At 44.9% G+C, this 68257-nt stretch overlaps 6 protein-coding genes across 8 annotated transcripts; 4 read left to right on the forward strand and 2 right to left on the reverse strand.

Moving 5' to 3' along the window:
- The first annotated feature begins 19676 nt into the window (after positions 1 to 19676).
- Positions 19677 to 20624, forward strand: LOC101752712. Its single transcript, XM_004986820.1, has one exon. The coding sequence runs from the start codon at positions 19677 to 19679 to the stop codon at positions 20622 to 20624; it is 948 nt and encodes a 315-aa protein (XP_004986877.1).
- A 1156-nt stretch (positions 20625 to 21780) lies between these two features.
- On the forward strand, positions 21781 to 36848 carry LOC101786713 (paramyosin). Of its 3 annotated transcripts, none has more exons than XM_022823087.1 (20): positions 21781 to 21927; positions 22038 to 22189; positions 23308 to 23370; positions 24120 to 24182; positions 25167 to 25260; positions 25341 to 25449; positions 25535 to 25573; positions 27472 to 27555; positions 27660 to 27721; positions 28131 to 28233; positions 28810 to 28959; positions 29517 to 29585; positions 29660 to 29716; positions 29789 to 30055; positions 31081 to 31155; positions 31313 to 31414; positions 31915 to 31985; positions 32405 to 32602; positions 33892 to 33985; positions 34882 to 36163. In XM_022823087.1, the coding sequence occupies exons 2-20, from the start codon at positions 22132 to 22134 to the stop codon at positions 35059 to 35061; spliced, it is 1938 nt and encodes a 645-aa protein (XP_022678822.1). In that variant the 5' UTR covers positions 21781 to 21927; positions 22038 to 22131; the 3' UTR covers positions 35062 to 36163. The 3 variants fall into 3 exon arrangements, with proteins under 3 accessions (XP_022678822.1, XP_004983920.1, XP_012698395.1); XM_004983863.3 differs by lacking the exon at positions 34882 to 36163 and adding an exon at positions 36199 to 36848 and having other exon boundaries at positions 21782 to 21927; XM_012842941.2 differs by lacking the exon at positions 34882 to 36163 and adding an exon at positions 36199 to 36848 and having other exon boundaries at positions 21782 to 21927; positions 32408 to 32602.
- Positions 36849 to 38186: 1338 nt separating this feature from the next.
- Positions 38187 to 39640, forward strand: LOC101753383. Its single transcript, XM_004983866.4, has one exon. It carries the CDS (start codon positions 38610 to 38612, stop codon positions 39405 to 39407), a length of 798 nt encoding a protein of 265 aa, XP_004983923.1. The 5' UTR covers positions 38187 to 38609; the 3' UTR covers positions 39408 to 39640.
- A 4337-nt stretch (positions 39641 to 43977) lies between these two features.
- LOC101753796 (pentatricopeptide repeat-containing protein At5g67570, chloroplastic) lies at positions 43978 to 51013 on the reverse strand. The gene is made up of 10 exons (XM_012842994.3): positions 50368 to 51013; positions 49574 to 49765; positions 49364 to 49445; positions 49078 to 49269; positions 48866 to 48979; positions 48103 to 48196; positions 47870 to 48027; positions 46097 to 46531; positions 44547 to 45581; positions 43978 to 44437 (listed from the first exon to the last, which is right to left on the reverse strand). Exons 1-9 carry the CDS (start codon positions 50958 to 50960, stop codon positions 44808 to 44810), a joined length of 2634 nt encoding a protein of 877 aa, XP_012698448.1. The 5' UTR covers positions 50961 to 51013; the 3' UTR covers positions 43978 to 44437; positions 44547 to 44807.
- Positions 51014 to 52891: 1878 nt separating this feature from the next.
- Positions 52892 to 54445, forward strand: LOC101753125 (premnaspirodiene oxygenase). The gene has a single exon (XM_004986821.1). It carries the CDS (start codon positions 52892 to 52894, stop codon positions 54443 to 54445), a length of 1554 nt encoding a protein of 517 aa, XP_004986878.1.
- Positions 54446 to 67019: 12574 nt separating this feature from the next.
- Positions 67020 to 67989, reverse strand: LOC101753529 (F-box protein At5g07610). Its single transcript, XM_022823524.1, has one exon. It carries the CDS (start codon positions 67941 to 67943, stop codon positions 67104 to 67106), a length of 840 nt encoding a protein of 279 aa, XP_022679259.1. The 5' UTR covers positions 67944 to 67989; the 3' UTR covers positions 67020 to 67103.
- Between the last annotated feature and the right edge of the window lie 268 nt (positions 67990 to 68257).

Here is a 68257-nt window from a genome sequence, read left to right on the forward strand (position 1 = left end):
GAACTCACATAGTTCCTGCTTCTCTTTCTTGGTTAGATTTATGACAGATTCGGGTAGCTTTGTACTTGTACCATCGGGATGAAGCTTAGGTCTTATGCCCAAGTCTTCCAGGTCAGCTCGTGCATTTTCATGGTCCTTAGTTTTATGTTCGTCGCTCATGAGTGTACCAAGAAAACTACCACAAATATATTTTTCACATGCATGTCATCGATACTGTGGCGGACAACTAAGTCTATCCAATACGGCAACTCCCAAAGAAGTGACTTTTTTTCCAGTACATCAGATCTGGATCGTCTTCTTGATTGCATCTTCGCTTTCCAAGGGTACTTTTCTTCCCATGATCGGTGGGGAGATCCTTGACCTGGTTATAGACATGTGCCCCCGTTGAAATGCCTTGGAGCATCTCCTCTCTCCCTTGTGCCATCAAATTGATGTTTCATGCCTCGGTACGCATGGGACTGAGGAAGGAAATGCCGATACCGGACGTACACCTGCTTCTTTGAGTTGTTGAGCCAAAGGGTCTCGGTGTCATCTAAATAGTGTGTGCAATCCTTTTCCCCTTTACACTGTCCAGACACGGAACAGCCACCAGTAACTGTGTAGAATAGCATGCCATGTAGTGTGAAGGGTTCCTTCTTGTACCCATTGTAGGCTTTAATACCATCTGACCAGAGTATTTTTAGATCATCCACCAATGGTCTTAGGTAGACATCAATGTCATTCCCAGGCTGATGTGGACATGAGATGAGAATTGACATCATCATGTATTTCCTCTTGCTGCAAAGCCAGGGCGGGAGATTGTAGATTGACAATAACACTGGCCAGACGCTATGGGAGCTACTCATGTGGCCAAATGGGTTCATCCCATCTATGCTTAGTGCAAACCGAATGTTCCTTGGATCATCTGAAAACTCTTTATACTTAAAATCAATGACGTGCCATTGGGTCCCATCTGCTAGGTGCCTTATGAAATCATCCTTCTTGCGCCCCTCCTTCTGCCAATGCATTAGTTGTGCGTCCTTTCTTGATGCAAACAAATACCTCAGGCATGGTATTAATGGAAAATGCCACGCCATCTTCTGAGGAGCTCCATGCACCCTCTTCTCATCACCCCCATCATTTCTTTGTTTGTATCGAGGAGCTCCACACTCGAGGTATTCGATTGCCTCTGCATGATCGCCATGGAATAGGACACAATCATTCTTACAAGCATGTATTTTCTCCACCTCCAGTCCCAAAGGTAAACATTCTACTTGGCCTCATAGGTGGTCATGGGTATCTCATTCTTCTCTGGAAGCATGTCCCTTAACATATCTAACAATGCTTTGAAACCGCGATTGGTCATATGATGGGTGGCCTTTAGCTGGAGGAGCTTAAGTGACGTGAATAGCTTTGTCCATTTTTGCTTGCAGCCCGGATAGAGTGGGATCTTCATATTTGCCACCAGCTTTTTTTAGTTTCTCTAATTCTGAACTATTATACCCAGCATACCCTAGGGCATCACGCACCATATCCTCCAATTTGTCTGCTATATTGACATAATTTTCACCGATACCAACTAGGTCATCTTCACTAAGATCATGGCCTGCAATCTGTCTGCCACAGTTTGCTTCACCAGGCTGAGAGGTATGAATGTCAGGGAGTCCTTCCTCACTATCCTCACCAGTGTTCTGCTGATTTTCAAAGATGTCATCTTGACTCATACGACCAGCCTGCAGGTCTCGGTCATTAACTCCGCCCTCGCCATGCATGTTCTAGCATTTGTAGTCATCCATGAACCCCCGGATGATGAGATGAGCATGCACATGCATTGAACTTGAGAACTTTGTGACATTCTCACAATCAACACATGGACAGCACATGGCAGACTTGCTCTTATTTGACTCGTCCGCCTCTGCCACGATTATGAATGACTTTAGACCATTTAAATACTCTCCACAAGTCCGGTTCTAAAGATCCATCCAACTCCGGTCCGCCATCTACACAGTCATGCAAGAAAATGATAAATATGCAAGCAAATACTTATGATATCACTGAAATACAAACTGATGGAACATGACTAAATTACATAAAAGGTAGTGGTAAAAAGGCAAAGCATGATCAACAGAAATAATACTAACTAGTTTAAATACATATTTTGCATGGAGAAGTAAGCCATTCAAAGAACACTAGCTATCGTGATGGAACATGTGGCATTGGTAGGTGCGCGGCCTCACCTTTTAGGCACCTTGGATCCAATTGCCGTGTACAAGAGCTTGTAAGCAAAGCAAGAGGTAGCCTTCAAGCAGTTTTGAATGTAGCCTTCAAGCGCTTGCAGTGGATGGAGAGCTAAGGTAGCCTTCAAGCCCTTGCAGTGGGCGCCGTTCTGGGCCGGCCGGGCGGACAGCCGGGGAAGGCGCAACACGGTCTAGCTTGCCCCTGGCGTGTCGGCCTGCTGAAGAGCATGCGTGTCAGGTAGGCGGCGCACAACATAGTAAAGCGAGGGGCGCGCGGCCGGCGGCGCAGCGCGAGCTAGCAACGAGAGCTGAGGGCGCGCGGCCAGCGAGCTCGTGGCGGTGGCTGTGGCGAAGGGGGGCTAGGGCGCGTGGCGACAACAGGGGGCTGGCCGGCTGGGCACAGAGAGGGCGGCGACACGAGCAGCCGGCCAGCGGACTGCGCGGCGGTGGCTATGGTGACAGGGGACTAGGGCGCGCAGCGATGAGAGGGGGTTGGCTGGCTGGGCACAGAGAGGGCGGCAACCCGAGCAGCCGGTCGGCGGACTATGCGGCGCGACGGCGGCTAGCGGCGCGGCGGCCGACAGCAGGATAGAGTAGCAACAATAGCCACTCGTTGTCGGAGCTAGTTATATGCCTACTGTCGAAGCCACGACATCGGAGACGTGGTTGATTCAACGCGCGTCTCCAATGTGCAATCATAGGAGACGCGGGTTTACAACACACGCATCTCCTATGATCTTGCCATCAATGGAGACGCACTTTAACAACACGCGTCTCCTTTTATGTCCCTCGTATGAGACGCGTGTAAACAAACTGTGTCTCTGATGACTGACGAACTCATTGGAGACACGGGTTCATAATACGCGTCTCGTACATAGGTACATAGGAGACGCGGGTGAATTGTGGGAGTTTTCGGCAGACTCATAGATGATGCGGGTTATTAACGTACGCGTCTCCTATGACTCATTGGAGACGCGTGTTGTTTCCGTGTCTTCTACGATGGTGTGTTCTTTGACAACTTCTTACATAGTGGCAGGCTTACCAACCCACTGATCATGTTCCTCTTCTTGTAGCTCTACATCGACTCCGATGCACCGTGTCTCCAGTGCAAAATTCTCTCTCTCCTCCCCTGCGCTCTTCCCAGTTCCCACCTCAAAGTCACAAGGATGGAGGTAGGAAATTTTTGAAAACTTGTTAAAGTTGCATGTGCATACGGTACTTTGATGGTGAGAAGGAAGGAGTGGTGACGGCGTGTCATTGCGGTTAGACTTTATTATTATACCATGTTTGTTTTACCTTTTGCATTTGGCTTACGTTCAAAAAGTCACAGGCTGAAACAAGCAACCACATTTTATCAATTTAAAAGCCAATAAGCAAGGATAGGTTTTGTGGCTTTTTAAGCTACAGTACCTTTTTCTACCATCAACAGAAGGCAGTTTTGGGGAAAAGCAAAACGCCAAACAAACTGACGTTTACGATTGAGCAAACCAAGGCGACAACTGACAAGTGCTCTCCGGGAAGACGTGTGGGCCGGTGGGCGGATGAGGAAATACCAAAGGACCATCACGTTATCGAGACGATGGATGCGACGAAGGGCGGCGATGCAAGGGGACACTGCTCGTCGAACCTGGACGGGTTCCTGCGACCCCGTACGTTCGCGGGTCAATAGGGTGCTATGGAAAATGCAGAAATTTATTAATGAGCAGTGAGGTTTACAGCTCCGATCCGATAGATATGATCAGATGGGCATGCTGACACGACCGCTGCGAGAGGGAATGGATGGATATGATCGATGCTATCACAAACCTCGCTAGAGAGGACGGACTCCTGGATTGGATGCACGGGGGGCTATCTTCTAGGTTTGCGGAAGCGATCAGGTTGAGGTTTCGCAGCGTCACTGGCCGTGTGCTTTGCACGCCTTGCACGTCATGGGGGCTACCGTCTCTGCGCTGTCCGGCCGGTACGAGTCCTCGCGTCGTGTCCTACTACTGTGGACACGTAGGTAGTACCGCGGCAACGCTTATCGATCGCATTGCAACGAGAGGCATGGTCGAGTTTGTGCCGACCGAAGCAGGAGTGTTCTTCGACAGCATGATTTTGTCTGTTAGCAATTAGCAATATCTTCAAAAAGTAATTATTAGCTGTTGAAAACTAAGAGACTAAAATTTGGACTAAAATGAACTACACATCCAAACACTTGACTAAAAGTAGGACTAAAGTTAATCCATAAAACTGAACTAAAGTGGGTTGGGAACACCCCTACCTCTCATTTACTGCCGGTCGCCTCCGCCCCCCCCACCCCTACTGCTGGTTGCTCCCCTCCCCACCCTCCTGCTCACCGCTATCGCCGCCGGCCTCCCTTCGCCCCTCTACCCCCCCACCCCCGCAGTCGGCCTCCCTCCCGCCACGCGGCTGCCGCTCCACGAGTACTTGGCAGCCGAGGTGTGGTGCCGTGATGAGACGACGACGGTCGTGGAGGGGTCCGCGGGAGGGGAGCTCGGCGGGGCGGCGTCAGCGCCGGCGGCGAGGTAGGGGAGCGGCGGGAGGGGCCACCAGGCGGTGGGGGCGGCGGGGTCAAGCAGGATCGGCGAGGTGAGGGAGGGGTCGGTGGGGAAGAGGCAGAGGAGGTGCCGGCGAGGGAGGCGGAGGCGGCGCTAACCCGCGCTCTGCACTCGTAGAGCCCCGGGATCTTGGTCGGGCGGCGGCACAGAGGGAGGGAGGACGGTGGGAGGCGGCGCAGAGGGGTGGTAGGGAGGAAGGTGCCGGAGGAGATGGGCGGTGCTTGGTGCCAGGAGGAGGTAACGAGGGGTAACAGGTGGGTTGGGAATAAGGGTAAAAGGATCTTTGTTCAATAGTATTTAAATACTTTAGTTAAGGAACCAAACAACCACTTTAATCCATGGACTAGTCTAAACTTTAGTCCATGGACTAAAGGAACCAAACAGGACCTAAATGTTTAGGTCCAACGGATGATAGCTAGCTACAGATTAGCTAACAATTAGCAAGGCAATGCATCAGCTAACTATTATCTCGTTAGTTGCTCCAACTCAATTACCCCCTCCATCAATCCAACACTTCCAGCTAGTAATATAGTTAGCTAGCTAATCTAACCATGAAGCCAGATAACTAGTAGTAGTTGCTAATGGATATGATCCTGTGACTACGAAGATACCGGTTCAATCGCAGTGAAACGTACGTGCATCATGACGGAGGCATAATCATGACGAATTGGAACAAGATCGCGGCTGATCTCCTCCCGAGTTCCTGCGTTCAAACACGTCACTGCTGTAACTTCTCACAGGCACTCAAAATCCCAAACCCCACCAACACCAAACCTTATCATCAAGTCGCGTTTCAAGTTTGAACACGGAAACCTCACAGATTACCCAATTTGATTCGGGACAGGCGTCGATCGATGTGATGGCATCGATTAACCAGCGCACCATAAACCATTCTGATGGAATCCGTTGTCTAAATCGGCCAGACGATAAGATGATGAGATGCTTCCTCAGAAGCTGTCACTCAGTCGTCCAATAGCTTCCCCGCCACAGGATTTACCGAGAGGATCGGAGCCTGATTGCTTGGAGCCAGAGGTGATTGCTTCCGGTGGTTTACGTGTCTTTCACTCCAATCTAGTGTCCATTCTGTGTCATTCCGGAAATCACATTTCTGCCTTTCATCCCCTCAAAGTGGAATCTTCTGCGTGTCGCACACCCTTTGTAAATCACTTGAAAGAATTGAAGAAGCAGCAAGGCAGAAAGTAATTCTCCAATTCATGATACATCTGGCCATCTGCCATAATTTTGTTGTCATAATTAAGACAAAATTTGGCAGAAAGTAGCAGTATAAGAGTTATATAGTGTCCATTGGTTTTCTTAGCAGTATATAACTCTTATTAGGATTGCAAACAGTTTTGTTTGGTTTAATAAAAAGAATCTTGGTCCCTAATAAGAGTTAGATACAAATGCTTCATCTAGCGACTCAGAAGCTCTAACGGTTGATCTAACGATCAGATCAGAAGGTCCAGTTTGGTTCATCTCTGAAAGTGGAATAGTGTATGGCACTTGTTACAATTTTTTTATAGTGCTTGCTCCTCATTTAAGGAATCGAAGTAGCTAGGCCACTGTAATATCCCACACAATTGAGTGATATTATTGTGCTGGTTTATTTTTTTGATTGTGTGAATCATATTAAAACTTGGTCAAACATAAGGTCAACACTCATTTCTTTTCCCTAAATTCAAAAGCTAGTAATTAAATTTGTGCATTTAAATTTAAAACACGCTTGCATGAGTGATTTTGAATTTTATTTGATTTAATTGGATCTCAAATGTGTGTTTGTATTTTGAATTAAATTTAAAATACAAACTAAAGCTAACATAAAATAAAAGAACACAGCTCATAAGTTGTCTAACTTGCACACGAGCTGTTCACTGGCCAAACTGCTCGGCAAGGCCGCTAACAATCTCTTGTACGTCCCTCTGCCATTCTTGTCTTTTCAGCTTGCTAACTAACCAGCTAACGAGCTTAACCTCATGGGTAAAATACCAGCTTATCAGCCTGGTCAAAATACCAGCCCGCAGGCCCACACGTGTGATCTGCTAGTCACGTTTAGCATCCTGAGCCAACCGACGTGTGGCCCTTCGCTCTCTCTTGGAAGCTCAACCTGCATATCTCGGCCTGAACAAAAACCAGCTACCTTGATCCAGCCCAGCTCAACCTTGTGCTAGGAAACAAGCCCAGTCCGGCCATCAAGGCCCAACCAGCAGCCTGGCCCATGTGTAAACGTCCAGCCCAGCAGCCGGCCTGCACTGCTTCAGGAAGCTGGATAGGCCCTTGACCTTCCAATCTTTAAGATCCATGCGGCTGCTCACGACCGCACGATCTTCCTTTTCCTTTCTTCCTCCTTCCGTCGCCTCCCCGCCTTTCTCTCTCATCATCGCATGCTGCCGTCGCCGAGGTCCAAGGTTGGGGGGAGGAAGCTGGGTGGCGGGGTGGGAAGTGGGTGGGAGTGACCGGCGGCAAGGTCGTTGCTGGCGGTAGCCGAGGCCGTTAGGGGTGGGGGTCGGCCAGGCGAAGGTTAGGGTTTCAGGTTTCTGGGGCTTCAATGTCCGGCGGACCTATAGGAGGGAGGAGGTTGGGGGTGGCTGCAGGCCTAGCGGTGGTGATAGTTTGGCCAGCGGCAGCAGCGAGGCGGCGCTGGATAGTCGGTGGGCGGCGGGCGGCGGCGGGATTGCAAGGTGCATCGGGTTAGGAAGGGCGATGGTGGAGGGCGGCGGTGGATGGTGGGCGGGTGGGGCGGCAGCCGTTGCCAGGGTGGTGGAGGAGTCGGCGGGGTAGGGAGCCGACAGGAAAGAAGAAAGGAAGAGGAAGAGTTTGATGGGCCGAGGTGGGCTGGAAGATTGATATGCTATGCTCCCCTGTCTTCCTCGCGCTACACACAGGCAAGACCACCGCCGTTTCTTTCTCTCTCGCGACCTCATCCGCAGACTGCCGCCACAAACCAGAGAGAAAGGAGAAGGAGAAGAAGTGGAGGAGAGAAGAAGAGAGGACCGAAGGAGGAATACGCCACTGCCGCTGCGGCGGAAGCTGCGTCAACGGCGACTGCGGTCACGCCAGCAAGAACGACAGCAAGTGCGAGCCAGAGGGGCTAGGCATGAAGCTGCTGCTGAACCAAGGTGAGCGTGCGCGATGCCAGTTTGCTGCTCTTCACCGACCCAGGCCACCGCGGACTCCTAGGACTACGCCAAGCCACCGCAGATGACCAGAAGCCGACACGACGAGGATGACACCCACAACACGATGAGGACGTACGGCACCCACAACGACGTCTCAACGGACCGACACAACCACAAGTCGACGCCTTTGCCAATGACACCTACACCATGGCCATAGACCTACCGTCCACCTCGCCCACAACCTGTTCGGTGTTATGCGTTAACTGCAAGTCAGCTCCTTTCGGCTTCCTCTTCCCCAAGCGCTACAGCACGACGACATCAACGACACTGCCAGCCAGAAGAGGGGCACACGAAGACGACGACACGGAGCCGCCACCGCCGTCGAGTTGGACCCAAGGATGAGGACGACGATGACCACACCGGCCCTCTGAACCGCGAGCACGAACTCGTACTCAAGCTTGCTCAGCTCACCTCGCCATGGCGTCACCACACCTTGTCTTCCTTGAGCCCTTTGGTGAGCCACACACACATGCTCTCCTCCTTCTTCCTTGCACTAACGACCCGTCGATTGTCAAAGCCGCTACCTTGCTTTCCTGTGTCGCTAGCCTTCAAGCCGAGCTTATTTCATTGTAGTCATTCCCCAAGTGTCCATCATTTTTGAAAACCTCGCACCTCACCATGCGATTGTACATTAGCTCTTTAGTCTTCTCCCGCCCGTCCATGCGCTTAAGTAGGAGGTCCATCTTAGCGGCCAGCATGTCCATCTCCTTTACAACGTGCATGCCTTGCGCACGAGGTTGGAATCGTTCTTCACTCCAGCCTTGGTTGGACCATCTTCTCGACCAAAGCCGTAGCTTTGGCAATGGTGAGGTCGAGGAAGGCTCCTCCAGCAATAGCATCGAGGTGGGCTTGTGCCATCGTGGTTAGCCCATTGTAAAAGTTTTGGAGGACGAGCCATTCGTCCATCCCATGGTGTGGGCAGGCGAAGATGTACTCTTGCAACCTCTCCCAGGCCTTTGGGATTGATTCCAATCCCGAATGCTGAAAGCTGGTGATCTTCTTGTGAAGGGTATTTGTTTTGCCCAACAGGAAGAACTTGGCGAGGAACGTCGCATAACATTTGTCCCATATGTGTAACGGCCTCGGATAAAAATCCTTCGCGTTAATCTTAATCCGAGTCCCTGATCCCCTGTCTCAGTTTCCAAGCCTAAGTGTTCAACCTCCAGATCTTCTGACCCTTCGATCCGACCCCTCGCCGTGTTTTCCCCGTTCCGACCCCGCCGAACCCCAACCCACCGTTGGATCTTTCTAAGCCATCCCACAGCGTCGCCCTTCAGTTCGAGCCATGGACCACCGAGACTGACCGGTGGGCCCACGAGATCTTTTCCCCTCAGATCTCCCGCGACAGGCGCACTCGAGTTGCATGCCCGCTTCAGAGTTCCCCAGCCGCATGGCTCAACTCCTCCGACGCCCGCCGCTCCGCCTCGTCGCCGGCCACGACCGGATGGATTCTCGCGCCCCCTTCCCCAATCGCGGCAGAAGCTCCTCTGCTACCCTTTCTGCAGCACCTCGCAGCCCGCGCCCATCATCACATCGCCAGATCCCGGCTGCAGAGCCCGATGCCGCCCGTTTTTTCCGTCACCTCGCCACAGTCGCGCCGCCTCGGTCCTCGCTACGCGACGATTCCTCCTCCGCCAACCCAGACCGCGGCAGCGACAGCTCCTTTTCCGCCGCGTCAGAAGCTCCGCCCCGACAATCTGTTGCTCCGCGCTCGCCCGCGTGACCGCAGCCGCCTGTCTTCTCACCTGTGCGCCCTCGTTTCTAGCGCCGTTTTCCCGGTCACTTCAATCAGATCCACTGCACGACGACGCCCACCTGCGCCAAATCTCAACCACCGGCAAACCCGCGCCTGCGCCGCCCTGACGTCAGTGCCCAATGACCGCCAGTGTCATCCCCGAAGTCCTGCTCCACCGCCCTCGTCGCTCAATCGCCACCCCGGCAGAGCACTCCATCGTTTCTTCCCCAGCCTTCGCGTCGCTCCCCCTTCCCTCTTCCGCGCAGCTATATAATGGGATGCCGGAGTCCCGCCGGAGTTCCCCTTTGCCCTAGCTGCCCTCCCTCTTACTCCCTGTCCGAGCTCACAGCGCCACCACCTAAGTCTGAGGAACTCTCCTCTCCGCGCAACACCACCTTCCCCCAATCCACCAGCCACTGCTTTCAGTGCTGCCCAAGAGTTGCTTGTGATCCACAAGAAACACCGCCGCCGCTGGAACACCGCTGGACAATCCTCGCCGCTGTCCCAAGCCCCTTAGTCCTTCCGCCCAAGCCTTCTCTGTAAGACGAAGGTAGGCTGCCGACCCTTGTTCGCCTCGTCCGACCCCTCCTATCCGCCCGACCCCGGTTCCGTCTCGCCCGACCCTATCCGTTCCGCCGACCCTTCTCCGCCTCGCCCGAGAGGTCGGCTTAATCTTTTTCCTTTAAACCGAAGGTGTATGTGTAAAACTTGGGAACCTTTCAGCATTAAGTCTGAGGACCCCTAGCACATCTATTCCTCTAGATTAAGGGTCAGATCCTAAGTTCCACCCCACCCGACCCTTATGCCTTGATCTCCATCGACTCCTTTGAACCTCCCCACCCTCCTGTAACTTGCCGCAAGTTTCTGGGCTCAAACTTGCAAGTGTTGCTGTTGAAATAACCGTCTAAATGCTAACCCATGCATTGCATTCGTGTAGAGCTGCGTCTCGCCGACGGCTTCTACGAGTTGCACCCGGCGCCAGAAGACGGAGGTGTAGCTGAGCTCCTGCCTCCAGAAGCCGAAGCTGCCCAAGAAGACGAACGGTTTCCCTCCTCCTTGCTCGAAGGCAAGCCCCGGATGCATGAATCCCCTATGTTTTACCAAACTTGCGCATGCCTTCTTTGACATCCTTGTGCATTTACGTATAGGAACTGTTTGGAACCATAGATGCATAACTTAGCTCCCTTGATCTGAACACTAGCTGTTGGACCGAGTAGATGCTTTGCTTAAATAGGAAACGGTAAAAGCCGAGTGATTGCCTGTCACTCGCGAGTTGTAGGAGTTGGATGTTTACCCTTGTGTTACAACTATAAGGACGATGGACGGGGCAGGGTTTTGGGTAACTCTTTGGTGGTTGGTTGATCGCCCCATCTGTCTATGAAACATGCTAAGGCCCGACAGTGGTGGTGTTCGTGATCAAGTGTTTGAAAGTACTAATCTCATACCTAGTATGGGATGGGGAAGCCTAGTACCTGATCGAACTAGGTCGTGGCTTATACCCCTGCTGTCCCTGGAACGAGGTTCCCATGGTGCATCATGTGGGTGCAAGTGCGGTCACAGTACGGTAGAGGCCGGGACTGTGGAGCATTGCATGCTAAGGGAAGTTTGGACCTGACACGCGCCTGGGAATTGATGGGGACGGCCGACACAGGAAGCGACCCTTGTGGTGCGCGGATGTCGTGAGATTAGGTTCGCCATGCATGGTTAAGAAACTCGAATCGATTCGTCTGCCTCTCACAGTTTGAGACTGCTTGATCGCTATGTCACCCTGAGTAAATAAGGAATCTGATGATGACATGGTTTTGTTGATGATGTATATACCCTTTGGTTGGTTCTATGTTGCTCAGAATAGGTTGCAAACTTAGACCGGATAATGAACTTAGAACCGGAGCTAAAACTTGAGAGTAGGGATACACCTAGCGCTTTTGGCAAAACAAACCCCTCAGCCAAAAAGCCTTGCATGTCTAGAAGAGGTGGAGTAAGCATACTCCCTGTCGGTTAAGTCTTGTTGAGCTTAGTAGCTCAGCCTTGTTGTGGCTCTTCTTTTTCAGGTGAAGTTGCTGCCTCTGAGCCTCCTCCTGCTGGCACTTGGCCGCCCCAACTCCCTCCGGGTTGGACGGTCGAGTGGGATCCCTCCTCGGACGGCGAGGAGAGGGATCATTGATGTCCCGGTTGGCCTCACCAGGGATGTCCGACCTCGACGAGTTAGCTTCCGCTAGTGGTTTTACCTTTTGTGGTTTTTCTTCTAATCTTGTAAACTCTGATGTTATTTTATAACCAAACTAAATGGTTAATTTGTTAACTCGGTGGACTTGTTTATTCTCTGGAACCGCTCACCTTCGTGTGGGTTTGCTATTCGGTCCTGTTCAAGTGGTTTGTTAATATGTTGACAGCATCCTTGTCCTTGTAGAACCACTGCTTCGCTCTTCCGAGGAGGAAGAAGGGAAACAGACGGAGTTGGATTGCATCTTGGGTGACTCCTCTCATGGTGACGGTGTCGCAAAGGCCAAGGAAGTGCTGGGGATGAATGTTGGCATCCTTGTTAGGCTTCCCACAGAATAGGCTAGCCTGCATCATGTTGATGAGGTTCGTCTTCAGCTCAAACATATCCCCCAAGTCGATGGTGGGCCCAATGGCCACGGTGGTGGTGGAGGGAAATCACTCGACTTTTATCGAGTCCTATTACACGTTGTAATTACTCGGACTTATCAGACTAGTGTTCAGATCAAGGGAACTAAGTCGTGCATCTATGGTTTCAAACAACTCCTATAACTTAAATGCACATACACACGAGAGAAGGCATGCACAAGTTTAGAAAGTTGGGGTCATGCTCCGGGACTTGCCTTCGAGCGGGACGGAGGCAAACTGGTCTTGTGCGGGTTCTGCTTCAGTTCTTGCGGTCGGCGGCTCAGCTACTGCTCCGTATTCTGGCACTGGATGCAGCTCGTATGTGCCGTCGGCGAGATTTAGTTCTACACGGAAGTGCAAATGCAGGGGTTAAACATTTAGTTGGTTATTTCAACAACACTTGCAAGATTTCGCTCAGAAACTTGTAGCAAAGCTACAGGAAAAGATGTGGAAGTCCAAGCTTCAGCTGATAGAGAACAAGACGAAAGGGTCGGGTTGGGAGAAACTTATGATCTGACTCTCAGACCTAAGGAATAACTGTACCGGGATCTTCAGACTTAACACAGAGAAGTCCCCGAAATTTCACACAGATACCCTCGGGTCAAAGAAAAAGATACAGCCGAGCCCTCGGGCGAGGCGAACAAGGGTCGGCGAAACAAACAGGGTCGGGTGAGACGGAAAAAGGGGTCAGGCAAACCGGAAAGGGGTCAGCAGCTTACCTTTAGGCCTACTGGTGAAGTCTTGGGGTCAGGAAGGAAGAGACTTAGGCGGAAGGACCTGAGGCGCTAAGGCTTGGGCGGCGGCGGGGTTCGGCAGTGCTCCAGCGGCGGCGGTGCTTCTTGTGGACAACAGGCAAGCTCTAACACCGTGCGGAGGAAACAGGCGACTGGTGGGTTGGGAGAAGCGGGTTTGAGCGAAGAGGGGAAGTTCCTTAAGAGCTTATACGACAACGCTTGAGTACGAACAGAGTAAGGTGCGGCAAGGTAGCGATGGCGAAGGAAACCTCGGTAGAGGCTCTGGTACTCCCTTTTATAGTTGCACGAAAGAGAGAGAGTTCGAGCAGCGTGAAGATCAGGTCGAAAAGGATGGAGTGCTCTGCCGTGGCGGCGATTGAGCAACGCCTCCATTGGCCGGCGAAGTAGAGCTTCGGGGATAGGGTCTTTGGTCACTGGGCACTAGACACAAAGCCGGTGCAGGCGCGGTTTTGCCGGGATAAAGGGTTGGCGAGGGCGAGCACGGGTCTGATCGCGTCAAGCGGCGGATTGGGTGCGGTGACTCGACTAGCGTGTGACAGGAAGGAAGGAAGGGCACTGCAGGCGAGGTCGCTGTAGGTGAGGTGACAGGGCGAGTGGCGACGCTAGCAAGCGCAGATCAGCGGCTTTGCCGGGGCACGTTACTGGCGAGGCGGAAAAAGGAGCTGTCTCTGCCGGAGCCGTGGTTGGCGAGGGCGGTATCGTCGTGGGGCGCGCGCGTGGGTAGCGCAACTGTGGGGGGAGACGGAAAAGCCGAAAGTTATCGGGGCGCGCGGCTGGGGATCCGGGCGAGATGATGAGCGTGGGAGGCGAGGCGGTCTGGCGTGGCAGCGGCCAATCCTCGGTCGCAGCGGTGACAGGGCGCCTTGGCGCAGCCGGTGAGGGTGCGAGCGAGACGAGACGAGGCGAAAAGGGCTGCAGGGGCTTTCATGCGTGATTGGGAAGGAGGCACACTGATCTATCTTGTCGCGGCCGGCGACTGGGCGAGGCGGCGCTCGTCGGGGAGGTTGAGCCATGCGGCGGAGAGGCTCTGAAGCAGGGCGCACGCAGGCTCTGGCGCGTTGACTCAAGAAATTCGTGGGATTTGGTTTTGGGTCCACCATCCAGTCTTTGGCTCTCCCACAGCTCCAAGATTTGGAGGAACACTGGTTTCGGGACTTAGAGAAGAGCTGCCGTTTGCTGGGTTGGTGCGATTTTGTTGGGTTTTCAGGGGTCGGGCTAATGGAAACGGCAGAATTGGGGTTTGTCTTGAGATTAACTTGGCTGATTAAACCAAGGTCGTTACAATACCGTTGTACCATTTCACCCGGAGAGTATTCAAGGTATCATTATTTATTTTCCCAAAGGATGGCATTGATATAAAAGAGTTTACCAGATACATATCCAGGACAATATGCTTAAGTAATAGACCAAAGTTCATACAGGGGTATGCCATGATATAGTATAGGGGTAATGTGACACCCACAAGCCAATCTCATGAATAAAGAATAAACGAATAAACCTAAACTTAGCGGGAGCAAGGCATACAAGGGTTCTAGTGGTATCTATTTAGACTAGCAAGGGTCATACAGATACATGGTTAGAACTTAGCTCTAAGCACTAAGACATTACGGGAAGAATATCCGTCTCTGGTCTGCCAATGCAAGATATCTTTTAGAACTCCTATGCCATACCCGAACGTGGGGGACTACAAGGACGGACAGGACTATCACCACCTGCCGCCTACCCCTACAGACCGTGGGGCACATCCATATCCGAAGGTTGCCACCATACCCGAGCACCATGCTCGTGCACGTGATAACTACCCTAACTCCCCCAAGACTCCGACCCTTCAGATCAACAAGTAAAGAGCTAGAGCAAGCCCGAAGGCACAACGAACCGATGTCGTAGCTTAGATCAACTAGCCTATCCACATATATCGCACAACTTGTGATAAAGCAAGACATGGCATGATATTCTATATGAATAGCATAACAACCACACTCTATATCATAAATGGGATACCGATAAGTAGATACACAACCATACCAAAGGCCGAAGGTTACATCCCACAACGACCCAAGGACGACTTGGCAATCGCAAGTAAGAGTTCTAGACTAGCTCCACTAGCCTAAGGAGTACAAGTCTAGCTTTAGGGAGAGAGAGGCTAAGTGAGGTGTGTGTAGAAGGGGGCTCTCCTCCTTATATAGCTGCTAGAGGGCAGTCCCCGAGAAGAATATGTTTGGAATCTTTGGGAACTGCCATTGGGAGATCACCACAGGTTGACACGTGGAAGATGGGGCCAAGCGGGCACCGCCTTGGTTTGGCCGAACCCCTAGTTTGGCCGACCTTGGCTGGTGCCGCCTCATGACCACCTTCCTCTGGTGGTGTGCCAGATGGGCCCTGGTGTTGACCCTTGGGGATTCCCTTCAGATTGGGCTGATTGGCTATAACATGTGGGCCCTTCAATCCTCGTGCTCGCGTAGAGTGTTCTACAGCGTGTTTCTTCTGCGTTCGAGCACGTTTCTCCCCTTTGTGTAGGCATGTGTTTCTGAAAACACTTATTCTCCAATATATGTGGAACTAGGTTATTATAAGTAAATATGCGAGTAAGAGATGTTAGTTTTCCTTTATTCTTGGAGTGCAGTGACAGTCGGATTTGGCACTTAATGATTGTCAACACCTAGCTTGGGGAGAGGTTATGGACTCTCCTTGTTCCCTGTACCTATGGCGGGTACTTTGTTTGAGACTTGTCTCTAGGAGCAGGTGGCGTACTTGTACGTTGCAGGTGCTTCAGCACATTCTTTGTGGAGTTGAGTGCTTGCTCCTAGCACTTAAGGTCGAGTCAGTTTACCATTAGTCACAATATCTATATACGTACATAGCGTTCGCCCATATTATGGGTAGGGTTCAGTCTGAGACTAGTGGTGGATAGCACTTAGCTCGTAGGCAGATCGACTGATCAGTGTAAGGAGTTCAATACGATGATCTGCTCAGACAGACTGCAGTTTCATAGCTTTGAGGTCTTCGGCTAGTAGCAGTGGCGCCCTGCAGTTGAAGACGCTTCCAGACTCGAGGAATTAGGAGAGTGCTGGCCACCTACTAAGGCTCCGGCCATCAGGTGGGGTTTGGATGACCGTACACCGTGCAGGCTCCATCCGGACGGGTACGGATGTACAACCTCTGCAGAATTATAAACTATAGCTATAGCTGTGTCAATGGTATCGGACAGTGCTGTTCACTACCACTACTTCTGACTAGACTTATATTATATCCCTACCTCCCCTTTTTGAGATAGGCCCGCGTTTTCCATTAAGATGTGAGGGAAGGGAGCTCTCACATCGCCTAATGTGTTTGGGTGCTGGAGTCTTGGGTAAAGGATTTGGTGGGTTGTGACGACTTTCTTGTTATGAGGTGTTGACCTCGGAAATGGTATTGCTCTGATGCATCCTTGATTGCTACTACTGCTATTGCATAACCTCTACAATCATATATAGGATTATCCATGCATATAGAATTATTTTCCCTGTTTTCTTGGCTTGTTGCTATTGGGAGTTGACATGGCCTACCCACTTCTCAGGTAGACTTTGGCTTTTCAGGATCTGAACCCAACTACGACTTCAACGATGGATGAGAAGACTAGGGATGATTCTTCGCTCAATATTGCCTGTGGAGTTGGGGTTCACCATGCTACATGTTTCCGCTGTGTAGATATTTTTACTTTGCATGATTCAGTCTTGATGGACCGGTACCGGCATGTGCTGAAATGATATACCATATATTTATGCTATCTTTACTTTGCTGCTACTATATTTCTGTGTGGGTATGGATTTGTATTATCTGAGACAGGGATTCGCACGTGATCGCCTTCCTGGATCTATCACGGGGGTGCGTAGGCTTGGATTCTCAGAAGAGGGAATCCGGGTCATTTCAGCCACCAGATGCAAAGCTTTTTAGAAAGTAATTCATTAATTCAACCGTACATTATATCAAGAGTAGTTGCTATTAATTTAAATGAGAAGAATGATATTTTAGGTGTGATTTGCACAAAGTTACTGTTCGGTCAATTTATTTGGCTTTGTTTCAAAATGTTCTGTACCTAGAAAATGTGATCTTTGGAAACTAAGGATTCCTCTTAAGATTAAAATTTTTTATGGTATTTGAAGAAAGATGTGACTCTTGCTAAGGGATAATTTAGCAAAAAGAAGATGGCAAGATTGTCCTAAATATTGCTTTTGCAATAATAATGAGACTATTCAACATTTGTTTTTTGATTGTGACAAAAGGATCATTTGAATAGTGTTTACATTACTTTTGATATTCGATCACCTTCTAATATATCTAATATGTTTGGATCTTGGATTAAAGGGATTTCCTCTAAGCTTAGAGTACAGGTTTTAGTGGGTGCAACAGCTTTATATTCGGCATAGTCATGGAGATATTCAACAACAACTTTGGTTGGAAGCCGAACATTAGGGTTGAAGCTTAGTTGTTTTTCATGTCCTTTCGATGTTTTGTTGTTATTTTGGGACTTTGCAATTGATGTCATGATGTCCACCAGGGGGTTACCCAAGTGGTTGATTTGTAGGTGAGGGTGATTGTGAAACCAAGAACTCGAAGGTGATCGTGAGAACACAAGGGACACGAGAATTTTAGACAGGTTTGGGCCTCCAGAGAGTAATACCCTACGTCCTGTATACTGGATTGTACTGCTTTGCGCTGGTGCGTGGAATAGTTGGGATCCCCTCGGGGGTGCCCTTGGCCGCCTTATATAGACTGACGACCTAGGGTTACAAGTCTGTTTGAATCTAATCTACTTGGTAGTTATATGAAAGGTAATCTGAGTCGGATTACAATACGCGTTCCATTATATTCAGGCAGATTTGAACCGTCTTGTTGCCTTGACGTGTACTCCAAATATCTTTATGTACTCGGCCCGCATGCCCTAGTCGGGCGAACCCACTTGTTAGGTCCGGCCAATATCCTAGTCGGTAGGGATCCATGGGGTACCCATATCCCTCACTTTAAGTAATTTTTAAATCCATTTGAACCATGATGTTACATAGCCTTAATACAAACATTTTGAACTTGCACACTTTGAAATCTGATTTGAATAAAAACCTTTGATTTCCTTGATCAACAACTAGCTAGGCCAAACTATACACGGAATATCCAAGTTTACTTGTTGTCCAAAAACATTCAAAAATTAGATACAAAATATCTCTGAAATTCAATTCAAATGGGTCACTTGATTCTATTTTCAGACCTAGAATTTCTCAGGGTTTTGATAGGGTTGACCTTGTTCATCAACTTTGACCTTGGATTTGGGACACTCATGATCCAATTCTTGGGCCAGTGCATGCTTGTCCAAGTGTCAATTTATACATGTCATCACACATCATAGCGGTGGACTGTGGTCTATGGCCGATGACATCTACATGATGCACACAATGCAACTTTTGACTTGCTAGTGAGATAGACGTGCCAACATGCATGCAACATCATTTGACATGTAGCTCATGGTGCCTTGTGAACTACTGCTTGTGGTGCCACTAGCCACCTGACCGGCTAGGCTGCGCATGTCCGTCCACTTAGGCGCTAGCGGTCTGCATGCTTGCGTTGACGCATGCAACAACCACTTGTCAACTCTCCTCAGCTTGCATTCGCTTCTCCATTTGTCCACTCATTCTTGCTCACGCTTCATGCGGAAAGAGACATGATCGACTACCTAAATGATAAGTCATCAACTCATGGTTGTCCCAACTTATTTTGTCGTTTTAGCGATGCATTGTATGCAATAATATATATTATCAGTGCATGCAGCCATGCATACCCACAAGTAGAAGTGTGAGTTCTAGAAGCTTTGCAATGTAGATGTTTTCCTATAGTTTTACTACAACTATCAATAATATATGCAAATTGGCAGAGTGATCGAGAAGCTTTGTGAGAACCATCAATTGATCATCTAACAATAATTAACATCATCACACCATAAAAGCATCGTGAAAAACTCAAAACTGTAGTGGGAAAAGAGGAAAAAGTCTTCAGAAGAGGACGCATGCAACACCATTATTTTGGCACTATTACGTGTAAAACAACTCCTACTTAGAAAGAGAATGAACACTATTACCCAACGCAAACGCAAGTGATAGCCTTCGTGTGGGTAGATCCAATCATAATGACCTTTCCGATGACTAGTTGTGCCAACGAAGCTCATCACCATGGATCTATAACGTGATCGCATGCACATATGGTCCATGCAGTCCTTGGCTGCTAAAAAGCCTTCTTTTCTTCATGCAAGTGATGGCTTGCCGCCTAATTGTTCAAGATGCATTGATGGCCATTGAGCAGATCAATGGAACTGAAATGGTAGCGTTTCCATCCATTAACACTCTCATGCAAAAGCTTATGCGTAGCTTGCAAGCAAGTGCAGGCAACGCATCCGTTATGTGTAGTCATTGTCCGCGTGTTCGTTGTGCAATTTCCACGTGGCTGTGGCTGGCCAACACGTGCCTCATCGTTCGACTGGCCTGCGCAGACCTCACCCTTACCTCTTCTTATAACACCCAACGCCCATGGCCAAACAACTCACACCTGCACAAAATAGGCAATAGGACCAAAGAGCTGCTATGGCGTTCATGGCGCATCACAAGAAGGTGGATGCTGAGACTAGCGAGGGCATGGAACCACGATTTCGTCCCATCGCGCCCAAGCCCATGCCGTCGCCGCCACCGCTGATGCCTATTGGCGGCAAGGTAAGTAGCATTCAATGGCAGGCGCAGAAGCGCATCCGGCAGGACTATCCTGTGCCATCTCCGGTGTTAAAGAGGGAGAGGGATGCGATGTCTTACCCTTCGCCTCCGTTCTGGTGGGCCACCGGAGATGTTGAGGCACCCATGGTGACAAGAGGATGGTGCATGCCTAAGATTTTTCTTCCAAGTCATGAAGAGCATCTCCGAAGACTTTCTCTTGAGGGGTCTTTTGCTTCATCAAGGCCGCCGTTGCCGGATGCGGAACGTTTGTTCCTGATAGAGCGTGACCTGATCTCTAAGTTGCAGGTGCCTAAGGTCATTAAACCCCATCCCACTCGCCCCAAGCGCACCACCATCTGCATCGACTGCAGCAATATCGTTGAGTCCACCACATGGTTGGTGGAAGTGGCTGTGTCCAAGAAGACAACGAGGGAAGTGGAGGCTGAGCTGGAGCTGCCCAACGCACTCCCAGCCATCGTATCGGGCTGCAACAATAACCGTGTCCACCTAACAAATGACGCATACAAGAAGATGGTGGGTCAACCACTATGCCCGTGGCTCAACTCCCTACTGGGAGCCGGTGCATCAAGGAGGATGAACGGTGAGGTGGTCCTGTATGTGCAAATGTTCAGCATCGTGTCATGCTTGCCAAGTAACAGGTGCGCGTTCCCATGCACTGCAAAGATCTCATGGCAGCATGAGGACGGCACTGCCTCTCTCATTGTGCCTTGTGCAGTTGAGCACCTGACTGGTAACTCCGACGACTATTGCTTCATTTGGAGGTTTGACTCCAAGAAATCATCCATCATGTACTCCTTTCCATAATAATTAGACTACTCTTACCATCCATGCTTCCATCACATGGATGGATTGTTATGGTATGTCAATCGATGGAAGCTATCGGAATAGATGTGTATTAGCTGTTGGTTGCATGCCAATGAAATCAATAATGTAAGTGCATGTACTCGGATTTTCATCATAATTTGGCTAATTCTAGAGAAATGCAAATTGCGAGGAAGGTTTTAATTTTGTGAGAAATCAGTATTTCCTCATTGAATTTTGGGTAGTATAATGTGCATGTCATAAAAATTTTGTTGCCAATTCAATCTTCTACCCAAGCGCTAGTGATTGCACTCTAGCACTGCTAACCAATTCTTTTTAGCGCCCTTGCTCTAACACTAACGCACCAGTCATCTGACACCACTAGAGGGCTTTGACAGCCTCACCGCGTCATCGCTCTACCCCACCTCTATGTTCTAGAGTTGAGGTGGCCCACCTCCCCGTATCTCTCGCTCTAAAGATGCATGGTCCAACTCCATCACCATAAAGCCAAAACCCTAACAATACCGTATTCACTTGTTCACACTGGTTTACTGAAACCTTCACCATTTTCGTATGTCTATAGTAGAAGCAGATGTGCATAAAAAATACAAATCCATGTAGATTAACTTCCAATGGTTGAGGGGGAAAAAAAAAGAAAGATGCCACAAGATACGGTAACTTTACACTTTCCGACTCTCTTGCACGTTCCAAACTTCCAATTCCAAACTGCTTAATCGTCCGGTTTTGTTTGAAATCGATCGACTCTGGTGGTCACCTGCCGAGAGCCGGTACCAAGCAAAACGTCGCAACGCTGCGCCCGCCGCCTAGGCGCCTAGCTGGACGGACCAAGGTCGATTTCGGCCATGTTACTCCCAAATTCCTAACTTTGACACTATGCAAAAAGAAGATTCCCATCACATCAAACTTGCGGTACACGCATGGAGTACTAAATGTAGACGAAATCAAAAACTAATTGCACAGTTTTGTTGTACTTTGCGAGACGAATCTTTTGAGCCTAATTAGTCAATGTTTGGACAATAATTCACAAATACAAACGAAACGCTACAGTATCGCATTTATGGCAAAATGTCAATTTTGCCACTCCCAAATTGGGAACTAAACAAGGCCTTCCAGAAGTTGCGAATCAAACAGCTCGGTCGTCTCCGCTTGCGCTCACCTTCCTTCCCCTTCCTCCCAACTCGCCGCCCTCCCTCCCCCACCCTTCTCTGCCGCCTCCACCGAAGCACGAAGCCCGCACGGCCGCACACCTCGGCTCCCCGTCGGGAACCAGGACTTGCCCCCCTTGGTTGTCCCGCGCTTCCCTGATTCTCAAGCAACCTCAATCGAATCTTCCTGCGTGTTTTCAGTTTGTTTATTGCGTTCAACGTTGATTTTGTTTGTCTCGCTGTATTTCAGGCGTGCCCGCGCTCGAATTTGTTGCGGATTTGTGCTCCCGAGTCCCAATTCCCCTCCCCCCCCGCCCAAGCAGGGCCCCTGGGGTGGGCTGGGAATGGACGAAGCTGCAGATTCCCCCGCGCTGCTTCGTCGGGTCGAGGAGCTACAGCGCGGTAATCTCTGGTCCTCGGCGTTATTAGTTGCCATGGTTTGCCTTCTAGCTTGCTTCTGTTGCTTTGATAGTGTGTTAGTGTCAGTTTGTTCGTTCTTGGTGGTCTGGTGGATGTTTGTGTTAAAGACTGGACTGCTCTGTCTCATGTGTCAATGTAAAATTATTTCCGCGCTCCATTCAGATCACATGATATTATGTTATATAGGTACCTAACCGATGTCATTATATGTATCTGTGATTAAATTGATCCCTTCAGTGAAGGGAAATTGCATTTCCATACTGCAAACGGTAGTCAGTACTGAAGCAGTAGTGGAAATGGGCATGGGAATGGTTGTTATGCCAAATGTCAAAGTTACTGAGGAGTTTGTTTGTGAGTGCCCATTCGCTGTATGTGGTTAAAGGATTTTTATTATGTGTTTGTCGTGGATTATGGTTTAGAGCTCTGTTTGTATGGGAGAACGAAAAGTACACGTTGGAGTTGGACTACAAACTAGATAATGAAAGCATTGAGGCTTAACATAATCTATGTCAGGATATTTTTGAACGAACGACACAAGACAGTGCATTGTACATTGGTACTAATTGATAGAGCAGAAAAATCCATGTCAGGATATAAAGATCTTATTCTACATGTCTCTTGCATGCAACTGTTTATAAATTTGGTTATAGAATTAGGGTAAAATATGTGATTTAGACTTAATTACTCCCTCGTACAATTCAAAATAGTCCTGTTATAGCCATGAGGAGCTTCCCTGTCAAAGCAGTGAATGTAGTCGCATGACACTAACATCACATCATGAGGTGCTTCCCTGCCTTAAATTCTGGGAATAGTTAGCCCTTAATTCTGCTTCCGCTGTTGCCTTTTTTCATGGGCTTAGTGAATTGAACTAGCAAATTTTCCTTCATTTCCTAAGTTACCTACCATCCAACTATTACTTACCTTTTGCATCACTTAATCTGATTTGGCCATTTTCAAGGAAAATATTACATTGGAGCAATTTTCTTTCTTTCGTTCCTTTTTTTTGCAGTGGCATATGATTTGGTTTCTTACTTGAGTACATTTATTTAATTATGTTATACTTGCTATAGTGATACACATGTATATATGACTCTGAACAGAAAAGGATGAAAAACAGAATTCTTTGGAAGTATTGATACGTCGTGTTGAAGGGCTACAATATGGTAATTCTGTGTTCTACTTCTGAGCTACTGATCTTGGTCAATTATCATTGATATACTTCATTAAATAGTCTAGGCCTTGTCCAAGTGGCAAAAAGTAGTTTTCTTGACTGCAGAAACATGAAGTTTTTTGAAGTGCAAGGTTACTTGTAGTGGCAACAGACTTTTATTTGTATGATGATTTGTACTGCTAGAACACCTTCAGTAATCATTGCAATTGTTAAATTTTTTAGAACATGTTCTATGGCCTTTCCCCTTAAACCTAAGGTTCTGACTTCTGAGTCTGTCATTACGATTGCTTTTGAAGTCTTTTGTGGTGCTTAGCTAGTCATTTCAGTTTTCCTTTTCATTTGCATCTCTCTGACCCTTCCCCATTAAAACAATGTATGATCTGAAGCTCCATTTTCCTAGTCATGCTGCTTCTGGTATCATATTTTGTCATGGGATCTTGTCCTCAGAAGTCAACTTCTTCACAAGAACCAAGTATTGTTCTACCGTACCTTCTTGGAATATGCTGCAAATCTAAGCGGTCTTGATAGCTTAACATGTTTCTGGGGCTAGTTTGCTCTCTTTTTTTTTCTTTCCTCAAGGAACACTAATTAGCTTGTGTGGGTACTGGGTATTGACCTGAATGTGCCTTTTCTAATTGACTTCTGTCCTCATAGGATTTCTATTAATATTTTTGAATAATTAGGATTTGAAAATGCATTTGGCGGTTCAAGAAAAAATACCCCCTTTTCTTTGTTCTGTAGAAATGGACGAAAAAGTGGATCTTGTTGAAGTCTTAACTCGTCGAGTTGAAGAACTCCAGCGAGGTATGCACTCACATCTGCGGTACACAAAATCATTATTTGTATTTACTCCCTCCGTCCCAAATTGTAGATCGTTTTGGCTTTTCTAGGTGCATATTTTTTCCTATGCACCTAGATATAGTGTATGCCTAGATGCATAATTATATCTCTGGATCTAAAAAAGCCAAAATGACCTACAATTTGAAACGGAGGGAGTATGTCGCTAATCAATCCTATCATACTGCTTTTTTGGTGTTTATTTTTGCAGTTCACTTTTTGGTGTTTATTATTGCAGTTCACCTTTTGGTGTTTATTGTTGCAGTTCCCTGTAGATCAACTGTTCATCCTGTAGATTAGTTTCAGTACTGTTGTTTTTCTCTTGAAATAGTTCAATTCAGGTGCCTCATTTAATCATTTTACATTTACATTTACCAATACTTAGTAAGAAAAAGGAATCAAAAGATAGCCAACTGGAGTTCCTTTGGTTTTATAAAATGCGAAATTATGTCCCTTGACATATTTAAGTTGGTGAGATCATAGGAGGGCACACTGAGAAACTTGATCATTTAACTTTTTTACTACTAGTTATTTGGTTATGTATGTGAGCATGTATGTGATTTCTGAAATAGCATGAGACACCCAAGTTCTTGGTTCATTCCATTACACTGCAAATTCCAATACATATAACTATGACCTTTTGAGAAGATTGCTGATCTTATTTTTGGGATGTAGCTGTACATGTACTTCCTTGAGTAGTGTGTTAGATCTCCTTTTCAGGGGAGCATGGTATCATGTTGACAATGGTTAGCACTTTTAACTTGCCAGGGCTAATTTCTTCACACTGTTGCCCCCTCAAATGAAAGGAGCAATGTAAACTATTTTTTTCCCTCTGAAAATGGCTCATGTAGTCATGTTTACTAGTTGTTTAAGAATCTTTTCGTTTCATGATTTTATCATTATATATCTTCTTGTGGCACAGGCATGTGCTGATAGATACTTTGTTTGCAGAACGTGATGAACTCAGAAAAGATATTGAACAATTATGTATGCAACAAACTGGGCCTGGTTATGTTTCAGTTGCAACTCGAATGCTTTCTCAGAGGTGTTTCCATATCTAATTTTAACATTTCACTTTTATTCAGTGTAGTGCAAAAAAGCAATATTTTTGTTGTAATTGTTCAGGACTGCAGCTTTGGAACAGGATGTTGAGAACCTCCAGAAGAAGTTAAATGGTTGCTTAAGAGAGAATCAAAATTTACAAGAGGAGCTTGCTGAAGCTTATCGAGTTAAGGTGTGCTACTTCTCTCTCTGTACTATTGTTTATAGCTGCCTTTATTTTTTCTGTTTTCTCATTCTGTGGTTTACTGAAATTTCAGAGCCAGCTTGCTGAGTTACATGGTGCTGAGCTATCAAAGGTTTCCTACTTTGTCTCAAATAAACATTGGCTATTTTGTGTTGTATAAACTGTAGCTTTTGGGTGTGATTTTAATCTCGTCCTCTCTCATTATCTATATGTGCAAAGAGTAGTAGGGTGTGGGCATGTAATTACAAAGAAAATTTGTTTAGTGACAATAAAAAATCACAGCTTTGTTACTATGCCTTTGAATCCACCTCTACATTATTACAGTAAAGAAATCACACAGTTACACTTCATTGCCACTGAAAGGTCTTGTTACCATACCATTGGCTCCTGCCAGCATTTTTTTTCCACTTCTTTTGTTTTTCTCCCCTAGATAGTATGCGAAATGACACTTTTGCCCCATAGAGTGAGTAGGTCTTCCCAGTGGAATGTCATTTTCTCCATCTCGATCTTGGCCAACTCTCCTTACTGGTTCATGTCATTTGCTGAGAACAAACACAGTTTCTCCATCGGAAATGCAAGATTCAGAAACAATAAGTGATACTAATCTAGTGGATTCATTCATTGTAAAAATGAGCATGGGCTACTGGTAGATATGATGTGCTTATGCTTGAACCTGCCTGGAGTTAGAAGTGTTTGATTTGTATACCATAGCTCTGTGGTTCAGGGAATGGGGCCACTAAATTGAGATAGGGACGCTCGTACCTCTTTCGCACATACACCTTAGTTTCCCAGTGATGTCGAGGACATAAACCTTGCTACCATGATTACAGGTAGGGAAAACAATAATGTGTTTTGAGTGGCATGGAGAGGAGGGAGAGCCTGCCATGGAGCAGCATATGCAGAGGGCTTTATGTAACCCCGTGCAGCTTGTGAAGGGAGTGAATGTCATGCAATCATTTGAGCTGTGAAGAAATAAGGGTTTATTGGATGGAGTGGTATTAAATAACAAGGCAATAAAGGTCTCCAGGTCATGGCAGGCACTAAGGGTCTTGCAGGGCTACTAGGTAGTATGTCTGCAGTTGGCCATGATCTCGTGTTCTAGGTTTGTGGTGTCCTTGCATTTTAGACCTGTTTGGTCCTTTTGTCTCCTTTTGGTTCTAATGGTTTTTGTGGGGTCTGGCGCTAGACTTTGTTTTGTTTTTTTTACTCCTTAATAAAATGGCAGGAAGTTTTCTGCTAGTTTGAGAAACTTTTTAAGCCCCACACATCTAGAGTGCAAAAATATAACAAAATGTTTTGATAGAAGGGGGTAATTGTACTATTGAATCATTAGTGTGAGGTCAACAGTAAAATAGGGCATACAATGGAAAACTTTTAATTTTTTCTTGAACGACGCAGGAAAGCTGCGTGTTATTTCATTAAGAATGAAGAAACAACAAGGGAGAGCTCACGAGTCTATTCTCCAATACAACTAAAAGTTTACAGTCTCACCACAAAATCAAAACACACGACCACGACCAAGAAACTAGACCTACTCCGGCAGAAGCAACCAGAGGAGCAGCTCCTGCAGTGCATAGGCTCAAAATTGTTCATTTCAATGGTGTCTAAGGAAGTCACTAAGAGTCAATATTGTTGGATAAAGAATTTGAGTAGGGAGAGATTTATTAAAGCAGAAGGTAATGGAGCAATGTGAAGAACACAAAGGAAATGCTTGTCCTTATCCAGAATCTACTTATTGAAAATTTTTAAATCAAATTTCAACATTGTAGACATGCTTAATCTTGCTTGGTTTTCTTTTGGGAAGGAATGGGGCTTGTCTACGAGCGAGCACTAGTAAATTGTAATGAGATTGATAGCAGAACCATAGTTTTCTTATGTAAAAATTGAGATTTTTTTTTTTGGAATTAGCAAATTAGCAATTAAAATGGTTTATGCATTCGCTTGAGATTCCTTGCACATATATTCTGGCTTATTAATGAGATGACATTCTTTCCTGTAATACCAATGCAGAACAAGGATCTAGAAAAGCAAGTAAGGTTTTTCCAGAGCAGTGTTGCTCAAGCATTTGCTGAACGGGACAGTTCATTAATGGAGGTTCTTTCTAGTTTACTTAATAAGCCAAATGTTAATGCTGTGTGCATGACTTTTGTTTTCTGTTGGGATTCGGGAATCATATTTCATTCATTTGAAATTTCTAGTGTGAGAAAGCGAAAGAGCGGGAGGAAGCAGTGTTGAAAAAGTTTGCTGACTTTGAGGAAAGGTTTGTCACATAACTGTTCACTTATATGCAAGATTTGTTTCTTTAACTTAGTTGCATGGACTAGAGGACCTTACTCATACAGGTTGAGTGGATTTTATAAGATGGCAATATTTGAATCTTTACTTTCACCTACTTCTCCGGTGGATGAATGCACCAGTAAGGTTTCAGTGGCAGAGTACACACGGAATAAACCTGCAACTCTATTGAAAAGAATAGATATTGTGCTTTTTTGAACCGAAACACGATGGCTTATTTGCTGTCTTTTCTAGTTTTTTTTAGCATTTAACATTCGGCAATCTACAACGGTATGCTAACATGATCTTTTAAATCCTGTTCTTGTTTATCCTGTATTTGGCACTTTGTCTTTTAGTTAAGGGTACAATGTATCATGATAGTTACTGATTGGCAGGAAGAGAGAATATCAATCTGCAATTGACAATCAGAAACACTTAAACGATGACTTGCAGAGGAAACTGACAGAACTGGAGGCACAGACAGAATCTTCCTTGAAAGTAAGTAATTTTATGGATTGCTATCACGATCAGTAGGAATTTGTGTAATGTCACCTATCATTCTGCATTGATGGAACTCTGCAATCTAGTTTAAGTTCCTAATGTTTAGTTATTACTCCCTCCAGTCACAAAAGAGTGACGTTATGGGTTACATGGAACCAACATATCAACGTTTTGATCATCAATTAGTTTGTGTACATAGAGATTGAACATCTACAAATGGTATGAGTAGATTTGGCTCAAACAGTAGTTTTCATAAATCATAATCATATAATGTTACTAGTGTCTATATTATAGTAGATCCTGTTGGAAGTATACAAAGTTTGAACTATATATTATATACTTTTTTTTAATTTGGTATATTTATGAAAACTCCAACATTGCTGTGTCCGCACTGTATCTATCTAAATATGCTTCGAATTATTGTGATCTTAATGAACTTCTGACTGTATAAGAAATCCTTTACCTATGTATTTCGTCTACGTGGTTGTTTATTTTCTGTTATGTTCCTTACAGTCCGTTGTAATTTTCTATAGCCCTTTTCCAGTCAGAAGGTGATATTTGATTCTCTTTCAGGTTATTTTAAAATTCTATGACCTTCGTTGCAGAGACTGTGAATGTCCTTCAAACATTACTTTTGAAGAGAAGTGTTCAATCCTTCTGGATGATTCTGCTGATAATTGGAGTTTTAGCTCCGATGGTGGAACCTCAACTTTGAAGTACATTGTAATCCTTAAGCCCTTTATCCGTTGTAAAGATTAATTCTTATTCAGTTGTGTTATTTTAAACACTTTCACTTGTCTTGCATGATGCATATTATCTGTGACACTAAACATCATATTGCATTGTTGTTTAATCTTATTCTGGTAACCTGAATGATGAAACTTTGCTGCTAGCTATTTCAAAAGGACTTACGCAGTTACGATCCAGATTCTCATGCAGTATACTGCTCCATACATGGATACAAACTATGGTGTTACTGATGATACTTATAAATTTAGTTTGAACCTCCCATGTGTCCTCCAGCTAAGTCCTAGTCAATTCAGATTGCCATGTCCTCTTTGGCCAAATTGTGCCATGTACTTGCAGGAATACAACATGATTGACAGACTCTAATCAGTAATTTGTTCTAAAGTACTGCTATACTGGTACTTTTAAATTTTTGGCAACTTTGACAGTTTTTCAAGTTGATCCAGTGCTAACCAAAGTGGTTTGCATACTACTGATTAATTTGCACAGGAGATTTTCCCTTTAATATATTTAACATTTCTTTTTTGTGGTAGGCATCTCAAGAAGAGGAGAAAGAGTCACTTAAAGCTAAAATGGCGAAGCTTCAAAGCAATCTGAGGATGGTAAGACAAGTTTGGGTGTAACAGAGAATCTTTTTTTTTTCCTTCGCTGAAAACTATTAACTTTGGTTGTGCAGGGCCTTGAAATTGAACAACATTTGCAAAGAAATGCAAGGATATTAGAGAAGAGACAGGTGCAGTTGTGAAGTATTAAATTGTTCTTTCTCATAACTTCTTTAACTTGTACAGTTTCCTTTGGAGTACAGGCACTGTATGATGGATTTCTGAGAAATGGATTGTCAGAACTTCAAAAGTTCCACAAATATCAAAGGGCTGAAATCATGAAAACATTGGAAGAAGAATCCTCATGGCTGAGCGAAGTTGTTGCAGAAATTCAAGATAAGCTAAGTGAAATTTGCATCAACACTGAAGCTAGTGAACACCCTGTCGACGAGAAGCAATGTTGTGACAACAGTTGTAAAGATGTTCATGTTACTACAGATATCAGTCCTAGCACTGGCACAAGCCCTAAGGTTTGTTCATGTAAACCGTTTGCTTTCTTTTCCCTGTACATTTATGCTGAGCCTCTTTTTATGCTTATATGCTACCGAAACATACTTTCTGAGGACATTGACAAATTACTCTATATGTCATAATCAATTTTTCTCTTAGTCATGAGCTTTAAATCACTAAAAGTTAGAAAACTGAATGTACCCCTTTAAATGTATTTGACAGTCACTACCATCACACTATTGCTCTAATTGGAGCAAATGCATGGAAAATGGCATGTCTTAGCATCATGAGATGCTAGCTCTTCAAAAAACTGATAACTGATGAGATCTTTGAAGACATATTTTCTAGTCAAATCAAATTAACTGAAAACTATATCAAGATGAAACACCACTTTAGCAGTGGGATCTATCTGTCAAGGTGATTCAGTTCATTATGCTTAATCAATGGATGGATTAAGGTGCTAAAAATATTTCAAATTTTGTGGAACAAATGCATGTTTTTAGGGATGGCTTTGAATATTTTAAAGTTTTGGACCTAATTGTGAAAGTAGTATAATCTGAATGTCCTTTACTGCAATTGTGTTGAATTAAACAATTCATTAGCTGACCACATCAGTTATGACAAAGTTGCATATGTTGTGTGGATTTTTTGGAAGCAAGTTGTAAGCTCACTTGACATGATGGGCACATGAAGAAAGTGTTAGATGTATATGTATTCTTGTATTTTCCCCGTTGTATAAGGGGTTTTGTGCATATTTCCTAATACCTGTACATGTATATATTTGGGCCTAGAGCCCCCATATTGAATACAAGTGCTATTCATAACAGAAAGAAAGTGGATGAAGATTTGAATTGTGTTTATCCTTTGCTGTGAAATATTTCGCTAGTGTTTTGAGGATTGAAATTATATGGAACTGCTTTTCCTATTGTGGGATGAGGGTTCTGATATATACCTTACATAATGTGTTCTTTCCTTCTTGTTTTTTTTGAGAAACGCTTCTTCTGATATATATAATTACAGTTCATTCTGGTTGCATATGATGCAGAGTGATTTTCCTGCCGATTCCAATTCCATATCATTTGATGAATCTAAAGCACTTGCACAAGCCTTACAGGAGAAGGTACAGCTTCACTCTAGTTTTTTTTTTCTTTTGGTCTTTGTGAGTTGATCTGTGATAGGCCTGCTTAACATTTTTCAGATTTTGTTCTTTAATTTCTGGTGAGCGTTTTTATTTCTTTAGATTGAATAATCTCATGTTATAATGCTGTGGTTTACAGATGGAAGCACTTATGCTCTTCTCACAGGAACAAGAAAGATACCTATTAGAAAAACAGAAAGACCAAATTGTTATTGAGGATCTTCAGAAGAACTTATCTCAGGTAGTTCCTATTCACTTTCTATTTTGCAGTATTTTTCAATTACAATGCACATATTTTGAATGTTAAGAGTGTTCTAAATTGTATAAGGGTGGTGCATTCACGTTTGACATTGTCACGAAGTTAGTACTTCATACCGTTACTTTTTTTGTATACCTTCGGTCCCAGCTGTTGAAAGAGGAAAACTGAACCATATGGTTATTTTCGAAACTATGTACCGAATTGACTTGAATTATTGTTTAACTTGGTTTTTCTTGGTGAAATTCATCAATTGAACTAGACTAACTAAACTGCTTCTACTGTTGGTTTGCTAATAGTTTGTTGTGTTCTACTCCCTTAGTACTCCACAATCCACATGTTTGTAGGTATTGAGTATCTGTTGCACATCACAGTGGGGGTCTCCTCTGCTGTATAGCTTTAAAAAAAAAGTATCTGTTGCACATCAGCACTATTGTAATGTTGGATGGATATGTCTCTTGACTAGTTTCACCTTTTGTATTCAGGTCAAAGATGAAAAGGTGAAGGTCCTGATGGAATTAGCAAAAGTGAAAGAAGAATATCTGCAATTAAAGGGGTAAGTATTTTCTGCAGTAAGTTATCATAATAAACTAATTTCATTGTTAATGGGGGATTGGGGGTAAGGTTTTTTAGTGAATAAAGGGGTGAGTTTCTGTAACATGGTCACAGCATTATCATTATAAAAAGGCTTGATTTTTATGAAGCGCCCTCGTACGAAGTAACATACTAAAAAGAGACTCTTGGAGCAAAAAAAAAAAGTGTAAACCATATTTATATTGCATCAAATTTGGTTGATCTGTAGTTCCTTTAGTTGAGATGGATTGTTGAGCCAGAACCATTCCTGTCTCCGATTCGGTGTCTGGTACAGGCGTGGCACCTATGTCTGCATCAGAAGCTAACATGTACATATTTAATAAATATTCTGTGGGGTTCCAAGTATATATGCTATTATTATAACTGTATTACCTTTGTCAGCAGCTCTGCTATGAAGGAAGGTCATGGTTCTGGGGATTCATCAAAAGTCATTCCTGGGCATGATCAACAAGGGATGCTGAAAAATATGCTGAAGAGGACATCTTTAAGGCACTGGATGAGAAACAGTAATATTGGACATGGGAGCTCTGATGGAAATGATCAATCAGTTTGCAAAGAGCACTTAATGGATATTGCAAGGTTTTTGACAGAGATAAATCGTTCTACTTTATACTGTTTCCTGTATGTTTAATGGCCTTACCATTCATTAATAAGCTAGTACATTGGAGAAAATACCAAGTCCCATAAAACTATTATTGATTTGTTTGTAAAATCGAGTAAAAATTGTAAAAGTTTTTTTAGAGAGATACTCATATAATTTTCAAACAGCTGGCATTGTTTCAAGGTTAAAAAATTGATTACATCCAGATGTTGCTTCTTATTCGGGCCAAGGACTTAAGATTTTTTTTTCCTAAATGCCTGTTTGCAATAGGGAGATTGCTCTAGGAATTTTAAGGATTCAGTTCAAATTCGAGTAAATCCTAAGAATTGATCCCATTGTCCCCTAACTAAACAGGCCCTAAAAGTGTTCCCTTTTTCTTTTCCCTTTTCATTTTCTCTGTTAGTAGAATCCTTGTGATTGTCTTTTGTTTAGCTTCTAGAATTGGTATAGGTTGGTTATCCATTTCTTAGTAAGGCTAGTAGCTGTCTCTGACAGCGAGTAGAAGTAGTCAATTTTGGTTTTGTCTAGACTGCATAGCAGCTGTACAAGTAAAGGTCGGTTTACAAACAGAATACACATATCATATATATTGCCTATATGCAAACAAAGGAAGCAAGCTTGAGCTTCAGAAACATACATGTGATAGCTTTGTGCTTCCCATTGTTCATCCTCTTGCTGCTGCAACTCCAACATTCTCCCTTAATATGTCCAAAGCTTCAGACTGAAATTATTACTGTTAGAAGTACAATGATTGGAACATGTAGATGCATCGCAAAATGTTATCAGAAACTAAAAGGGATAAACATTGGTGAAAGAACTCATGTTCTGTTTTGTTTGTTTCTCTTTGATTGTGAAGGGGCATGCAGCCTAGTGGTTGCAGTGACCTTAGTAGCACCCCAGGTCCTAGGTTCGAATCCCCTTGGAAGTGAATTTCAGGCTAGGTAAAAAAGGGTTACTCACTGGTTCCCTAGTCGGCATGGGTGAACCGACTTTGTGGTGGGCATGCTCTCATGTAAGGGGCTGGTACTGAGGTGGGCTCAAAGCATGTGTTAAGGCCCAAACCATAGGGGGAGGCGTCCCCCTGTATGAGGGTCCTTCGGTTGAGCTCTTAGTGAAATACCATGGGGGTGGCGGTCCTTCCCCCACCGGCCGAGTTTGTTTCTCTTTGATTATTTAGATGTGATGGAAACTTAGTAACAGAAACTTCTCTATTCAAGCAATATATATTTCTACATTGGTTGTTTTATTTCATGTGACTGCATTGCAGGTTAAGAGTTGAAAATGCTACTCTTCTTGAAGGTGTTGGTACTGTGGAACGTCTAACTTCTTCAGTGCATAGACTGCATATTGTGCTTTTGAAGGTATGATCTTTGAATTGACAGTTGCAGCTTTTTACTATGAGAAGAAGAGAAGTTTTGAAAAACAATGCATGATTATCTTTGAACTGACAGATGTAGGTTTTTATTATGAGGGGAAGAGTAGTTTTGAAAAACAATGCATGATTAATGCATAATATTTGTCAGTGGATCTGCAGTTTATTTGTTTGCTAGAAAAAAATAGCTATCTCAAGTTTGGAAGTTTGCTTTCTCAATGTTTGCATTCATCTGTCGCACTATGATACAGCCGGTCACAACAATGGGCCTATCTGTTTCTGTTTCTGAACTCTGAAGGATCAGTGTCCCCTTTGGGCAGTGTTACTTTATCCTTCTATTAACTGTGGAAGAAGCACGGACTGGAAGTGAAAATATGCATTTGGTGCAGTCATAACTGATTGCTTCCCCCTACTAGGTGATTTTTAAGATAAATCACAAATATGGCATAAACCAAATTATTAAGCGAATAATTTGTTGAAGTTTTCTGTGGCGATATCCATAGCATTTACATAATACATATAACTGAGTATGGCTTCCATGTTATCTAGCTGCAAATGGCACCGATGCATTTCTCCTTATTGCTTTGTAATTTCCTGAAAGTATGCATCAGCAAATGATAAGTTTAAGCCATAGTGCTAGACCTTTGGTACTATATAGTTTGCATATGTTTTTTGTTGAGACTATAGTTTGCATATGTTGATGGAATCTGCATATTCTAATGGCCTGTTACTATCTTTATTTTTGACATAGATGGTCCCTTATTATCTGTGGTTTAGCATGTGTATAGGTCCAACTATGTGTAGGGTTGGCCCATGTAAGCACCAAGAATAGACGTCCTCTCTCTGTGTCTGACCTCATCGTTATTGTGTTTTGGTGGTTATCAGTTCTCTGCTCTTCCAATGTTCTCAGCTCATTGCACTTTATCCCTCACTGATGAAGCTTGGGTTTACCATACCATTCAGTTGTCTCTGTCAAATCTTCTGGTAGGTTACCAGGTTTGCCAAAGTGACTACTCTGAGGAATTTCCTACTGTGGCTGAGGTCCTTGCTCCCCATATCTTATAGAGGAGATGGGTCATTGTGCCTTTTTCTGCCTCCCTTGTGCCAGCTGATCCTATTTTACTAGCAGCTCAACTTAACCTACCAGGCTTACGGCCCATGTGTTCCACTAGAGTGACCATCTGCTCATTTTCATGTAGGTCATTTTGCCTAAGCTTCATCCTGAACTATGGCTGAGTTTTAAGCCAAGTGTTGCTATGGTATTTATGACTATGTAAACGCTGGTTGTAACTGACCCATTTTGAGAGTGCCGTTGGTGCTTCACCTGTCACCAGAGCTGCCCCATCTGTCACTGGCATTATCTAGCAGACATTCTCAAACTGAAGGGCACATTGGTCGTCAAGTGACGTCATATTAGTCTAGGTTCAAGTGTGTCATATTTATAGTCCAAAGTTCCAACTCTGAACAACTCTAGGGTTGGCCTATATTTGGCCGATGAATGGAGCTCTTCTCTTGCACAAGTATATATTGCAGTAGTGAATGGAGTATATAGTTGTATATTTAAGGTGTGATTAGTGTGAATGGAGTGTTAAATTTTCCCCTCTCCCAGAAGTTGCAGTTGCATCCCAATGGTTTAATGTGATTAATTATCTTTTCCCTAGAGGGAAAGGCATGTTAATTGATGCAGACGACTGTATGCACTGATAAACTGAGATGCCTTCATGCACATTAATCTTCGTTTTTCTTAGCCCTTGAAGTTGACTAACAAAATGCATTTCCAAAAATATATAGATTGGTGGGGTAGAATGGAGATGCAAGTAGGCAGATACCTGATATTTAGCAATTATGATCAAGCTACACCATTTATACTCGATCTTATGAATGTGTTTTGTTGCCATACTGCCATGCATGTAATCTTAGTTCATAAAAAACAAAACAATTCTTACTGAAGGTACCACAATACTTCATTGTATTGTAAAAGGCTCTTAAACACTTAAATAGGGCAGCCTTTCCATACAATTACTGGGCGCAACCTGTATCAATCTATATTTTGCTTGGAACGTTAATTTAGAAACTTCGGATGCTATGGCATTGATACCAGTCCTTCCGCAGGACTTTTGGCTGCATTGCTAGGTTATTGAGTAATATGTTGATACATGCTAGCATACTACTTGCTCTGAGGCTAACAATCACATTTACCAGGCCTATGATGATGTCAAATCAGCTAGTTCTTTGGAGAGTACATTTCAAGATTTGAACAGTCTTATAACCGAAGCAAACCTTATGAAAACAGCTCTTAGTGTGGTTCTTCCGGTAAGCTGGTCTGGGGATTCATCAGATGCAATTACCTATGAAGCTCTCTGCGATCCATCTGATTCACCAAAATCAAAGTCTGAGAAAGCAGACCCTCTTTCTTCTGCGGGCATGGAGATGGTGGAACTACTAATATTCGCAGCTGAGGTTCTCAAGGAGAGCTTTCTTATGAAGAAGTAAGAGATCCAAGATGTAAGGTTTGGTTCTCCACCACCTGGTTGTTTAGAAGCATGCAATATAATCCTTAAAGTCGATGATTTGCTGTGCATATTTCAACTGATTGGTAGAGAAAGTGTCAGATGTAAACACATGGAGGAAGGCACGGTTGGTAGACTAGAAGGTTAACCATATGTACAAAATTCATTTTACAAGAAGAGTTGTGCATCTCAATTCTTTTGTACAGATCTCGTAGTTATGATGATGATCATTAATTTGTTACCACGACTGGTAGCTGATTCTTGTAGCGCTTGCTGTAGCCACGTGCTTTGATTTGATGGAGGCCATTATCACGTGGTAATACAAACAGATCATGTGAAGAACTGCCAGCGAGTCATTCAATTCCATACGTCATGGTTGACTTGTTTCCATCTAGAAGCTTTGACATGCGAGGTAGGCACAAACACAAGATGGATGGAAATGAACACCAAAACGCAGTCTTTCGCTGCAATAAGACGAGCTAACGATATCTTCTCACCGAGGAAAACACTGATACGATCAGTGTTCTAAAATCAAAATCTTTGAACATCTTGGAACTGATGCATTTCCAGATGCCGTAGCTCAAGACACCTGTCTCTGGAAAATGCATTTCTAGGGTGTGGTGGCGTAAACCTCTTCTGCATATTCGTTTTAGCTGTCTGTACTCTGGAGAAAAGCTTTTTAAGTAGTGTACGTACAAACTTTTTTATGCAAAATTGTACCTGACGGTAAAAAATAGTTCTCTTCGATCTTCACTTATGGTTATGAATGTGATGGGTATAATACCACTGTTTGTTTGGCTAACCTGTCTCGCTCCAATATCTGCATTCTGTATATCTGGGTCTTCTGACCCTCATCCATGTACATTGCTTTTAATCCTGAATGAAGTGGAGTACCAAACTCTACAGATTTAGCTGATCCATTATAGGTCTGCATCCTGCCAAATCATCTTTGATCTGTCTGCGTCTGACACCTTTTGTGCTAGGGTTGAAGAATCAGTCGCTGATACGCACGGTGAAGTCAGAAGTGCTGAGCAGTGAGCGATGGAACTGGCGGCTCTGGGTGGAAGTGTGGAACACACAAAGGAAAGATAAAATAAATCTGGAAATGCGTGGTGGGCGCTAATTATGAGTGGCGACTGACAACGAGCCGAATGCTCGATTGACAGGTTCAACTCAACACATCACACATCACACTTCTGTTCGCATAGTTATTAGCAAGGCAGTGAGGGGGGAACCACTTTAATTTCTCAATTACTGGTAGATATCCACTTCAAATGCAGGTCTAATTTATGGTTGTACCTAATAACCGTCAGCAAGCTAGAGTGAGCAATGTTCATCCGAGAATCAGACGGTCCGTGTCGGTCGATTGAGAAATTCACAAATCTTGAGCAATAAAAGTATAACATCACCTTAATTTCTTTTTTCTTTTCTCATCTCATTTCTACAGTATTACACCCTCCGTTCTAAATTGTAGGTTGTTTTAACTTTTCTAGGTTCATAGATATTATTATGCATCTAGATACAGTATATTATTATCTAGATGCATAATAATATCTATGAACCTTAAAAAATCTAAAACGATCCATAATTTGAAACGGATGGAGTAGACTAGTACTCCCTCTTCCTCCGTTCCAAATTACTATTCGTTTGAACTTTTCTAGATACATAGCTTTAATATTCACTTAGATATCTGCTTATGTCACTTAAAAACAAAGCTAAAACAGGTGGAGGAATCATTCACTTATCTTATCCGGTCCGGACAGGAGCAATCCCACATATCAGCGTCCAAGTAGTACAGTCATGCCCTAGCTGGAGGTCTTCTTCTAGAGGTCTAGTAGCCATATTAATTTATAGTATTATACAAAACGACACGGAGGCTACGGCGTAATTATTACAAAGTCATGAGCAGAAGAAGCTTCTGCTTGACCATCGACCGAAGCAAATTAACCAACGCCCCACTCCCAGAGCAGCAGTACTCAGAGTCAGCACACCACCACCAAGCACCAATCAGCCAACCCTTTATAAGTGGGAAGCCCCATCAGGCGCGCAAGCAAGAATCCATCGGCGGCATGCCCCGATCGACCAGCCAACCACACCACCATCATGTTCTGCGAGTGCGGCACGGGCAGCTTCAAGCACGTCGACGGGGACGCCGAGGACCTCGGCTGCGGCGGCGGGTCGCCCAGGGGGATCAGGAGGAAGCACGGCGGCGGCGGAAAGGTCAACCCCTACGCGGGGCGCGGGCTGGACCGGTTCTCCGTCGTGCTCTCCGAGCTCGAGACCCGGCGGGCAAGGATCCTCCGCCGCGTCGGCTCCGACGACACCGGCCTCGTCCTCGTCCGCTTCGCCGTCCAGTCCAACGGCGGCTGGACGCCCGTCGTCGTCAAGCTCCCCGAGCAGCCGCTCAAGCAGAAGCAGGGCGCCACCGCCAAGAAACCGAGGGCGGCAGCGTCCGCGCCGCCGTTGCCACCTGCTCCTGCTTCGCCCGTCAGTCTGCTTGACCCGGCCAGCAGCCCGAGGGAGAGGGAAGGAGTCAAGAAGGCTACCGCCAAGGTGCCGGCGAGGAGGGCGTCGTTCTCGTGGGGGAGGAGGGTGCGGCGGCCGTCGTGCTACTTGCCGGCCGTCGTCGTGCTAACGCTGGTGAGCATCGTCGTGTTCGGGAGGGTGTTCGCCATCTGCCTCACCTCCGTATGGTGGTATGTCCTCCCCACCCTGGGCAGCTGCTACGACGACGGTGCCGCCGGCGAGGACGCGCGCCGGGCGGGCATGAAGAGGTCCATGGAGAAAAGGAAGCTCGTCTCGCCGCCGCCGCCGCACGCCAAGAAGGGCAGCAGCTGGGGAGTGCATGTGCATGAGGTGGCCAGCTCGCCAAGAGGCCATGCCAAGGGGAAGCGAGGCTGACGCCTGATCGACGCATATGCAAGATCGTGTGCAGCTAGGCTTCATGTGAATAATTAGCTGGGTATCATAGCTGGAAAAGGGATGAAACCTTACTCTCACAAATCTCATATTTTTTTCCCTTTTACATTTCTTCCTGTGTAAATTTGATGTTTCTCTTTGACAGTCTATCTTCTTGTGTTGTAAATAGTGTCACTTTACTTCATGTACATGGATGACGGCCTCTTTTAATTTCCTGTGTGGCTATCCCATCGAAGAACTGAAGAAGTATTCATAAAACTTATCATCTTCTTTTCTTTGATGCAATAATTTGTTGTGAATTCTCTTGTAGGAGTGCTTGGTGCGTTTTATAAGGCGTAAGGATACAGGAATAAGGGGATGCCGGCCCGAGCATTTTGCAAGTCCTTAGCATCCGGATTTTAATCATTGGATCAAGATGCAAATGTGCACGTGCGTTCTCCCTTGAGCCCAATCCTTTCTTCTTCCCTGGATCTCTCCCGAACCTCCTCGCCAAGCTCCCTCGACGCTGGTGCTCCTGCCCAACCCTCCCCCACCTATTTATGCATGAGATTTGTGAGAAATGCGTTTTGGCCGTTAAGTTTAGGAACGCTATATGCATAATAACACATGACAATTAACTTGTACATTCAGAAAAGCTATTAACTTGTATGTTTTTTTAGAAAACTGCGACCGCACACATCCAAATTCTTACAATAAATTCAGCTCAATAGCTGATAAAAAAACACAAAAAAATAATCATAAGCAATATGTATTATTGCTTATGTCCATTCTTCACGAAAATGTCCAAAATGATAATCTAATACTTTGCTCATCACAAGAACAGTCTCTCTTACATCCTCACGTTACAATAAATCGCAGCCGATATGAAAACCGTTTATCCAGCGGACACATCCTACTACCTTACGTACACCCAGGGAAAATCGTTTGGGAAATGTCGCTGCACATGTGCTTCTAGAAGTAGAGATGGGATATGAGTGTTGGAAAAACATCAACCCGTGGAATTTCTCATGTGAGAGATGGGAACATTAAGTGAGTAGCGCGTAGTACGAAGAACAATAATCATGATGAACCGCGTCACACCCTGCGTCGTCGTCGCGTCACATCACAGGGTTTTAATTAATTCGCGGCAGTTGCTGTGAATCGCATAAGTGATGGTGACGACGGCCGCCGACCCTCCGCGTAGAGAGCCGTTCTCGCCCGCAGCGGCACCGGTAATTCAACACACCAGTACGGGGCCGGATCGGAACTTGGATTGGAAGGGTGCGTCTCTAGCTCTATCCGCGATCACTGGATGCAACTGCAAACACACCAATGCCTTTCAGCATTTGAAACATCAAAGAGCAACGTCATTAACCTGAGAGCTGCGGCAGCAATATATTTTATATTCTATTCATCTAGTACACTAGAAAGTAAATCGGCAATGCTTTTTTTAGAATAACACCTGAAATATATACAGGGGAAGGAGCCTTCAATACCGATTCCTAACCCCCCTTTAGTACCGATTGTGCAACCGATACATTACTAAGGGGGACTTTTAGTACCGGTTGAAATAACCGATACTAAAAGGGTATTAAAAAATTAAAAAAATAAATCCCGCCTCCTAGCCGCCCCCCCTCCCCCCCAACCCTCCCCGCCTGGCCCCGCCGGCCTCCCTCCCCCCGCTGGGTGGACGGCCCCCGCCGACCTCCCCCGCCGCCATCCTCCCCCCGGCCCCGCATCCTTCCGCGGCCGCTCCATCCGCCGCATCCCGCCAGCCGCTCCATTCGCGCCCCGATGACCACCGCAACCGCGCCTCGCCTCAGGCACGAGGTGAGGGATGAGCGGAGGGGAGAGGAGAGGGGAGGCCGGGGAGGGAGGGAGGGGGAAGGAGGGGCTGGGTCGACACCGGCCTCCTGGAGGGAGGAGGACGGTGGAAGGGGAGGGAGAGGGAGGTGGAGGCGGGTGGAGAGAAAGGAGATAAGGTTTGCGTGAAAGGATAAGGCTAAGGCTTGCGCGGAGAGAAAGGATAAGCGGACGGAGGGAGGTGGAGGAAAACCTTTAGTACCGGGTGGGAAGTCCACCCGGTACTAAAGGGAGTCATGGGGGGCTCTTCGGGAACTTCCGTTAAGTCCAGTACTAATACTCACATTAGTACCAGTACCGGGCTAAAATGCAACTGGTATTGAGCATTGGGATGAATGCTCAGTTTTCCAGTAGTGATAGAACAACATCGTCCTCAACGTTAAATGCGTCTCCTGAAAGTCTGAAACAATAAAACACGTCAGGCACTTGAGATCAGGGATTAGGATTTTGTTTTTCAAATTTTTCGGTCCTTATCAAAAATACTGAATTTCGTGAAATTTCGACCGAAATTTGGACAAAAAGTATGTCTTTCGCTGAATAGACCGAAATTTTGGGCAAACATTAATTTCGGCCACCATTGAAAAGACTGAAATTTTGAACACTGCTTGAGATATTGGAGATGTGTTGATGTAATACTTCTTCTTTTATATTCATGTGCAAATAAGGCGGAAGCAGGGAGGGCTAGAGCAGGGTACAGGCAAATGGAGACGAGGGTGTCCATTTTAGTAGCTTTTGGCAAAACCAGTTTAATTTTTTTTAGTGCCCTATGGAAACAGCCATCTTTAACTTGAAGAGTGTTCGGGAGCCATTTTTGTCATTTATTGATGGTCTATACGAGATCTTTCTATGAATTATTTTACTTCATGGCGCAGTGACTTTGAAATAATCAACTTGCATTGATCTGTGATAGATACAGAAAGGACATTTCTTTCAGCGTTTAGTTAGTGTCTGTGTAATCCTGCCAAAAAGATGTCTCTATTTATATGGTTGCAGCAGCAGGCGCTCATCATGTTTTAGCATCTTTTTTCTGGTTGTTTCTTGAGATGTCTCTGAAGAGCAGTATTTGAAAATGGAGTGTAGAGGTAAATTTGTAACGCGCATTGCTACTAGCTAATGATTTTGCACTGGTTAGGAGAGACGGGTTCATTCCTTTTCTATTTGTGTGAAAGGTTGACGACTACCTAATCAAATTTGGCAGCCTAATCACCCTATTTAGCTCAAGCTATTTTAACTGTTATTGTATTGGTATGTTGCTTCGTCTTTAATTTTATCTGTTTTGGTTTTTGTCCCTAGGATGGATAAAGATGGGTATACATGAAGGGTACTGGTTTGCTTTTACTACATCCTTGGCTTTTCTCACATATTACATTCTTTCATTAGTGATTACATGAAACATCATGGTGTTTTTAAAATTTTTTAGTGGCTACGAAATTGGTGCCTCTATGTCACTGCTTGCTATAATAGTGGAATCACAATATGTGAATGCTAATTAATTTAGTGATCCTGATGAGTTCCTTGAGTGAGTTTTTTTAGTTTTATTAAGTTATGGTTTGAATATTTGCACATATGATTAATAAGGTTGTTGAGTCCGTTTGGATTTTTATTGTGCTCTAATTAAATCTGCACTTTGGTCTCCAATTTTGCACTTCTGAACTTTTCAGGCGTGTTGATTTTATGTAAATCCATTAATTGCCAGAAGTTCATGGTAAAGATTGTGGAAAAGAAATGAAGTGACTCATTAGTATTGCTAGATTTGGTCCTGAGATATATTTAAACATTTAATATGCAGTCTCTCCAAGTTAACAAAGATTTTTTTTTTCATTTTTCATTTTCATTTTATAGCATTAGCATCTCAGATATGATCATGTTCCAAGCTTCAAATCTGTCAATGATTGACATGGCTCACTGCACAATCACAGAGGGAAATTTGTTTGACCTGGTCAGGCAATGCCACAATCTGAAAGAATTGGACATGGGGCTTCACTATGGCAACATATTGATTCGCTCAGAAAGCCTAGAGGTACACAGGTCTGGTGGTCAGATATGAGAAATCTGATAATTCTTTTTGCTCCGAAGTTAAGGAAAATTACAGTTGGGGGTCCTCAAGTGCTGCACCCATCATTACTACTGCGAATCTGCGATCACAATAAGTGCAGCTCCTATGCCTACGGCATGTATGGTTCAATCTCTAAACCCGGAGCTTCATGATTAACCGTTTTTACATACCGCAGGTAAGTTTGCGAGGATGATTTTCCTGCGTGGCATTTTTTTTGTCACTGATATTCTTCTCTGAATCTGCATTGCATTTGTCTAGGAGGATTCACTTATGCCTAACTTGAGGGTGCTTGAGCTGACCGTTGCATGCAGAAAGGCCAAGGAAAGAAAAAGCCTCATGAATTTTCTGAAATCATGAACATTTCTGAGAGAGTCAATTCTTTGGGTAAGCATACAATTGTATATGTTTGATGTAGTTGAAAAACATGAATTGTGTGATTGCATCTACCTCGTATGGTATTAGTCTGAATAAGATATGTTTTTAAGTCTTTACTGAGAGTGTAGGAGCAAACTGTTTTGCCTTTCTAAAAATAACTTTGTTGGGGTATTTCTTTTGTGGTCATTTTATTTATTTCATTTTATTATTTTCTTACACTGGTCATTTACCTGTAGAGGGTTGATGATGCCTCACTGTCACAGTTGATGACATTGTTGGTGAATTGGAGAGTTGCATCAACTCGCAACTCAAGATACTAATCTGAAGGATCACAGAGGTGGACAGGTTGAAGATACAATCGCCAGCACGGTTCTACGTTATGCATCAAAGCTCCAAGTTTTGAACTTGATTACTTCTTCAGGCAACCCGGAGTCTTCTGCTGTTCTGAGTAAAGCAACCCAGCGCCATAAAGAAGTTAAACATGGTAAGAACCCAGCGCTACTGTTCATGGCCCGACCGTACAAAGTCAGCTGGTAAGGGGAAATTGAAGTGCCTGAATGAAATCTACATGTTTCTATAACAATCTTTCCCCCGTCTGTCCCAATCTGTGCTGACTATGGATGCCTATCACAGATTGGGTAAGGACGGTGTCCACCTGTTCCTGAAATGCAATTTTGCAAGAAATACGGCTGGAGGAGAACTGCTCCAAACTAAGGCCAGTGGTATCGTCCAAACCACCCTAACAAAAGTGAGTTACAGAAACGGATCAAGATCCATACCAAGGCAGTAAGAGATAGGTGTAGTAGATAGGAAGTTTGATTAGGAAACTGAGCTTAAGTGAACCGAACCTGTTTTAGTATTTTGTTCCTGAGCATAAGTTACAGTGTTTCTGACAACAGTCGTTGGCACTGGATTCAGGTGTACGTCTTCATATTTCTCATCCTTTCTGACAGTATGGACTATCCATGATGACTTAATGAGATATAGTGTGTTTAAATAGAAGACTCCTGATGACGATTCAGGCAATACTGAGTCCAGCTAGAGTTGCATCAACAAACTTGGGGAGATGCAAGAATTGCAGTCCATATCAAATAATATCTGGCAGCATTTCATGATCCTCTAGTACGAGTGGTTCTGCTTTCTGCTTTAGGATCAAACATGTCATTTATCCTCTCCTGCTCCCATAATTCGAGAATTTCTGATGCTGATGGCACCTCTCTGTACAAACTGTCACCATAATAACTCATGGAATCAAGTACTTCATCAATTGCTGATACCTGTGTACCCGATTGCCCAAGGTCACATTGCCCATGTTTGTTTTCCAATCGTGGGCGGCTTAATGAAATGTCCCTGCTCATGACAGCAGCAACACCTAATTGAGGGATATCTCTATCAGAATCAGGGGCATCAAGAAGTTTGTTGGTACACCAGTACTTGCGAGTGTCAGTGAGCTGATCCTGTTCTGTAAGATTGCTGCTTGAATTTTCACCCTCATTCTCTAGCAATGAACGTTCATACTGTTGAGTACCCGTACCATCCACCAGCAAATATGTGTCCTTTATTGAAGTTGCCTCACATTGGGACTGCAGTGCTCTTACTAAACTAAGTGCAGGATCTGCATCGATAGTACCACTGGTACTGAGGTAATTTATAAGGTCCCGAAGAGCATCAACGCTGAATTGATGCTCATTTTGCTGTAGTATGTTGGCCCACTCCACCTCATTGGTTTTGATTGAAGCCTCAGCGATAACAGTCAAGAACTGCTGAACCCTTCCATAATCTCTTTGAGCAATAGACTGGCATATCAGTTCAACAATCAACTGTAGATCAGGGATTTCTCCTCTTTCAAGTATTGAGTCGAGCGCATGCTCCAGCAAATATGACTGCACCACAAAATCATCAAGAGATTAAATAATTTCTATTTTGGCCACTCTTAGAATAATTGAAATTCACAACTACTTTTGCATGAATTTGTTAGCATTTAACAAGTCTCCTTTCAGTTGAAGTATACATTATCGAAAACTCCAAAGATGATGACATGACGATAACAATGCAGATAGCAGGGTGGCACTGAACATGACAAATTCCCTTGGATGCAGGGTAGACATGCTCAAATTATTTGGTTAAAAATTCAGTGGAAAGCTAACTTTTGTATATGTTAAATAAAATGTAAACAAAAGATTTGCATAAGAATATACCAAACGCTTAGAACTGATTCACTATAGTTCAGTATTTGGTTGGGTTATTACTCAGTACTTCAACAGGAATTGAAATAACAATTATGTATTTCAAAACTATTCCGTGTAGGTATACAAGGAATACAATCAAGTATACATGGAAAGCATATAAACAGCTATACAATCCCTAATATTCTGAGATTGTATGTAACAGCCATTACCTTTCCAGCTCTACATGCCTTGATGAGCAACCATGAATATTTGCTTTGATCTAGATGGTGATGGGACAGAGCCATCTCTCTATACACATTTTCAAAGTATTCCCACTGTTGGGCAGAAGCAGATGCTTCAAGCATAGAGCTGTATGTATATACATCCGGCATAAGTGATGAATGCTCATGGACAAATGTCTGAGAATTTGAGAAACAAGCCTTGGTTGTTTCAAACAAGTCCTTTGCCTTTCCAAACATATCACAACGTCCATAAACTTTTAACATGACATTTACAGTCCCAATATTTGGTGTGCAGTAGTCCTTCATTGACTCAAATATCGAAATACATTCATAGATATATCCACCATTAAATGAGGCCAAGATCATTCCAGTAAATGTGTACTCCAGTGGTTTGGTGAGGGGAAGCTGTTTCAGCTTGCCAACCTGAAAGGAAAAGGTAACTTAATAAATACATTTCATCTGTCTAGGTTGCTTACTTTTGTATAGAAAGGACCTAGCCAAGTGATAAAAGTGTGATGTGGTCATTGCCATAGCAAAATACTTCTTATGTTAATTCAGTAAATAAAAGGGTGCAACAATTGGGATTTAATAAAGGCAAAATGCCAAACCACAATATGAACAATTAAATTCTAAAAGATAATTTTAATCTCATTAAATAACATGTAATGTGAGTGGTCAAAATTTATACTGCATTGTCCCTTTAAAACTAAGCATTAAATTTAGTAAGTGGAAAGAACCAATATTACTATTTCCCATAACATTAGTGACCTTGATAAATAACAAGGTTAGCGATTTCCCATGCGAGCAGAAATAAGTTTTAAATCAGAGGAATCATCTCCCAAGTGTTAAAAACAAGTGCAAATAAGCCCCTGTGCAGAAACAACACTAAATTTATCGTTCACGGCTTCCGATCAGTATAATAAAGCTTACAATTAATTAATAAGAAATAATAAGGCTATCTGTCAGCCTGGATCGGACTAGTTTCCTCTCTTTCTGACACTCTGGGACGATCTGGTTGTTAGAACAGGCATGTGTATGACTATTTTTGCACCAAAGAGGGATCCATGCCCCTGCCTAGGAAGAGCAGCCATAATTCTGATGCACGCACCTAACACAAAAGGCATCATAGTATCCACACAACTACCTTCGACATGCACAACGCAGCAATACAAAGAAGAAATATGGGGAAACTTGATCTTAAAATTGATGTCAAGGCACCTGCAGACTGATTGGACTCCATGATGGTGAAGCAATAGGGAGGTAAATACTAGGATTTGCAGTTCTTAAGGCTTTTCTTCTGCTAGTGTGGTAAAGTCTGGCGTATGCTGAAATCTTGTAATAACGAACATATACATCATGGATGCAGAGGCTGTAATACTTGTTTATTCCATTATCTAAAAAAGGCTGGAATACTTTTTAGCTTATACTACCAGGAAAATAAAAGCAACTAGGCAGCAATGTGGGGCAGTACAATAGAAGCTAAACACGGGGTTATTTGATCTGGAATTCACATTAGAGGGCAAAGATTTAAAGACTTAACGATTTTAATGTTAAAATTAGACTTGGATAAAAGTACAAGGAACAAAACTGGACTTCCTTTTTCACATTGAAATTACTGACAATTAAATCTGCACCTAGCGAGACTTCCATATTGAGAAAAAGTTCATGAAACAAATATTGACTAAAAATGATAGCTCTTAAAGAAAAGAGAGGCATAAAACATAGTCTGACAGATGAATGTGTAGCATAATAGTTGCACACCTGTAACATAGCATCTCTCCATCTTCCATTATTGCAGAGACAGCAAGCTAGTTCATAGTAAACACTTGCAGCTCCAACAACTCCTCTTTGTTCCATTTCATTGACTGCTTCAACTGCTTCATTGATTTTACCCTGTTCCCAGAATGCTCTTACAAGCACTGTTGTGCACAAATTATACCGGCTATCAATTTCTACGTAAAAAGTTATATCAGATTATGTTTACATAATATTACCTTTGTAAGTTATTGCTCTTGGAGGTATCCCATTTTTCTGCATTTTTTCATAGAACTTCTGGACAAAGTCATATTTCTTGGCTTTGAGCATGACCTTCAAATGTAGCTTTAATAAGTATGGTAAGACCTGTCTTTTTTTAATCTATATAATAAATACCACACTAGGGGGTTTCCCTAACTATATTTCGCTCAAAAAAAGTATGGTAAGACAGCACAACACATGACCATACTAACTAAGCTCTAAAGAAGAAACACACTTATATATTTGTTGATTTTGGTCCAATGTAATATTAGTTGCTTTACTTGAGAGTAAACTTGACTAAACTAGATATAGCATTAGGAATATCCAGGCAAACTGTTCTGAAATGCGCCAGGATATGAGATAAAGAGAGGCAATAAATAAGTTTAGATAAATAAAGAGAAATAAAGATAGGAGAAGACAAGTCTATATAACAATGCTAGTAGAGAAATTCTAAACCAGGACTGCTATGAAACAAGACAGAATTCTAGACTGCTCTAAGTTAGCTTCCATAAAGAGGCAGGACTGGATAATCCAACAAGTAAGCAAGCACAAAACATTGCCACAGTGTAAGATCTATCACAAACTAAAAGGGTAAGCACATTGATACCAATTTAAAATAAGGTAAATATAAAATCTGTTGAAGCTATCCTCCTTATAAATTTAAACAGTGATTTCCAAAGACACAGCACAACTAACAAGCATGATACAATGTTTCCCAATTGTATTAAAATTGAAGCTTACTTCCATGGCCAACCCAAATGTTGCTCCTGTAGGTGGTAAACTACTAATTCTCATTTGTTGAAACACCCAAAATACCCCTTTCCACTGCTGTGATAGAACACAAGCATTAAGTACCTATAACATCAAGGGACAAGAAAATTTTGTTTAGAAAAATATTGCTGCAAAGAGAATTAGGTAAAAGGAAAGAACAAAGGGCAAGAGGCAATCCTCACCGAGTTATAGACGAGTACATCTGGCTCCAAGGAAGGATCCCAATCCTTGCGCCGCATCTTCATTACTCTCTTTGAGGGCTTCTGTCTCATATACTCAATAATCTTGATTAACTCCTTCAGAAGACCAGCTCGACCAAGTGTAACAGCAATACTATGGTATGCAGGCATATCAGGGTATATTTGAGCATCTCCCTGATGTAAATTACGAAGCAAAATAAAAATATTAAAGCCATCAGATTTTCTATTTTCATTAGGTTGGAACAAGTTAACAGGAAAAGGTCTCCACCCGCATGATGTTGAAAACTCGAAGTGCTTCAGTTGCCCTCAACGATTTCCCAAGGATTGAGAGTAATTTTGTATACACAAATCTAGATATAGAAAAATCATGTAAGTCATGGGAAGTATCAATGTACAAGAACAATGTTTGTCGGATATGCTACTAGCGATGGCTGGGAAGCAAGACATGAAAAAATGGGAATAAGAACAATGAAACTACCTGCTTTTCCGATGCCTGTAGCTATTTTCATTATACACCCACTCAGTAACAGCTAGAGCCTGCTTCCAGTTGCCTCGTGCCTCAAGCCCATCTAGTATTCTTAGTAGATTATCTTCATTATACATGAGGTCAGCTTTTTTCATCATTCTAGTAAGCCTCCAATCACGGGAACTTAAGGAATCTTCGTTCAGCCTAATGGCAAAATTTGCTTATTCAATAATGTATGATCATTTTTATACTTCTTATTGTATATAAGACAATGAAACAATAAGCAATTTATTGACCTGAAACCTAACATGATACAGAGAAAAAAGTACGGTGTTAAGTAGAAACATATAAATTCAATTTCACAAGATCATATGTAAACACTTACTTGATGGCAGATGCTTACTGTGCAAAAAGTAAACTAATGCCTTCCCCTTATATGCCTGCTTGATGAAGCAAAATGTTTTTTTGGGACCAATTACTAACATTATATATTTAAAAATATAGGATGTTTTTGCTTTTTGATCATTTAGAAGATTTGATGCAAACAATGTATTTTATACTAGTGCCCTAGTAAAAACAATACAACTGGGGGAAAAAATTTAATGATATTATTTTTATGTAGTCTATCAATATAGTTTTGCATCCGTTGGTCTTCAAAATGTTATAAGTTGGAACTTACAAATCTCACAGGAACCTGAATTTAGTGACAGGAGTATTCCTTTCAAATAATTCTTTACAGATCAATGATTCAATCCTTTCTTCAGTTTTTCACTATGAACATTATGACATAGCAAGAGCAGAAATACCTGCTGACGAGCAACTGAATCCTCATCTCCTCGTCCCCGGGATCCGCATCCCAGCCGGTGCCGGGACGCTTCTGCTGCTTCCGCTCCGCTGCCTCGGCCTCAATGTCGTCGTCCAGTAACCAACGGAACCCATCGCCCCTCCTCGCCACGAGCATCTCTCTCAGACCCTCGAGCCCCTCCTCCTCCCCGTCGCCACCGCGCGGTGGCGCCACGCCGCGGGCGGCGCCGTCCCAGGGCCGCCCCACGAGCGCGCGGTACTCCGCTGCAGCCGCACGGAAGCGGGTCTCGTCCTCATCCTCCTCCACCACCGCAAGCTTGCCGTCGCGCGCATGTAGTGCCGCAGCGGAGGAGGAGGCGGCGGCGGCGGCGGTGTCCTTCCTGGCACGGCGGAGTGCCTTGAGCGCCTCCTTCTTGCGGAGGGCGTGGAGGATCTTGGGTGTCGGGGAGACGCCCCGGCGGAGGAGGCGGCGGCGGAGCGTCTCGGTGGTCGGGGCGGGGCGGGGCTTGCCACGGCTAGGCGATGGATTCGGGGTGGGGTTCTGGAGGTTGAGGGAGAGGTGGAAGCGAGACGGCGGCGGGGAGGAGACAGCCATGGCGCGATGGATTGCGCGGGAGTAAGGATAGCACTCGACACTCGACCGCCCCCCACTTGTGAGGCTGAACGGTTTATCGACATTGGATTTCTTTTTCACTGGTACGGTAAATAGGTGAATTCCACCGGTACGGGTAAATAGGGAATTCCGCGTGTTGCTGTAGGAATTTAAAAGGTTGTAAAGTCCTCCGTACTAAATAAGTATCCAATCAAGGAACGAAGGAAAGAATTAAAAAGTGAACAATTTGTTGATATCAGCAACCGCCTAATGAACGTACATATACGTTGTAAATTTAAGTCACAAGTCCTCACTCGTGAACCAAGAATATGTACTAAGTAGAGTCAAGTAGGAACAAAATCAAAAGTCATGAAAATTACAACGGAAAGATATTTCCGCACAGCAGTGAGCACATCATGAAAAATACAACTGAATAATGGGCATAGTTCCTTTTTTTCCTTTGAGAAGGGATCATATTTGTCATGCTTCAATTGATTTGATGACCATTTACCAACTAAAACCATAGAAATTATACATACCAAGAAGAAAAAGAATCAGACTATCCTATAAAACATTTTAGAAGAAATGAAGAATGCACGGTTACAGAATAACATGTTGTAGTAGTGCAATTTTTGAAGCATAATTGCCATCATAAGATTTATGTTTTTAGCCTCAAGGTGAAAAACGCTTTCATAATATATAATTCATATGTTTTAAATTATAAAAATTTCTAGGAATTAGTGGTTAAAGATAGAAATGTTTGAGTTAGGCAGAAACGGAGAAGAATATTTTCTCCACCATGTATTACCGTGCATGGTTTTTCTCCAAACTAAAAACTATATAGACTTTTCATAGGATTGTATTACGACGATAGGGTTTAAAGTTTTCATCATTGCCGAGTACAACTCATGTCCTGCTTGCGTATTCCACACCACACCAAGATGACCCTGCTGGTTCAATGTCCACAAAACCATTTTCTGTATTTTAAAAAAATATGGTCAAATTAGTGGTTAATAAACACTTAAAGTCAAGTACCTATATATATGCATCTCTCTAGCTACCAGAGTAGTACGTAGTCGTAGTCTCATCAATATGAATTTGTTGTTGTTTAGAAAGGAGATTAGCAGATGCATGCTATATGTACGTGCAGGCCGGAGGAAACAGATAGGCACCGTCACCTCCCTAATTTCTTAATCATTTGCATTGGTGTCCTGACTGCCCTCTACACCATGCCAGCGTAGAACGATTCGTGTTTGACTGAAGCAAGTCAAGTACGTGCTTAGACGAAGCCCGGTCGGTCCTTTTGAATAACCAGATCATGAGATTCAGCCTGAAAAGTATTTTTGAAATAAGGCCAGCCAGCTTCATGAGTTCATTCAGCTCAGCTGCCACCCAAGGTCGTAAGAGGCTACCGTATTTTTGTTTCCTAGCTAAGCTTACGGGAGTTGTCAGAGAAGTCATATAACGTCGTTGAACGAGTCGATCGTAGTAGTCCCGTACAGCATGCCTCCTATGAGATGCTGCCTCATCGTCTCAGCATTCTAGGGCCGGGGAGTTGCCAGAGAAGCAACGGGGCTGACTTTTTCGAGTCGTTCGAAACAGATTATTCGACGCTCGATCAATATACATTATATGTATCATATCATCGTTCGGAAGACAGTTCATGCGCACAAACCATGGCTGACTGTGTCAGGCAAGAGGGCCGAGAAAATTAGCAGAACGATTTGGAGGTTTGTTTTCGACGAGCCATGGCAACTAACGCATGCAGCTAGTAGACCAGTAGTACAGCCACTCGATCACAGCACTATAAATAGAGGGGCACATGAGCACATCAGATCATCAGCTCATCACAGAGTTGCCTACGTGACCACAACTCTCCATCAATCGTGCTGGTCTACTCTACACAGCCTACACCACCACAAGTTTAGTCAGCCATGGAAGCACACGTTCTGTGCCAACCCCTCCTCATCTCCGCCATCGCCGTGGCCCTCGTGCACGTCCTCAGGCGCTTCCTCCTCGGGCCCAAGAAGGCGCGGCACCCGCCGGGCCCGTGGAAGCTGCCGGTGATCGGCAGCATGCACCACCTGGTGAACGTGCTCCCGCACCGCGCGCTCAGGGACCTCGCCGGCGCCCACGGCCCGCTCATGATGCTCCAGCTCGGCGAGACCCCGCTCGTGGTGGTGTCGTCGCGGGAGATGGCGCGCCAGGTGCTCAAGACGCACGACGCCAACTTCGCCACCAGGCCCAGGCTCCTCAGCGGCGAGATCGTGCTCTACCGCTGGGCCGACATCCTCTTCTCGCCATCCGGCGAGTACTGGCGCAAGCTCCGCCAGCTCTGCGCCGCCGAGGTCCTCAGCCCCAAGCGCGTCCTCACCTTCCGGCACATCAGAGAACAAGAGGTGGCGAGTCAGGTGGAGAGGATACGAGCGGCCGGGCCAACCACGCCGGTGGACCTCAGCGCGACGTTCTACAACCTGGCGATCAGCATCGTCTCCCGCGCGTCCTTCGGCAACAAGCAGAGGAACGCCGACGAGTTCCTCACGGCGATGAAGACCGGCGTCGCCCTGTCCAGCGGGTTCAAGATCCCCGACCTCTTCCCCACCTGGCGACCGGTCCTTGCCGCGGTCACCGGCATGCGGCGCACCCTGGAGGACGTCCACAGGACGGTGGACTCCACCCTGGAGGGGGTCATAGAGGAGAGGAAGCGTGCCCGGGACGAGAAGGCGAGGTCCGGCAAAGCCGCAGACGCCGCCGCCGAGGAGGAGAACCTCGTCGATCTCCTCATCGGCTTGCAAGAGAAAGGTTCCTCGGGGTTCCACCTGAACAGGGACAGCATCAAGGCGATCATCTTCGACATGTTCACGGCGGGGACGGGGACGCTGGCGTCGTCTCTGGACTGGGGCATGTCGGAGCTGATGCGGAACGGGAGGGTGATGGGCAAGCTGCAGGGCGAGATCCGGGCGGCGTTCCGGGGCAAGGCGGCCGTCACGGAGGCCGACATCCAGGCGGCCAGCCTGTCGTACCTGAAGCTCGTGATCAAGGAGACGCTCCGGCTTCACCCGCCGGTGCCGCTCCTGGTGCCACGGGAGAGCATCGATGAATGCGAGATCGAGGGCTACAAGATCCCGGCGAGGTCCCGGGTCATCGTGAACGCGTGGGCTATCGGGAGGGACCCGAAGTACTGGGACGATGCCGATGAGTTCAAGCCTGAGAGGTTTGAGGGTAACGCCATGGATTTTATGGGGAGCAGCTACGAGTACATACCGTTCGGTGCTGGCCGGAGGATGTGCCCTGGCATTTCGTATGGGCTCCCTGTGTTGGAGATGGCGCTCGTGCAGCTCCTCTACCATTTCGATTGGTCCCTGCAGGAGGGTGTCGATGAGGTTGATATGACGGAGGCGCCGGGTCTTGGTGTCCGCCGCAAGTCGCCTCTCCTACTCCGTGCCACTCCCTTCGCCCCTGAAACAGGGTGCAACGTACCTGTATAAGCTAAATGACATCGATCCATGTCTAAGTGTACGTACAATTAACTTATAGCACGTGCATATGTTAGTGTGAGTGTATAACATGTGGCATTGCTTCTGGTGCATGCAAGGTTAACATCAGGGAGTGTATATAAGTTTTGTTCCTAATAAAAAAAAGACATATATTGCCTTAATTAAAAAAGGTTTGTGGATTCGATAGTGGAAGGCAGCTACTCCCAGAAAATCAAGACTTAAAAGGAGAGGAAAAGCTAATTTAGAAACAACAGAAACCCTGACAGAGCAACCTACTTGTCTCCATCGACTGCATAGCTGCATTCCTCCATGGTCATCACATTATCAGTCGAGAAACCACTATATTTTGGAGGAGTTGTCGAATGTTCTTGAAACTCTTTTCCAACTAGACGGAGTGGAAAAATATAATTACCGGCGGCCCAATGATGTTAGGTTATGTTCATCCGGTCGACAACAGGAGTGACGAGCTCCCGAAGCTATCTTCCAGATGACCGAGAAACCTGATGTGCAGTCGAGACACCCTCACACCCATCAGATCATATGTTCAGCCAGTGGGTTGCTATTAATCCCACATGTCAGTCAGCCACTATGAGGAACTAATTGATGGTCCACCTCATGGTTGCATCGTGTGATTCACTCTGGTTATATGGTCAGGAGCCGGTGCCTGCGAGGAGCGAAAAAAAATTCACTATGCCATCAGCCATTCCTATCTGCAGATCCTTCATCCATAATTGTGCTTTCATGTTGATGTATTCATTGGCCTGTTGACAGTCGAGAACAGAATTTTGATAAAACTCATGCTATAAAGTCTGCAATTGTACTACACTCTCAATTTGGTGCAAAGGTTACCCTATCCATGCTTTACTTCCAAAACGCTGCTCACAACTCAAGATGGCCTCTATGGCCTCGCTTCTTGCGGACCAATTCACAGTGTGCAGTGCAGGGTTATTCAACTGGCAGTTCTAACCACATCCACAGCCTGCCGGTTGCGTCCTACCAGCTCTCAAAGCTGCAAAAGACAGCAGACTGGAATACCGCAACTAGAAAGCTGCAATCAGAAACTAGTGACATAAATTCAATCTTTCGGTGTCAGATTCCATTTACATACCAAGATGCTGCAACCAGAAGGCTGATTACTTGGCAAAATCAAAGAGGCTCCTCAGTGGCGGGATTTTACATGTTCAAACACCGCAAGGCTTTGCCTTGCCTCAGGGTCATGGCTGCTGTAAAATTATGGGTTTGTTCATAAGATCCCAGACCAGACCACCAAGTGCTTTTATTTTTCAAAAGAAAGAAAGTTGCATCAGGACTAGACAAAAGTGTGCATAAAACATTTAGTCTGGGTTTAGGAGTATGTACCATACTTCCGTCTGACGGAGTTATTCTCTGCATTTTACTATACTCTCCCACAACCTCATAAATATGCTGCAAGAAAGTGAGCATAAACCATTTGCAACAACCTTCGCACAGCTGACAACACCCACACCATAGAAAACGAATGTCCCCTTTTCTGATGCGAGACATAAACTATACAATAGTTGCAACTGGCAACACAACTTACATTGCCACATAAATAAGTTTAGTCGCATAACAGGGAGGTTGCTAAACACTATAATCTCCCTTAGTAATCAAAATAAAGGTTAAAATGCTTCAACATCAAAATTACAATGTTCTACCAAGGCTAAAACATATCTTTCACCTAAAATTCTGGATACGTAGAACCTAGAAGATAGTTAACAGGCACTAAACCAGCATATGATACTACAATCATACATATCCAGCACAAAACGCCAAACTATAAGTTCATTCAAGCATGTGCCTTCTACTACAAAAGAAACATAACTTCCACATCCTAACAAACTTGCTCCAACAAAGATGGGTACCTGATTAAACTGAAGTGGTTCTTAAATTCTTGTTCATGACTGTGCTCCAGATCAAGAAGATTTGACTTCTGGTTTATGTATCTAATGCGCTACATGTGAATCTGCCCTCTGTTTTCTAGTTCCAACCAGCAAATGACTCCGAGAAAAGGGGTACATAAGGCAGACACCGTTTCCACCCATCGCGTTGACATCCAAGGTTGCGGATAACATGTACTTTTCTACGATCCATATCATAGCACCTTATTGTATTGTCCAAATCCGAAATAAAATATACCAAGTGGCATTCCGGATGAACAGCGATAAGACTATAACACTGAATAGGACCAAAACTGCTCATTCCATGTAATTAACTTTGAAGTCCTGACACTATGCTTGAAGATCCACTCATCACTAGAATAGTCCTCAAGAACAAAAACTGTCAGTTTGAAGTCATGCTCTTCGACAGTATTGAGATAGTAAAGGCACCCTAGTGATTGCCAAATGAAACCATCATCATTGCCGTGCGGCACAGGAATGGTCCTCCACGCCTTCCCCTCAGTGTCAACCGCCAGTACATCCTGATGTGCAGATGCGAACATATGGAGAATGCCATTGAGAAATACGGTGGTCAGATCATGGCACAAGCTCGCTTCGTCACTCCATCCACTGTCCCTGTGAGTCCACTCCCCGGTCAACGACGAGTAGATCTTGAGCCCATTGATGAAGACGTAGCTGTCTACAGGGTTTTCATCTGTCTCCACGAACTCGAACGCATGGAAGTGGGGGGAGACGGCCGGGTCGAACCCGAGCCGCGCCGTGCAGATGCTCCCAGCCTGGCTGGCGGGCAGCACCGCCCATTGTTCGGTAACCGGATTGCAGACAACGTAGCGGACGGTTCCCGCGGCCGTCCAACTGCGGCAGAGGAGGCGGCCGTTGCAGTAGACCAAGATGTTGATGTCAGCGTAGCCCGGGAGGAAGGAGAGGGAGGGGCGGATCAGAGGCACGCCCCTCCCCGTGACGTTGGTGAAATGGCGGGCCGCCTCCCTTCAGGTCGCTCTACCGTCTCCAGGCCCTGGCGCGACCTCATTGAAACATCATTGCAAGCGATCGGTGCTAACCGACTCGCATTTGAATCAACGGAGACGTTGTAGAGATGGTACGATCGGAGCAGCGTGACCGTACAAGAAAAAAAAAATCCCGCTCCAACATTTGATGATGTTGCATGCAACAAGCGCTATTCCCCACTCTCGCAGGCTGCTGCCTGCTGCAGCCACGCAAGCAGCATATCCATATAGAACAATAGCGTGCCAGTGCTAAAACGCTAAAACGGATCAGAGAGGCTGCACTTTTCAGCACGGAAAAATCATCTCCCTCAAAAAAAATCAAATTAAACTAAAAATAAATGAAAACTTTTGCAACATCTCAAATCACCAGGTGCCACATTGATAATCAATCATCTTACATAAAAGGTTAAGTGTATATGTTACAACTTGCAACCTCTATAACGAACAAAGAAAAGAAACTGCAACATATAGAATCACTTACCAAAACATTAGAAAATAATTATTGAAACATATGAAAAAAGTTAGTGCAACAAGTACAAATAAATGAGTCAACTAATTGTAACATTTTCAGAGGTATCTTACAGGAAATCAAATGAATTGTTGCAACATTACATATTTCTATAGAAAAGATTGGTTGAACAAGCACATGCAACATGAAAAAATTATTGTTGAAACAAACTCAAAGAACACCTGCAAATAAAAATCGAGTCCTGGAATGGAGCACTGAATGTCCCAAAAAAATCATGGGCCACCCCAATCTTACAGAAACTCGTGGCTATGAACAAGACATCCATCGAGGACCATTACATAATTATCACCGTTGCCTCCACGAACGAACTCCATGACCTCGCACATGAATGATTACCACACCACTGACAGCCTCGTACAGGGAGAGCTAAGTTGCCACCTATCTAGCTCGGAGGAGGACCATGCGCAGCAGAGGGGCCACGCCACCGGACCTCAAGCATGAGCTCGTGCGTGGGGCCGAGAGAGACAGAGGGAGAAGGAAGGAGAGAGAGGAAGGGAGATGAGTGGTTGAAGAAGAGGAGGAGCATGAGAGGATAAGGGTTAATGGGGGAGAAGGGCGGTTGACTGTTCTGGGGACAACTTTCAATATTTTTAGCTGGCTGACCGTCACGTGTTGTCCTACCGAGCGCCCCGCCACCTTCGTCCGATAATTTGTTTACGCGTCGGACATAGGAAGCATAGCATTACCGTTGAATCAATGGGCATTCATGTTTTTTTTGGAAAGAGATAAGTTGTATCCTTGTTGTTCATGGTACCCGGCTGACATGATCCTATTATGTACTGTGTGTGATGATACTTGTGTGTGCTTTCTATGATGATAAAAGTATGCGCACTGCTTTGTGCACTATGAGAGCGTATATCTAGTTTGAAGGTACTCAAATTTGAAGGCACTATTGAAAGCGTATATGAGAGTATAACATAATCAATGTAAAATGATCACTACCTCATGAAATTTGGAGGTTCAGATGCACGCAGCTTTGCCACTTTACACACAAGTCTGAGCACATACTACCGGTGTAAGTGGGGCTGAGTGGTTGGGTGTATGTCTCTCGACCATGAGTAGATGTAGGTGAGATTGGTTTGGTTGCCTGAGTGGCTACCGCAGCAAGGCCTTCCGCATGCAAAAAAGGAGGCGGGAGCCTGGCTCGCCAGAAACGTAGGTAACGACCGTTTTCGGCGGGCCAGGCTCGCACGGTGCAGTATTTTGTATGGGTAATGATGCAATTAGCATGTAATTAGCATATATTAAGTGATATTAGTATGTATTAAAGAATATTAAACTATAATAAGATAAATTAAGGATTATTTGAGCATAATTTTTAAAAAACTATTATGATGATTATTATTTAATAATTTTGATTTTATGCAACGTATCTTTGGATGGGTAACCAAACAACATCTCTTCTCGACCAGGCTCAATAGATACAACCAACCGCATTTGCATATATCTAGCCAGGTCAGACCATGCAATCAATCAATTAGACCTAAAAGCTCCGAGCTAATATAGATACAACAAACCACGGTTGCATATATCTAGCCAGGCCAAGCCATGCAATCAACCAATCAGACCCAAAAGCTCCGAGCTAATATTCACTTCAGATTTTTAGTTGGCCAAGTTTTTTTCTTTCCAGTAGTTGGCCAAGTTTGTTGAACATCTCATGATTTGTTGTTTTTCCAACCTTTCTCCTTTTGTTGCTAACATACACGACTACACGTGCATATAAAATGTGTGACACAGGTTGTATCGCTTCTGCTCTGTTTAACCCTTATATGTTTAAATCCTCTGATGCGTATACCGTGTGAAGGTATATCGTCTGTTAATGTAATTTTTCAAGAGAGCAATTTGGAAGCTACTTGCTGTGGATATGGATCCAAACAAGTAAAGGCCCTAAGATTCGGAAGAAGACTAGACTTTTAACATGACACAAATTCTCTGGGAACTAAACGAATCCAAAACATACAAAAGATACACGGTTCAGATAATTGTCAACTACAGGGAAAACACAAACTTAAAATGACAGGGTAAAACAACTCACGCAACACAGCCACGGTCACCGCATCCGCTTCTGCTTACAGCTCTGGAAATGCGACCATTTCTCATAATCAACGTCTCAACGAACACCGCATCACACTGGGCTAGATACCTTAACTTTCTGTCACAAGAATTTCTGTATCACAGAGGAGTAATTTGTTTCCAACTAAGAATACAACGAAACTGACCACAAAAACTAAAATGTTCAGCTTGGTCAAGTCAAATCTCCTTCAAACAGTAGCCCATGTCGCTTGGATTTAATGGAATTTGAATATGACCACAAGTCATACGATATGGGTACCACTCCAAGTGGATGAAGTCTTAAATGTGGGTGAATTATCATTTTCTTTGTTGCTTGCTGGATCACATAATTTGACTTTTCCATATATACAATTCAGTTGATTCTGCAGTTTGATTGGATGAGATCGAATGAGCACTTTGGAAACTACTTATGGGATTATGTGCAGCTATAGAGGCAATTCCAGCATGGTTCAGTGCAAAGGTCAAGTTGAGCAGGGATCGGTAGGACATGCTTCTTCTGGGTACAAGGGAGTCATAATACAGGACCACAGCAGCTGATTACAACCACACCAGAAAGGTGCCCTAAGATCTCCCTTGGAAATCAAAATACAGGTTAATTGCTTCAAAAGCAAAATTATGATGTTCCACCAAGGCTTAAACATACTTTTCAGCTGAGTTCAGGAGATATATAGAATAATACTACATGCCATGATTTTGTGATTGAAGTCTGCGACGTCAATCATTCGGGCGTGGAAGACAATACCAAGCGGCATCCAGAAGGTCACGAGAAAACAGTGCGCGATAGAGGACAGGGCAAAAGGAATAAACAATGACTCTACTATAGCCAGGACAATTATTGAGGAGCGGAGCGCCGTCTAGCTGTCTAGACAACAAAAGAGGTGCATGATTGAGGAGTCTCCCGAAGCCTCTGCTGCGATTATAAAAGAAGAAGCTGGGCGAAGCATTCGGCATCAACACACTACCGATGATAACCACCAAGAAGCAAGACTAGCAGAAGACCTCCATCCACACTCTACTCATAAATACTCCATGAAGACCACCACCACCTCGGAAGTGATCTGAGGAATCCCCACCATTAGTAGTAACACCCCACTACCGTTATATCACTCCACCACCTCTGTGATATTACAATAAAGGGAAGCCGTTGGAGCTCATCCTGCCGTTTATAAGGTAATTAAGGTTTATGCTAAGTGCTTGGGGTTTCCCAAAAGGGAAAGCCGCATGTAAGCTTGTCTCGTGGAAATGGATTAAGTTGTCCTGGTAATATTTCTGCCTTCCCTTAAGCTCGTTTGTATGGGGCGATGTCTCTACGCTAGGGACCTTAGAGGACAAACCTCTGCGTGTGTCGTTCTCGTGTTAGCCCTTGTAGCGGTATTTGAGGAGAACTCTGTGTGCGCAGAGAAGTGTTCCCTTCGGGTGGAACTGCCTGGGGAGACGGTAGAGCCTGAGTCCTGTGTGCGCGTGGCTGGGGACGGTGAGGGTGAAGACCGGGCTAGCCTAGTTCTGAAGCGAGCCAGCGACGCATGCGGTGAGTATCGAGTAGGAGTGACACAAAGCATAGCAACATGACTGACTGAATCCTTGATCTCGCCAACTCGCAAAAATCCTGAGAATCAATATAATCAATCCATACGCCTACTCAAGCACCCGTGCATACCATATCCGCTGAATAGTTGCTGAAAGAGACCTCGAATAGTTACTCAATAGTGCAGAATAGTGAGCGAATAGTGCCGCTATCTTTTGCTCATCCTGAGGTACTCCACCCACTCGTATTCCTAATTTGAATAGTGAGCTGAATTTGAATAGTGTCTCTCAATTTGAATAGTAACCAGTGATTTTGAATAGTGCAGTAACTCGAAATTCGTAATTTAAGGCGCTTGAACTTAGAGTCGTAGTGAGCGTAGCTAGAGTTTTCCCTCCCCCTACTGGTATAACCCAACACTAAAACTAGCATATGGCAAACAAGTCCACAATCATATTTATCCAGCAAAAGAAGCGAAACTAAAGTTCACATGAACAAAAGCTTCCACATCTAAAAAAATCTTGCAACAACAAGATGAGTACCTGACCATTGCACTAGTTCTTAGGCCCCGTTTGGGAGAGGGATGCTAAAATTTAGTCTTTGGACTAAATTTTAGCCCCCCAAATGGAGTGCTAAATTTTAGCCTTTGAGGGTGTTTGGCAGGTGGACTAAAATTTAGCACATGTTCTGCCAAAAGACCCTATTACCCTTCGTTTAATGCCCCTCCCGCCATTTTGCGTCCCAGCTGTGGCGCCTGCATGCGCCGGTCACGCCTGCATGCAAGCGCTTGGCCCACTGTCGCGCCTGCATGCATGCTAATGGCGCACTGTTTGCATGCGCGTGTGGCCATTTGCATGCGCTGCTTGGGCCAGTTTGCCTGCGCATGAATGAGGTTTGCTCAACACTGTTGTGGGGTTGCTTGATTTTTTTTTGAACCGTGGTGCAAATAGAGAAGCAAATTTCATATTTATTACAAAGTTAAAATACCACAAAAATACAAAAAAAAGTATATTATCTATACATCCCCAAGAGAAATAACTTACGACCTATTGTACAATGCAGTTGCCAATTGATCACGAAAAACATTCATGTTTATGTCTTCGTCTCCTTGTGTGTTCGTCGTATCCCCTTCACAGTTTGAATCTCCGGTTGTTGGAATAAAATTTTCATCACGATCACACAATTCAAATTCCCTATCGCCAATACCATTCTCTCTAATGAAGTTGTGAATAGCCATGCAAGCAACAATAATTTTGCTTTGCTTCTTCATTGGAAAACTAGGTATACCCAACAATATCCGCCACTTCATTTTCAATACTCCAAAGGATCTCTCGATAACGTTTCTAAGAGATGAATGTGCATAATTAAATGTCTCCTTCATACCTTTAGGCATTGGTCCGTTACGAAACTCGGGTAAGTGGTACTTTGTACCCCTATATGGAGCCAAGTACCCGGGACGGTTTGGATACCCCGAGTCTACCAGATAAAACTTGCCTACAAATTGAATACCAAATTGTTAGCTTAAATAACTATATTTTAATTTAGATAATATCGTACATACACTACTTTACCTGCCGGAGGATGAGGAAAGGTGTCTTCGTATTTTTCCCAGGCATCACTTAACACTCTCATGTCATGGACCGATCCAGGCCATCCGGTAACGACAAAAGTAAACCTCATGTCGAAGTCACAAATAGCTAGGACATTTTGAGATGTATATCCATGTCTTCCTGTATGCTGAACAACCTTATCTCTTTTAACCACAACAGGTATATGTGTCCCATCTAAAGCTCCAATACAATTGTTGAAGTATGGAGCAAACTGATGTTGTTGTAATCTTTGGTGCACAGACTTAAATTCTGGGTCCACTGGCCTAATATTAGCTTTTGCTAGTTTCAGAACACTGCATAAAACTCTATCGAACGTACGGCTTATCGTTTCCAATGACCTAACAAACCGGTCCTCAACTTGCCTAAGTGATTGTGGTGCACCGATAATCCATAGAAACATTCCTAGAGCCTCCAATGTTGACATATCTCTACTTCCCATCAACCCATAACTGTCTACCAGTGTGTCATGTAGTTGATGAAACAAATGAGCACTCATCCTAAACATGTTATAGCATGATGTCACATTAGACAGTGTGTCATTGACCCACTCAACCCCCGTCACTGTTGGAACCCTTCTTGGACCTCTATTTAGGTAAGTTTCAGCGTACATACCAATTGCAAACAGGAAAAAGGCAACTCCGCGGTTCCTCTTACGATAATTCACTATCATCTCCAAAGTTTCATCTTGAATACTAGAATCTTCCATTCTGTAGTTGTCTTCATCATCACTTGAGTACTCTGTTGAGGAACTAGCATCCTAAATAATGAAAAAAAATATCACCGTCAGAGATTTAGTATGAAGGAGGTTAGCAGATCCACTTAATCCAACCATCACACTGTTAACAAAGCACTGTTAATATCAAATAACACAAAGCCATGTTAGCTGCTGTTACACTTAATCCCAATGTGACAGATGCACTGAACCAGCATCTCACTTGCAAATGAAGTTAATATAAGCAGCTCACTGAATTTCAATTTAATAAAACCAAATAACAAACAACACAAGCCAACTTGAAGCATTCAACCATCAGCACACTAAATTAAATATGTTTCCTTCTTATTCAAGCAAGACAGTACTTAAGTTCAAACAAGACACAAGTCAATTGGAACAAGACATAAGTTCATCATAAGACATGCACTACACTAGCATCCTATCCTAGAAAATCCTCATTTCATCTGTTGCTCACACCATCTCTGCAGGAAGATGAACCTTGCTTCATCTGTTGGAATATTCATGAAGAACTCCCTTCTTGTACCAACTTCAAAACAGGACAGGGAAGCAAAGAACTCCATGCTGCTTGGAGATACTCCACATTGTAGAGCTAGCTGTTGACACTTCTTGATCTCTTCTCTTTCCTTAACCTCTTTGTCAACTTGTCTCTTCATCAATTGCTGCTGTTTTTGATCAGCTTGTGACCATTTAGAGACAAAACTGTCAAGTGCTTGAACAATTGGACTTTTTGATTTTTTCCCTGGGCTAGTTGCTGTTGATTTTGAGGAAGTACTGCTCATTCTCTTCCTTGTACTGATGCTAACAGGGCTATCAACATAAGCAGCTGTTGGTTCTTCTTCTTCTTCTTCTTCTTCTTCTTCTTCTTCTTCTTCTTCTAGAGGATTGAATGAAGTAGATCCATCTACAGCACACTCATGGAAGATCTCCTCAAGCTGGTCAATGTAATCTGGTGCACCATATTTCAATTTTTTGCACTCCCATTTTCTCCCCTGCAAATGAAGTTGATGTTACCTACCTCTGTTCCTTCTCTTCATTTTTTCATGAACAGAAACTCACAATTATAAACTTACCTTGGTGTTTGTGTCCCACCATTCTTCTGATGCTACCACATTTCCTTCTGAATCCCTGCCCAACCCACTGTTTGTCCACAAAGACTTCCAGAAAACATACAGTATTTTCAACCCTCCAATCCTATTTCTTAACTGCCTCCTTTCATGCTTCAACCCAGTCTGAAGATAATATTTTTCTTGAATTATCTTGTATCCTCTAGCTGACATGATGCCCTTATGACAATTTTCTGCTCTAACTTGCTCAACACACAGATCACACAACAGTTGTGTATTGGCTTCTAACCAAAAGGCCTTGTCATGATTTATCTAGTTTATGTAAGAAATGACAAGATTTTGGACAATCAGGACAACACATTTGAAAATGTCAACACCCTACAATATCTACAATAAGAACAATCAATCATGGTACTGAAACATAACCTATTGAACAATCAACATATGTATTCATGGCTGCAATTCTACATTTTAGAGTCTTATACATTCATACTCAAACTTAATTCATGCATATCAGTACAAATTCAAGTCCCATGGCACATACAGGAGCAACCTCCCTATCTATACATCCTATAGAAACATCCATACAGGAGCCAAACAATTGAAATCCTACTAAACAAAACATCCATACTCAAACATTCCTACTGCCAATCCAGCACTGCACATAACATCAATACAAGCAACAGAATTGAGTCATATGGATTTAGGAATTCATACCTTGCTGCCTGGAAAAATAGTTTCAACGCCTTGAGCAACCTCTCCATCATTTGCACCCTCAAATTCATAGAAACCTTCATCGTTTGCCGGGCATCTTCCTCGACGTCAACTTCCAGATGCACCAGCACAAGGAGGTGCAGTGAACAAGGACCTTGTTGGTCCACGGCTGCTGGTACCCCTGCCGGATCCACCACCGGCCCCGCCACCACGTCCAGCGCCGCCCGCTTTCCTACCCACCGCGCCGCCACCTCTGCTCCCACCACGACCGCCTCCTCTGCTCCCAGCAGCACCGCCTCCTCTGCTCCCTCCAGCGCCGCCCCCCTGCTACCAGGACCGGCACCACCTCTGCTCCCCCCCGCGCCTCCACCTCTGCTTCCACCGCCGCCGGAACCTCTGGCCGCCACGGATCCACCACCGCCTGTGCTTCCTCCTACGCCATTGCGGGCCATGCGCAGGCCAAGGGAACGGCCGGTGCGGCCTGGAGCAACTCCGCGGAGGATGTCCGAGTAAGTGGCGATGTCCGCGTACTCCTCCGCCTGGGAGTTGAGGTCCAACGCCTGGAGCCCGGCTCGAGGACCTGGGCAGGACTCCGCCTGGAGCCCGGCTCGAGGACCTGGGCAGGACTCCGCCTGGGAGAAGAAGTCGATGGCGTTGCCGGCGAGCACCTCCTCCGGCTGGGATAAGTGATCGTTGCCGTGGGCGTCCATGACAGGATGTGCAGGAGAAGGTGGCGGTGCGAGTGTGGGAGATGGACGGCGGGGACGGTTGGAGGGAGATGGACGGCGGCGGCGACGAATTTGCGGAGGGAGTCGCGGTGGAGTAGTGCGGGGAGGAGGTGGCGGCGCGGGGGCATCCTGATCCGGATGTCGGGCGACGAGGGAGGGAGATGGACGGCGGCGAGGAAGGGAGAGAGATGGACGGCGGTGGCGAGGAGTTTGCGGAGGGAGTCGCGGTGGAGGAGTGCGGGAAGGAGGTGGCGGCGCGGGGGCGGCTTGATCCGGATCTCGGGCGGCGACGGAGGGAGATGGACGGCGGCGACGGATGGAGGGAGATGGACGGGGGCGACGAGGATTTTACGGAGGAACTCGCGGTGGAGGAGTGCGGGGATGAGGTGGCGGCGCCGGGAGTGCTCTGGATCTGGGGCGGCGCGGAGGAGAAGGGGAACGCGTGTGTGCGAGGGGGGGCGGGGTAGGGGGAGAGGTATCCGAGGAAAACGGGGTGCGAGATGGGTTTTAGTCCATTTTAGCTACCCTTCAGGGGCTAAATGATTAGTGGGAGGCTAAAGTTTAGCCCACCAAATTTAGCCCACCTGTTTGGGAAGCTTGGGGGCTAAAATGAGCTAAAGTGGGGGTGCTAAACTTTAGCCCCCCTCTCCCAAACACCCCCTTAACTAGTTATCCACGTTGATTTCCATATCAAGAGGATTTGATTTCTTGCTGACCTATCCAGTGTTATATCTGGTCTTCCTCTGTTTTCTAATTCCAACCAACCGAGGACTCCGAGAAAAGGGGTACATAAGGCAAACACCGCTTCGGCCACTCACGCATACACCCCATGTTGCAAATTACAAGGACTTCTCTACAATCCATGTCATAGCACCTTATTGTATGGTCCAAATCTGAAATGAAGAATATCAAGTGGCACTCTGGATGAACAGCAATCAGACTATAGTACTGCAATGTTGGATAAGAATTTTTTGTTCCAAGTAACTTTGACATCCTAACACTGTGCTTGAAGACCCAGTGGTCAGTAGCATAGTCCTCAAGAACAAAAACTGTTAGTTTGAAGTCATACACTTCGACCACATTCAGATAGTATAGTTTCCCTCGAGATTGTCCAATTAAACCATTGTAGTAGCCGCGCGGCACAGGGATGGTCCTCCGTACCTTTCCCTCAGTGTCAACCACCAGTACATCTTGATGCTCAAATGCAACCATATGGAGAAAGCCATTGAGAAATACAGTGCTCACATCATGGCACAATCTCGCTTTGTCACTCCATCTACTGTAGCTGTGAACCCACTCTCCGGTCACCGACGAGTAGATCTCCAGCCCATCGACTGCACCCGTCTCCACGAACTCGAAAACATGGAAGTGGGGAGAGACGGCCGGGTCAAATCCCAGCCGTGCGGAGCAGATGTTCCAAGACTGGTTGGATTGGGGCACCGCCGCCCATTGTTCGGTAGCCGGGTTGCAGATGACGTAGCGGAAGGGGCCTGCAGCCGTCCGGCTGCGGCAGAGGAGGCGGCCGTTGCAGCAGTCCAATATGTCGATGTCAGCGTAGCCCGGAAGGAAGGAGAGGGAGGGGCGGATCATAGGTTCGCCCCTCCCCGTGACGTTGGCGAAGTGGCGGGCCGACTCGGGGAAGGGGTCGGTGCTGACGCCATGTTTTAACACGCCTGGAAAGGCTGGCAGCACCGACTAAGGCTTGTCGGAGTCGGTGATCTGATAGGTCACGAGCTGGAATCGGCCCTTTGAGCTCCAATTGAAAATCTGCTGATTGTCTATACGTTGTTTTGGTGACGCACTTGGTGAAGAGTCATCTATGAGCTCTTGTCCTTGTTTCTGCCTCCAACATGTCGACATTGGGCCGACTACGACGTTGTTCGTTTCATTCAATATTGAGTTTA

Source organism: Setaria italica, chromosome IX, assembly GCF_000263155.2.
Source record: "Setaria italica strain Yugu1 chromosome IX, Setaria_italica_v2.0, whole genome shotgun sequence".
Lineage (NCBI taxonomy): Eukaryota > Viridiplantae > Streptophyta > Magnoliopsida > Poales > Poaceae > Setaria > Setaria italica.

Coding starts and splice junctions, on each gene's coding strand:
- LOC101786713 (XM_004983863.3), top strand. CDS start 22,132: ATGGACGAAGCTGCAGATTCCCCCGCGCTGCTTCGTCGGGTCGAGGAG. Junction 27,556..27,659: donor GGGACAGTTCATTAATGGAG/GTTCTTTCTAGT, acceptor TGAAATTTCTAG/TGTGAGAAAGCGAAAGAGCG. Junction 29,717..29,788: donor GGATATTAGAGAAGAGACAG/GTGCAGTTGTGA, acceptor TTTGGAGTACAG/GCACTGTATGATGGATTTCT.
- LOC101753796 (XM_012842994.3), bottom strand. CDS start 50,960: ATGGCTGTCTCCTCCCCGCCGCCGTCTCGCTTCCACCTCTCCCTCAAC. Junction 49,270..49,363: donor GAGTTTTCAACATCATGCGG/GTGGAGACCTTT, acceptor AATTTACATCAG/GGAGATGCTCAAATATACCC. Junction 48,980..49,077: donor ATGTACTCGTCTATAACTCG/GTGAGGATTGCC, acceptor TTGATGTTATAG/GTACTTAATGCTTGTGTTCT.
- LOC101752712 (XM_004986820.1), top strand. CDS start 19,677: ATGGCGTTCATGGCGCATCACAAGAAGGTGGATGCTGAGACTAGCGAG.
- LOC101753383 (XM_004983866.4), top strand. CDS start 38,610: ATGTTCTGCGAGTGCGGCACGGGCAGCTTCAAGCACGTCGACGGGGAC.
- LOC101753529 (XM_022823524.1), bottom strand. CDS start 67,943: ATGATCCGCCCCTCCCTCTCCTTCCTTCCGGGCTACGCTGACATCGAC.
- LOC101753125 (XM_004986821.1), top strand. CDS start 52,892: ATGGAAGCACACGTTCTGTGCCAACCCCTCCTCATCTCCGCCATCGCC.